Source organism: Oncorhynchus gorbuscha, linkage group LG10 (assembly GCF_021184085.1).
Source record: "Oncorhynchus gorbuscha isolate QuinsamMale2020 ecotype Even-year linkage group LG10, OgorEven_v1.0, whole genome shotgun sequence".
Classification (NCBI taxonomy): domain Eukaryota; kingdom Metazoa; phylum Chordata; class Actinopteri; order Salmoniformes; family Salmonidae; genus Oncorhynchus; species Oncorhynchus gorbuscha.
In genome coordinates, this window is record NC_060182.1 from 63,975,077 (window position 1) to 64,047,165 (window position 72,089).

Sequence of the window (72,089 nt, forward strand, 5' to 3'; positions counted from 1 at the left end):
TTGAGAGATGGCCCTGTGGGTATAGGGTGATGTCATGCCCGGCACTGTGTCCTCACCAGAAGCATTGTCATACTGATTGCAGGTCATGAGTATGACCCACATTGCATTGGACTTAAAGGGGCAATCAGCAGTTGCTACATCCATTTTTGGACTTATAAATAATGGACATGTACCCATTGATTCTTGAATAATATTACTTATAAATGCCTCATGAGCTCAGTTCAACTGTAGTATCCCATCAGAACCGAAAATATAAGCTTGATTTACTCCAATGCTTGTAAACAAACATCTGTAACCCTTCACCGATACAGGTTAAATAGAGCTCTAACTCTTTGTCATGTCAGACCCAGTGAGGAAGACAAAGTTTGGCAAGCATCTTCACCTGATATCTTGTCCATATGTCTGGGGCGTGGAAGACTCAGGCAGTAAAATATATTCATGTTGGGCTCCTCTGGCTTTTTGTTTATCATTGCTGCCAAAACCTGCCACTCCATCCGACATACACTCAGTGGCCAGTTTATTAGGTACACCCATCTAGTACAGGATCGGACCCCCCTTTTCCTTCAGAACAGACTGAATTCTTCAGGGTGTGGATAGTACCAGTCGGAAACGTTCTACAGGGATGCTGGCGCAGATTGGCCGTAGGCACACCACTGCGACCAGCCTGTACTGTTGACACCAGGCCGGATGGGTCCATGACGCTACTTATGCCAAATCCGGACACTACCATCATTATGGCGCCACAGGAACTGGGATTCGTTGGATCCAGCAATGTTTTTCCAATACTTAATTGCCCAGTGTTGGTAATCATGTTCCCACTTCTTGTTTTTAGCTGATAGGAGTGGATCCCAGTGTGGTCGCCTGCTGTAATAGCCCATCTGTGACAAGGAATTGACGAGTTCTGCGTTCCAAGATGCCGTTCTGCACACCGCTGTTGTACTGCGCCGCTATTTGTTTGTTTGTGGCCCACCTGTTAGTTTTGCACAATTCTTGCCATTCTCCTTCGACTTCTCATCAACGAGCTGTTTTTGCCCACAGGACTGCCGCTGACTGGATGTTGTTGTTGTTTGTCGCACCATTCTCGGGAAACCCTAGACACTGCCGTGCGTGAAAAGCTCCTGAGGACCGTTTCTAAAATACTGGATCCGGCATGCTTGGCACTGATGGTCATACCATGCTTAAAGTCGCTTAGGCCACTCATTTTGCCCATTCTAATCAAACAGTAACAATGCCTCGATGCCCATCTGCCTGTTTTATATGGAAAGCCCCAACCATGTGAATCACGGTCTGTAGGAGCGATCCATTTTTGAGAACGGGGTGATGTAACTAACAAACTGGTCGGCGATTGTATAAGGCTCGATTAATAATCTATCATAAACCACAGACAGTGAAATGAACATGACTTTCGTGTCTAGTTCGGTATCCCTTTTCTGTCTCATGGAATTTATCATTCTAGTTAATAATTTTATGGCAACATAAAAGTCATCATCCTCATCATGTGTTACATACAGTATAACCACAAAGTATTAATCAAAACCGTAAGAAATCCGCTGTTCTGTGTATGGAAGAGATCAGGCCCGAATGTCTTGCAAGCATTTTCAGGTGTCATGAGAGGGTCTGACAATGAAATTAATCTAAGGTATAATTTTTGCATGACTAATGAACATTTATTGTTTGTAATTTCCATAGTACATAAGACAGGGACGTTGCACAGTATTCCTTAGATGTGTGGAGATGGATGCGATGCGTGCGAATGGCATATGTATCCCAGTGTTGAGGATCCAGGGCAAAATCCAATATCCAAAAGCAGATGACTCGTCTCATGTGGAACTCCAATGTTTGAAGTGAGCCATCAAAAGGAAATTCCATGGAACCCATAGTTTAGCAGAAGCTTCCAGTTTCGTGGTATTTCGTATTCTCTTGGCGGGGTTCAGAGGGAGAATATGGAGTCTCCCCCTGGAATAAAAACATGTCCAACACTTTGTCTGTCAGTAGAGAGTTCAACATGGCTGGAGAATGATTGGCCATTACCTCTCAGACCCTGGAGTTAATCACTATCAGGATGTTATAAGAGGTAAAAGGTGGTCATGGTCCTCATTAGGTAGGGCTATAACATGGACAATTGGATTGATGGTATGTCTGGGCCATGGTTTATGTTTAGGTAAAACTTGGACTTGTTTCCCTACACAGGTAAAACATTTTTAGATCTTCTCAAATGAACAGCACATTTTCATGCACATGATTTCACCCAGAATAAAAAATAAGTCTTGGGTTAAGTTTCTCAACATGCACGCAGTTGCTGCGACCATTTAATGTAATAAAGGCCAGCTTTTTCATGTAGCATGCTTTGACTCGTCAACAGTCCATATAGCTTTCCAACAGGGGAGGAGGGATATGGAACGAAAATAAGTGAGAAACCATACATCTCCCATATCTCTATCAGCACACTGACTGCTCAGGTGACATGGCCACTGACCTCAACCATCTGGGTTGGGCTGGGATCGTATTATGTACACCTCTTAGACTTCGACATTCTGGTTCCAGCTCAGAAAACACACTCAAAAAAACACTAAGGCTCATCTTAGTTCTCATTCTTTCTTCTTTTAACAGTGAGAGAGCTGCAATGCCTGAGAAGATTTACTGTGTATGGATTGAGACCACCATATTGAGGGTGTGAGTTACATTCCTCCGAATACTGTGCTGTGTGTGTTAGGAGGCTCCAGAGTGCAGGAGTGGACGGACTCCACTGGTCCATAATCCATACAAAAGCGCCCCGTGCAGCTGCCGTCTGTCTGTGGTTAGGGGCCAGGGCAGAGTAGTGGACGACTGGGGCAATCACATGTTTACACACCAAGGATTTATCTCATGGACACACACTGAGACATGGCGCAATCATAACATTACAGAGGTACTAATGTTTGGATGTCATTTTGATTAACGTGTCAAATGATCTCAATAGCAGATATAGATGGCTCTTTTGTGATGTTATTGTGACCAGTCTTGGTTTTGTATGTGTATGTGTGTGCCCCCATTCAACTCCATAAAAAAAAAACTCGTATTTTACCAGCACTGAATTGGGAAAGAGATTTTTGTGCTGTCTGAATGAGATAGAGATGCAGCCTCACATATTTTACTCCCTTATTAAATGTCCTTTTTTTTAGCTCCGATCCCATGTTTTAGTCATTAATTGATAAATATGTATGAAATAGAACAGCTGGGACGAGTGGCATAAATGGGGTGTTTCGAAGGGAAGTCTTGGAACTAGATATTGAGAACTGAGTACTATTCGCTCCTTTAAGCCAAATGGTTTAAGCCAAACATTCAAAGGCCTCTTCTGTTTGACTTACGCAATATTATACCCTATTAAATCGAAGAGGGGGTATTTCCCCTCTTGATGAGAGAGAAGTCAAGTTAAATATGACCCACACTCTCTTGACTTGGCAACCTGGGACTCTGTGTTAGTTTCCTCACACACTTATAGGGGGGGGGGGGTGTATATACAGAGTGTGAATATCCACAGTGCCTCTCTATAACTCAGACTGGCCTTTGTCAGACAGGCCTTTGTACTCAGACGTACCAAGCCCAGAAGTTCCCCTAGAGCCCATTTGCTGTAAAAACTATGCTCCTGACTTTTAGACCATCAACCATCCTACAAAAGTCTTCAAACTGTTCCAGGAAATATTTAGATAACAGCTCAGCACTGTCAGTCTCAGAGAACGCCAATGGACCCAGAAGAATATGCATAGAATGGGGTTGCGGAAGTAGCGTTGGAGGAAGGCAGAGATATTCAGAATGGTAGCTTCTAGCAGAGCAGATCCATTGTAATCTCTTTTCAAGCATTTGGCGATTTGTAACTCTTGATTATCATCGGGGCATACGTCACTTTAATAACAGAGAGTGATGGTTTATTTTGACAGCCCCTCCCTTCACCAGTCCCATACTCCCTCCCTGCTACTGCTCACATATATATTTCACGTGTGTTGAACTCAGGGAAGTCAGACCCAGGTTTCTTTTCCTTCCACCACAGAACTATCAAAGCAGCTGATCATACCAGCCCTAACCAAGACGCGTCAAACAGCAATATTTGGACAGATCCCAATCAAGCCTATAGGAGCCTCCACATTTTTCATGGTTTCGGCTACCTCCGTACTATATAAATATCATGCCAATCACACACACAGACAGACAGCGATGGTGTGCCGCACAGTATTTAACTCTTTCTGATTAGACTAATTGACTATTGTGGTGTAGGAAATGTATGGCCGCTGTCAGTCTGTGCCAGAAAAACTGAACAAGGTAAACATTTGTGGAGAACCGTATGATGACAGAAATCACATTGGGCTCACAGCGCTTTCCTAGTCACTGGGGGATCAAACAGCACACACAAAGTATTTTCCTATTCAATGTCCATTGTTCTCCAAGAGTGGCTCAACATCTCTCACATACAGCTTGCATCTTGGTTGAACTGTGAGGTACTGTAGCTAGTCTAGTAACAGTATAGTGTTGCTTTTCATGGGCAACAGCAGCATAATACTGTAGTACAGTTAAAGCTATGATCCCCAAATTGTGAGTCACTCATTCAAACACACCCAGTTAGGTTTAACACAGCCTCGGTTCACCGGGCTTCACTGACTCAGAGAGTTATGCCAACGCATCAGGCCAGATTAATCACACACACAGAGGCAGCGGAGGCTCTGATTCAAAGGCCCCAAAATGGGTCAGGTGGCATTAATCTAAAAAGACACAGACTTCCATTTACAACGTCTCAGCTCCTCATGCTTTCCCCTTTCACACACCGAGATGGCTTTATTTTATTGGTTTTAAAAGCCAATGGGGCTTAAAAAGAGGTGGTTCCGCCCCTCTCTGCATGGCCAGGCCAGAGTGGAAGGGTCCACTCATACTCATGAGAAGGGGTCATGAGGACTTTGACTGGGAGAATATTTCTGAATCGTGATACTTTCTTAATATTTGATCATCCATGAATGGCAACCTTGTGTTCCAGACATGCACAGACCCACACACACACACACCATCATTCCCAGTGATTCCTGACCACAGGCTGTGGTGACACAGATTTTTCTAGATTCTTTAAGTACCTTTACGTGGAAGCATTATAGTGAGATTGGAGTGTCAATTGTCTAGGATGATTAAATCAAATAGCTCAGGTTTCTTTGTCCTTACAGTTTCTCTCTAATCCCCTACGTCTCTTTCTGTGTCTGGGTTAGATCAGCCGCCGGCAGCAGATGACAGCAGAGCTGTCGATATGGGGATGTGGAGGGTCACTGAGGAGATAGTGCAGAGCAGCTCACTGGGTTGTGTAAATACACACTCTGGGTGGGATGGAAGCTCAAATGAGTTTCCATGACTCTCCTTGATGACTGGAGCACGGCCTGTCAAACATAGCCTCTGTGATGCCTGCCATGACGATGTGTAAGTAGGTGCCCATCCTAGGGGGTCTCCCATAGGTCTTCTTGTTATTGAGGAGACCCCCCCCATTGTCTTTCATAAAGCAAACTCTACTAGGTTACCAACTATGGGATGTTTGTTTTTTTTGCCTTTTGTTATTGAATTCCTTTTAACCATTTCATCTCTGATACCAGAACCAAACATGCCAAAGTTTCTATAAAATACCAGATATAGTACTCCAGCTTGATCCACAGCACTGTAATAGGCCTACAACTTAATATGAAAAATCATATGCAGAATGAATTCAACCATCTAAGTCATCCCCATGCAGTCACTATGGATTATCTGTAGTACAAGTGAACACTATTTGTCTTTCCTTGTGTCAGATCTCTCTCCAATAACAGCAGTACATGTTGTTCTAGTTGCTCACCAGGCTTTCCGTTAGGGAGTGGGGAACATGAGTTAGTCTCCTACTTTGTTTATTTCATCTACATCCCCATGGTGACAGCATCTTCGCAAACCGTCATCTCTCAGCAACTTTGACGTTATTGAATATTAATCAGTGTCACCAGTCTCAACGGTCATGATTTATGGTTACATGTGAACCTCATGATGTTGTCTAGAAACTCGGAAATCAACCATTTGGTTTGGTGCAGACATCTGTCCCTCCAGCCAAATTCAGAGATTCCTTCTGTGATTGCAAGTTTCAACAGCTGGTTATTGAAAATAATTGCATTTTCCATGACCATAAGCCTACAAATCATTCATTTTCATCCCCTGTGAATAAATGCAATTACATTGTTGCTTCTGCAATATGCTATGAATATCTATTCCAATAAAGTCATCACAAAACAAAAGGACTTTATCATCTTCGCCTATTCTGAACAAATATAAATGCAACAATTTCAAAGATTTTACAGAGTTATAGTTCATAAGGAAATCAGTCAATTTAAATCAATTAATTCGGCACCCATCTCTGTGCATGTTACTGTTACACAGAGTGTGGACCACTGCAGTACTGAGGAATTGCACTCAGAACAACAAAAGAAGATGTATAAAACAAGGAGTTCTGTTCTGTCTGGGGTCTTTCAGGCCTGGCCTTCAGAGCCAATAAGAAACACACTATGTATTTCTGAGCACCTCCCAGATGTATGATACCTACAGGACTAATGGTGAAGTTACTTTAGACGGAAACGTTTGGGCGTAATCCGTGACCATCAAGCCAGATAGCAAAAAATGTCCCCCCGTCGCTACGGACAAGGCTATACATTCCTACAGCCAGCGGGCGAGTTTCCTGCTCAAGAATTGATTTGCATCTCTGGCGGGTAGCCCACATTCAGAGGACAGCTATAAGCTCTCCGCAGGTCGCTTTTCCATCTGGCTTTCAGCATCCACTTAGAGGACGCTATTCGTCCTAGGCAAGCCATCTAGCCATGAGTTAATTTGAAAGACAATAGGCAGGAATCTCTCATCTTAAATTCGGCCTGTCACCTTCCAGCTAACCACTGCCACGTGAACGACAAGCGCATGGCCTGTCATGGGTGTCCAGTGAATGAGGCGATTGGATTGCTAACCAGTTAGCAATGAGCAAAGGTTGCGTGTTCAAGTCGCATAGCTGGCAACTGTAGCATTTTAGTTAACCCTTATTCTAAACGTAACCTATATTTCACCTAACCAGCTACATCAATTCTCCTAACCTTTGTAGAGTTAGTTATCCTAACCTTTTAAATAAAATGATCCTAACCTGTCGTTAGCTCCCCTGCCAACGTAAATTCTACCTTTAATTATCACTTGTTGCAGCGCAACAAGCAATCTGGACTCAGAAATATGTATGGTACTATACGTCCTCCAAGATATGATAATGTACACCATCCAATTTGTATGCCGTTGTACGACCGGGTAAAACATATTATACTACACGTCCTATAATTCGTATTATAAACTGGGTGGATCGAGCCCTGAATGCTGATTGGCTGACAGCCATGGAATATCAGACCGCATACCACGTGTTAGACAAAACATTTATTTTTACTGCTCTAATTATGTTGGTAACCAGTTTATAATAGCAATAAGGCACCTCGGGGGTTTGTGATATATGACCAATATACCACATCTAAGGGATGTGTCCAGGAACTCTGCGATGTGTCGTGCATAAGAACAGCCCATAGCCATGGTATGTTCGCCATGTACCACACCCCCTCTGGCCTTATTGCTTATATTGTCTGACCACTATTCCATTCATAATGTAACGTAATACATCACACTAAATGGAGATACAAATTTACTTCCAGAATAATACGAATTGCCCTGAGACCATATTGGTCTGTCTGTCCATCTGTCTGTGAATGGAAACAGCTAAGGAAGTCTAGTTGGCCACTACACTAACAATCCCCATTCAGCTGGCTGTAGTTAAGGCTGCAAAAGTTTATGATGATAGAGTAACAGTGATTTGCATAGAGTGGTGTTGTCTAGTACAGTATGAGAGAGGTAGTACTGGGCGAACGCCAGAGAGCAGGAACTCATCAAACGAGTCATTCTGCAGCTTTGAGCTACATCACACTAAAGATGTGATGAGAGATATCCCAATGGCAGATACTTTAGAGTCTAGAGGCATTAAACATGGTGATAGACATTCAGCATCTGAAACAGTTTCACTTCTAAAACTCCTTTCATCCTTGTGGTAGACTAGAGTTGACTGACCCTAGCAATAGAAACCATGGCCTCTACTTGCCCAAGAGCAGCTTAAAGTGGCATCTCTCCAACAGTGGCGCGATGTATGCAAACTCACAGAAGAGTCCAGTGCAACTTTTTTTAAATAGACGCTGAATACATCATTGTGAGCTTAAACACATTGAACCCACAAGTGATTAATTTGCAGGGAATCAAGTTGAGTGCTGGCAGAATAAATCTTGATTCATAATTTTACTGCCTCAGCTAAACATGTTCTTCCAAAGGGTCAGAGACACATGTGCAGGATGAAAGCCAATGACTTTTATCTGTTCGGTTGCCAAATATCCAGAATGTCAGCTAGATCATAAATTATTCAGTCCGCAATTAATTAACATAATGGTATATCAGACCCATGTATCACATCCGGCTGTGATTGGGAGGCCCATAGGGCGGCGCACAATTGGCCCAGCTACGTCCAGGTTTGGCCGGGGTAGGCCGTCATTGTAAATAAGAATTTGTTCTTAACGGACTTGCTTAGTTAAATAAAAGTTCAATACAAAACTAAATGAAAAAAGATGGGAAAATAAGAGTGGGGAATTGGAACGCATTTGTTCCACGTAATTGGAACGTACATCTACATTTGTTTGTTTACATTTTTATACCAAAGTGTTCATATGAATGAGGTTACCTCACAACATTTAAAAAGACAGATGTTTTTGAAATACATAAAGTACATTCAACCTAGTGCATCAAATTGCTTTTTTTTGTTGTTAACCTTTAACCATTCGAACCAGGGACTGTAGTGACGCCTCTAGCACAGTGCCTTAGACCGCTGCGCCACAGGGGAGCCCAAAGCTAATAAAACACTCAGATTTGACCAATTTACTGATTCAGGGTAAAGCAAATCAAATATATTGCTAGAATAATAATTATATATTTCTACAGATAGTGTTTTGCCTTCTGACAGTGGCTTTTAAAATGGTTTATATTGTTATAACAGTAAAGCTGTGATTGCAACCAGTACACGTCCCAGCCAGTGGATGGCGCTGTTCTTTGTATTGGTGGTGGAGGAGCCAGAGATTAAGATCGCTTCCCTGCAGACTGCAGTCTCTCCCCCAGAAGACATAGGAGGCCCTGACTTGCAACACACCAGAGTTGTAGAACCTCACTGCTCTACGCCGTATAAGATATTGAAGAGGTAAATGTTGTACTGATAAATATTGTATTGATTACTAGAGAGATGTAGTATAACACTGAGTGATTGTCTGCTTTGATAATAAAGGTTCCTTAGTTCATAGTAGTCGTACACTTGAACCACAGCATCTTGCACATGAAAAACATTGAAGTCTTAACATTGTGATGCACACCTCTGTTGTGGTCAACTGCAAATAAAATCGATGTGAATTAGCTACACAATCAATGATGACAAATCAATCTTCCATCAAAGCAAATGCATTATTTATTGTCCCAATTCAACCTCTGAAATATCAATGCTTTTGTATTTAAACACGAGGCGTACAGAGTATGTAAAAGTCAATTTACTGAATCTAAATATAGGCTAACTTTCCCAGGAGAAGCCACAGCTTTTCTGACCAGGTCTCCCGTGGCAACAGCGGGCCGTGGAGCACACCCACCAGCAACTTACCTATCGGAGCTTTCCTCTGTCTCTCTAACAGCCTCAGACAGAAGTTGATTGCATGATTATACATGGTGGAGTTATAATTATGACAACTGTCAAGACAAATAGAAAATAGTGGCACATACTGACGCTTGCAACAGACAAAGAATTAGGCTGAAAACAAATGAGCCAAACATCTCCATAGAGATGATAAGTTACCTGGGGCATATGGATAACATGATACTGTATGGTCCAGGTCATTCTCTTCGTCAAACGCCTCAGCATCCAGAGAGCAGCCTTCTGTGTCAGCTTCGCTCCTCCGACAGCACTCGGTCCTCCATGTTGTAGAAAACATTCATCTGATTGACAAGAGAGGTAGAAGTGAGTGTATGACATGAAGTGGTTCTATGCCTGTGTAGTGAAATTGTAATAGTAATTACTGTAGTAATTACAAAGGGAAAGGGGGTAGCTAGTCAGTTGCACAACTGAATGCATTCAACTGAAATAGGTCTTCAACATTTAACCCAACCACTCTGATCTTCTAAACAGCACAGTATACATGACTTGTTATGTGCAACAGAAACACAATAAACAAAATAGTTGTCAAGGACAGAGAACAATGAAAACAAATAATTACAATGAATATAAATTAATGAATGAAAAGGAAAGAACTAAACAAAATCCCCCTCACAAAAAAATGTAATTGATAAGGCTAAAGACGGGCTCCCGAGTGGTGTAGCGGTCTAAGGCACTGCATCTCAGAGCAAGAGGTGTCACTACAGTCCCTGGTTCGAATCCAGGTTGCATCACATCCGGACGTGATTGGGAGTCCCATAGGGCGGCGCACAATTGGCCTCGCGTCGTCCGGATTTGGCCCTGGGTAGGTCGTCATTGTAAATAAGAAATTGTTCTTAACAGACTTGCCTGGTTAAATAAAAGGTTAAATAAAATACAATAAATTAAAAAACAGAAAGCTCTGTTGTTTTAAGTCAATTTGAGGGGAAAACAGTGAACGTGTTTGAAGAAAAGGCCAAATCCTCTGTGGATTTTTAAAAACTGTTTCCAAAATGTAATACATCATATAAATGGCCCCCCAGGGCAGGTGAGGACACTGAAAGAAAGATGTTTAGAGGGGGTCTGTAACAGACTAAATTGAAGGCAGTTGGAAGCAGAACATTCCATCATATCCTATCTGCGATACAATCTAAGCAGATTTAACATGGACCAGGCGGTATGTGTTCCAGATGGTCATTTCTGAATGAATGTGGTCAATTACCACGTTTCTGCATCTCAACGCAGTTTTCACGCTGCATTGTGGGGTCAGAGCTATCATTCACAGCTGTTGCCTTCATTCACACTGGACATCGTTCTGGGATTACATGGAACGCAAGTGAGGAGACAACACTGAGAACGTATGGCCATTATATATGAAGTGTCGGACTTGCTGGAACCTGAAACACAGGGCCCCTCTATTGCCTGTAGGAGCATACCTATACGTCACCTGCTTCTATGACATAATTAAGTCATCACATATCATAAATGTCTGTACAAGTTGAACACTGTGTTTATAGCTATGATTTAACTAGACAACCAGTGATGAATAGGTGACCGGAATACCTGAAATAAGGCAGTTCCATACATCAATGAGTAAATCCTGTTCATCGTCTACCTGGAAAAAGTGTTAATACTGTCGCCTTGGAACTGTACATTATGATGGCTGTTAGCCTATGATGCATGCAGTCAGGTGAAACATCACTGAAATAATGTGTCATATGTTCCACTTGAAACGGACAAAGACTGTACCTCTTTGCTGATGTAGCAGGTAGTTAGTGGAGTTGGTGTTGAAGTGGGACACTTTGTGAGAGCAGAGGGAGAGAGAGATGGATAGATTGAAGAGGGGGAGTAAAAAGGCGAGGGGAGACAAAAGAATATGGCTGAGAGACAAAAGGACAGAGATGAAGAGACAGGAATTCTCTTGGTGTTTAGAAAAGATTGCCTGTATAATATACATAACATGAATAGAGACCACACGGTTTGGCCTTGAACGACAAAAGTTGCTAGGTTTGTATCCTACCATGACAAATCCCTGGATCTGATTGGTAAACATAAACAACTCCACAGCTGCTCTGAGTCGAGTTGCCACAAATATTGTTTTGATAGCCCTCATTTCCGTTTCCATCATCTACCACCCAACCCAAAATGAGAGCTTTCTACTGGCCAGCCACGTGCCTGCATCATGCCCATTGTCTAAACACAAAATGAAACATAGGCGTACGCTGCGGTTGAGTTAGCGACATGTAAACCTAAACAGAGCTGTGTTGGTGATAACAAAAGATGGATGGTAGACAGTATTGAACGGTACATACCAACCACTGCCACGTGAGCCCTCTCGTGGCCCGGCACCACATCTGGAGGGAAGGAGAAGTGGAGCTGTCTGGACAGCCAGCTCCAGAAACACTGTCCCAGAGAAGGGCCGTTCTTTGCCCTCGGGGCTTAGAGAATACAGACCGACAGAGAGGTTACGGGACGAGTACTAAGAGGCAACATAGTGTTAATTAGTCATGGTCTGGGGTGTTCTGGAGGGGAGAGGGGTACCGAGGGGGTTGTATCAAAAGACTGACTGAGTTCATCATTTTACGTCCATCAAGAATCCACTTTGTAACTAAGAAAACTAATTTATTATGAAGTTAATCAGCCACGTTGTACCTTCACAAGGATCTTCACGACCAATTTTCTCAGTCCAGTCTTTGCTTTCACAGACATTGTCATCTCTCCCCGAAGCAGGGGCCTGATGGGAGAGAGAGCAGCAGCGCCGCCCTGGCTCTGTACAGCCACCGTACGTGCGTTCAGTGTAGAAACAAGGGCATTGTCTGCCAGGACAAACAAAGAGCTGACTCTCAGCAACCACCAAGATTACCTGTGGAGAACAAGAGGAATGGGAAAACAATTAAGGATGGATCACTTACATCCAGGAAGCGGTCTGATACGGGAGATGCAGAGTATAGGAAGAAGTAGAATGAAGAAAGTAAATGATTTAATGATCTAAGACATTTTCTAAGAGTTTTTCACAACACCATTTAAAATAACTGTCCAGTATTTCCAGATTCCTATGAAATATACCATTCTTTAAACTTTAAGGGGCAGTTTCACAGATAGAGTTAATTTAAATCAGCAATAGGCTAATTATTCTTAAATGAATCCAGATTTTTTTAAATAAATGTTTCTGAGACTAGATTAGTTCTAGACTAGGGAGTCTGATTAGATTAACGACGAGCACTTGGTGCTGACTTGAGAAGGCTTCAAAAACCAGGGATGGGACACGAATACATAATTATTGTGTGGATTTGGAGCAAGTCACCGAAACATTTACATTTAAGTCATTTAGCAGACGCTCTTATCCAGAGCGACTTACAAATTTAAACAATGAAGTAAAAGAAAATGTTCAAAGAATGACTTTGGGGGAAAAAAAGTAATGTTTCAAAGCACTTAATTAATCAAAAACAAACAGAATGATTCATCAATAGAAAACAAGAAAAATAGTGCCTGAATTCAACTCAAGTGAAAAGGAAACAAAATGGACGCTACAACTACTTCAGGTCAGATTCTGTATTTATTGCTGGCTCACTTTTACAAATCAGAGTCACTTTGAAATGTTAGTTTTCTTGTGCAACACAGTTTGGCCAAAATGTATTTGTGTGACAAATGTAAACACAAACAATATCATACATAATTACTAATATATTTATAGATTTTCTTGTCTTTCTAAAAGGTCCTGTCGAAAACACAAAAAGACAAATGCTGTTGCTCGTAGGGAGTCATGGAATTGGAATTTCATGAGCGCAAACTATGTTTAAAAGAAGAGCATGATATGAGTTGGCTGTTAACGGAGGGAAACATGAAGCAGAACCAATGTTCTTCTCGAACCAGCACCAGTTCACAGTCCCTATATTTACATTTGTGAATTATGGATATTGTTCGCTTCAATCACTTGAGTGATCTTTGTTGTGAGAAGTGCTGCATAATAAAAGCATCTCTGCAGGCTTGTCCATTTGTCTGTCTCAACCATGGGAAGATCTGAGTCATTCCCATCTTTAATGTGAGGTTCTGGGCAGCCATGCTGTTTGAAGTAATTGATCTGGGCAGTCATGCTGTTTGAAGTAATTGATCTGGGCAGCCATGCTGTTTGAAGTAATTGTGAAGCACTGCTGTTGCAATTATGATAAATGCAGCATCTTCTTGGTTGAAAGCGCAATGTGTTTAAGAAACTGGAAATGACTCTTCCATACACCAAAAATGTGCTCCATTAAACCTCTGGTGTGGATATGAGCTTGGTTGTACCGTTGTTTCTCAGAATCCTAACACTAACTCTACCGTGTAGTTGGCTTGGGCAGAAGCATCAGAGAACTTGATGCAATTGTCTTTCAGTTCACATATAGCACTGCAGACTTTGTGGACTATTCTGCGTACAGTCGGTTCACTTAGTCCACCCAAATCTTCTGCTTCACGGTGGAAGGATTCAGGTGCCAAAAACCTCAAGGTGATCAGTACTTGTAGGGAAGGAGGGATGGGCCTTCCCAGCAGAGAGTCAGATGAAAGCCGTGGCTCATGCAAACTATTGTCAGCTGCATTTTCTTTGTAAATACAGAAAAGGTCACAGTAATTGATTTCATCAAAATCATTCAGTGGGTTGCTCCTGTCTATAACCGCCCTTCTGTCAAGTCTTGGTGGTGCTCTTTGATCATCATTAAAATAGTCCAGGTAATCAATTTTCCTCCACTGCCAGGGTCAACCTGGGACCAACACCCATTAATTAAGCCTGCCTCTGGCCAGGTTTCATTTAAGCCTAGACTTAGATCTAAATGAACTCTAGTCGTCCTTCTGGAAATCAGACTAAAAAATCTAGACTAGGGCAAGTCAGACTATTTTAAACCATGTCTGAGAAATGCATTTTCATTTAGTCCAATTTAAAAGTGCAATTTAGTCTAGGACTCGGCTTAATCTGTGTCTGTGAAACCGCCCCTAAATGTAATGTAATCTTTATGTAGTATGCCACATCTCCACAAGAGGGACGCCTTGATTTCATAATCCTTTCGGGGACAGAAAGTACATCTCACAATATATGGGCTTGTTTACAAGTTGTTTAAATGTTAAGTCATCCAAACATGGTGGTGTGTGTAATTAATTTCATACCCAATTCAGTCTTCGGTTTCATGTAAACTGGTATCTGTTCATACCACAAGGTTGCAAGTCTAAGATTCAAAAAGCAAAAAGCTAATGTTTTGGCAACAGTGTACACAACACACTATAGGCCTATTTGTACTTGTGGTAAATGTTGTGCATTATGGAATTTTATCTGCAAAAGTCAATATTAATAGAATAGTAAGAGAACACTTGTTTCATAACCAAATGTATACAGTTTCCCCACATCACGGTCAACTATCATCTATGAAGAAGTGGTCACAGGTCACAGTCATGATGTAACGCAACATCAACCCAGGGATACAGTGAGGTGAGACCTAGGGTTATTCCAGGCTCGGTGTAGTCTATTCAGCAAGGCACAACGTGTGCCATCAGTACTGTGAAAATGGAGAGCGTGATATCTTTCCCTCCAGTCATTCCACTGTGGTGATGGGTTATCTCCTTGAGTTATCCAGTCATCTCCCCCAGCAACTGAGCACACTCCCACCCACAACACTAGAGATGCCACCACCACTTAGACATAACAAAAACAACGAGCTACATTACAGCAGGTTGGGCCAGTTCTGATGCCGCAGAAGTTTACCACGTCGCCATTGATACAGACAGAGCCTGACTGCTGACCTAAAACTGTTACAATCACAAGATGAACCACTTGAAGAGCTCATCTGAGATGACACTATCAGTCTTTGTCCTCCACTCCACCGCCATGATTCTGACCAGAGGGCCAGGTTCAAGCACACTGACGGAGGAACACATCACCTGTCCTTGCCGTCAGATGGCTCCAGCTGAGACATACCTGGAGAACAGAATACATTTCATCATATTGCAATAATTCATTTAGTATACTACCACTGTATGCACTGAGTAATTTCAAAAATAAGAAAGATTAGCATTATTGGTGATACGAGTTAGTTACCTTGTTTTGTAGGACTAAATGGGGCTTGATAAAGATGTGTAGTAGGCCATTGATGACCTCACCATCAGGTAGTACACAGTGATACAGGCCTCTGCTGACCAAGACACTGCAGGGGATAGAGAGAAGGAGGGAGAGGTTGCTGTCCCTGTAGCCACCACCTGACCCCTGGACGTCAACTGGAAGTCAATGACAAGAGGTCAGGGGTCAGATGTCAAAAGGTTATCGCAAAGAGCAGAGAGGAATCACTACAACTCTACACTCACAACCAAGAGAAAAACCTACCAAATAATGAAGCTCATGAAGTTGGAAAGTGCTCTTTACAGATATAGGAGGAGATTCTCCAATCTGGAACATCAAATTAAATAAAAACAGTTTTATTTTCATCTGTATACCTCAGGTGAAAGATCAGATTCATATAGACATTGATGTCAAGTTTTGGTGAGGTAAAATGGACGCCAATATGTTATGCTACAGTCTGTTGAGAGGAATATCTGTGGTTCCCTTACTATGCAAAGTGTTCCTGAAAGTTTTGTTGTCTATGGACATTCCTGTGGTATACAGAAAAGCACATTGAAAAGTCACTATTCACCGGGAGGAAAAGCATCTCTACCTGTTTGTGTAAATAGAACTCCGTGTGTACGATCGCAATTCAACGGCTCAGACACGAGACGTATGTGGCAGGGTCTACAGACATTCACGGACTACAAAGGCAAAACCAGCCACGAGGACACAGACATCTTCCTTAAACACCTTCTTCGCCCGCTACCAAGGACTGTGGGCTCTTGTTCACAGTGGCCGACGTGAGTAAGACATTTAAACGTGTTAACCCTCGCAAGGCTGCCGGCCCAGACGGCATCCCTAGCCGCGTTCTGAGAGCATGCGTAGACCAGCTGGCTGGAGTGTTTACGGACATATTCAATCTCTCCCTATCCCAGTCTGCTGTCCCCACTTGCTTCAAGATGCCCACCATTATTCCTGTACCCAAGAAAGCAAAGGTAACTGAACTAAATGACTACCGCCCTGTAGCACTCACTTCTGTCATCATGAAGTGCTTTGAGAGGCTAGTTAAGGATCAAATCACCTTGGCCTTACCTGACGACACCCTAGACCCACTTCCATTTGCTTACCACCCCAATAGATTCACAGACGAGGGACACTGCCCTATCCCAGCTGTACAAGAGGAATACCTATGTAAGACTGCTGTTCATACACTGTAGCTCAGAATTCAACACCATAGTACCCTCCAAGCTCAGGTCCCTGGTTCTGAACCCCCCCCCGTGTAACTGACTTCATGACAGCCCACCCTCAGGTGGTAAAGGTAGGAAACACCTCTTCGCTGATCCTCAACACAGGGCACCCACAAGGGTGCGTGCTCAGCCCCCTCCTGTACTCCTTGTTCACCCATGACTGTGTGGCCACGCACGCCTCCAACTCAATCATCAAGATTGCAGACAACAGTAGTAGGTTTGATTACCAACAATGACGAGACAGCCTACAGGGAGGAGGTGAGGGCTCTGGGAGTGTGGTGACAGGAAAATAAACTCTCACTCAATGTCAACAAAACAAAGGAGATGATCATGGACTTCAGGAAACAGCAGAGGGTGCACCCGCCTATCCACATCGACAGGACCACAATGGAGGTGGAAAGCTCTTCGGCGTACACTTCACTGACAAACTGAAATGGTCCACCCCACACAGACAGTGTGGTGAAGAAGGTGCAACAGCACCTATTCAACCTCAGGAGGCTGAAGAAAGTTGGCTTGGCACCTAAAACCATTAAACTTTTACAGGTGCACAAGAGATCATCCTGTCGGGCTGTATCACCGCCTGATACAGCAACTGCACCGCCCACAACCGCAGGGCTCTTCAGAGGGTGGTATGGTCTGCCCAACGCATCACTGAGGGCAAACTACCTGTCCTCCAGGACATCTACAGCATCTGATGTCACACAAAAGCCAAAAAGATCATCAAGGACAACAACCATCCGAGCCAGGGCCTGTTCACCCCGCTATCATCCAGAAGGTGAGGTCAGTACAGGTGCATCAAAGCTGGGCCCGAGAGACTGAAAAACAGCTTCTATCTCAAGGCCATCAGACTGTTAAATAGCCATCACTGGGCGGTTTCCACACGGTTACGTAACCCTACACCTTAGAGGCTTCTGCCCTATATACATAGATTTGGAATCACTGGCCACTTAATAATGGAACACTAGTCACTAATAATGTTTACATATTTTTGCTTTACTCATCTCATATGTATATACTGTTTTCTATTCCACTGTATTTAGTCTATGCCATTCCGACATTGCTCATCCTAATATTTATATATTCCTTAATTCCATTCTTTTACTTTTAGGTTGTGTGTATTGTTAGATATTACTGCACTGTCGGAGCTAGAAACACAAGCATTCTGCTACATCAGCAATAACATGTGACAAATCAAAGTTGATTTGCTTCGACCCTCAGGCACTGGGAGAGTCAAGCGTCGCTAGCATTCTATGTCCTACATCTAGTCTTGTGGAGAATCAGTTGAAAATTCCAAGCCTATAGATATTTACACTCACATGTTGAAATGTGTAAAGATGGCTTCAGAACATGTGGGAAATTGAAAAGAAACAAACTATCATGCGTAATTGAGTTCATCTTATTTCTGTGTAATTACGCTGTAATAACCTAGATTAGTCATACTTGGCCTAACATGTATACTTTGTGTCATCAATAGTCCTTTACCCACCACTGACCAGCTCAGATATTACCTCAATATATTAATTGATACAGAAAAGACTCACAGGAGGAAAATCAAGAACACACCTTTGAAAAAAACAGCAACCATGTTTGTTGCTTAAAGAGAAAGTTCAAGATAACTTGAAAGATGTTAGACTGATAACATTCCTCGGTTACATCCTCTGAAAGCGCACTCTTCCTGGACCAGGCCGGTGTTGCCGTTGGTCAGCTCTGCTGTGACCCTGACTGGGTCGTTCGTGAGGATGGTGACAGCTAGGGAGGTAGGGGTCTCCGGACACAACACACTGGGGTCTGAGATCAGGTATGTAGTTCTCATATGAGCGAGAGAGAGAGCAAGAGACTTCTACATCAGCTGGGATACAAGCAACCAGTAAAAATGTCAACATATTTTTTTACACGATTTAAATTCCAAAATGTTTGCTTCTTGGCTCCTATGAGTTATGACTATCAGAAATGAGTACCTATAATAATGACTAGACTACATGACAGAGAAATTCAATTTACGGACATGGCGAAATAGTTCAAATAATAAATCACAGAAATGTCTAGTTTCCATCAGCTCAAATTCGAGGTTCATTACCTGGAGGAGACCTGAGCAGAAACAGAGATGACAGCCAGCGCCACACAAACTCCCAGGAGCCAAATCCTCTCCATGTTTTCTCTGCTGTGTTGTAGTCCAGACCAACACGTCGTTAAGGCTCCAACCCCACCCATAATGCCAAATTCTGATAGGCTTGTAATAATTTGATCATAGCATATTTTATTGCACACATTCAAATAAACTTTTTTCAGTATCACCCACTTGGAACAAATGTTAGGTTGGCGCAAAACAACTCCCTAGCCGAGAGCTATTGCGGATGACTTATTGAGTAATATTATTCAGATGTCTCAAGGTTGTCATGATTAATTCAAATAAGTAATTAATGGACGTGATCTTGATGTCAAGAGGGCCGTGGCTATGTGTGACGTTGTCCTAGACGGTCATGGCGTGTGTGTACAGCGTGTGTGTGCGCGCGCGCGACTATGGGTATAGCTTGTCAGCTTTGACGACACCAGTAGATGGAGACAAAGGCAAGACCAAATAAAGTCTCACCTAAGATTATGGAGGAACAAGCCTGCAATAGTTAGATGTATTTAGATGCATTTAGATATCCCAAGTCAAATCACTGTGATAAAGCAATTCAGTCTCAGTGGAGACCGTACAGAACAAACAATGTTAGCGTTATATTGACAATTTTATTTATTCTGAGTCTTTGGCAACGTAGTCAGCGATCACATTTTAGTTACATATAAGCATCCACGGATTGCAAGACAGACTGTATATATATATATGCATTCCTTTCCTTTTAAATTACAATCATCAAAGTGCTTATAAAAGTGCATATTTACAGAGTGCTAAAAACTGATAGAAAACATGAGTCTTTGGAATGGAAAACTGATATTAAAAAAGGCACTGCACACAAAGCAGCAGCTTAAGAAGGTACTGCTGAAAAAAGGGCACCTGTACTCCTGACCACAACGGGGCTCTGTTGGCCAACAAACACTTACTTTCGCTAGATGCCAATCACTAGCTAGGTTTCCATCCCAATTGGCCACAGATTTTCATGTGAATATTATAAAATCAATAGGCACATTTTCTCACCACAGACGTGTTTCCATCAAATTGACTTGTTGCGGATTACATGCTGTGCGTGATGACCTAAGTACATATAAAAATATATTTTGCGCTTAAACTCCCATGTACTGAATTTTAAAAAGTAATGTGTTTCCCATTGCATTTTCAACTCAACCGATGGTTTTGTCCAAAAACTGTTGCGTTACATAGCAAAAGTACCCACTCTGGTTTTGGCACGTGTGTGCTAGCTAACAGCTGGCAGACACAGTGCGGGTATAGGCTAGCCTAGGCCTACATGATGAGATTATTATGGGTAAAATCGAGATTATTTGTCAAAACGGCAGCCAAGCATCAATTAGAATAAGACCCTCGAAATATATTGGAAAGGAGCATCAAGCTTATCACAGTGCACTTTCACCCCCCCTGTGAAGTTCATAACTTATTTCATCTGTAGCTTAATAAACTGCATGCTTTCCCGAGTCGTACACCACATATCATTTGGGACCATGTTTAACATAAGTCGCTTTGGATAAAAGCGTCTGCTAAATGGCATATATTATTATTATTATTATGATTGATTGATTATTATATGAATATTAGAACACAAAAGGTGTTTAACACCATTTCTCGCGTAATTAATTGTACCGACGCAAAAGTATCCCACCATGTTGAACAAAACTTGCCTGTTGAAATATATGAAATTGTACCAACATTTCCTCTTTCCATCAACCTGGTCATTTTCATGCGTCAGGCAATTCATCCACATGAATTGGTTGGATGGAAACCTGGCTAATGACCATCTCAGCTAGTAGAAGGGTGAGTTACACTCCCTCTCCTTCAACCAGTAGTAGTGAACTGTAACCCCTCCGAGGCTTCCCTCATACACAGTCATTACATCTCAAAGTGATGGTACATGCTCTCCACATATCCCAGAACCCTTTGCCAGTCTGGTCCTCCAGCCCTCAGCATCTCCTCCATGGTCTGTAAAACACAGAGGACTTCAATACGGCAGCATCTCATTCACTATTGAGTCACTATTGAGTTATGACACGAACACAGCTTCTGATTAACGGAGACTCGACTCACAAGTAATGTTGTGATTCCAACATTCTCTCCAGTCTTAAATGCCAGGCTGAGGTTCTCCCTCTATGGATAAAAGAATTAGCACCATGATTGACAGGCTAATCAATAGGTGTGTGTGCACTGCATTCAAGTGTGCTATGCATGTGTGTGTTACCCACCTTGCTGTCAGGGCTAAGGGTGCAGTAGGGAATACGTGAGGGGAGGTAGGTGTGGTACAGAGCACAGAAGGCCAGACCATCTGCCCAGCTACTGCTGAAGTTAGTGATGTCAATATTCTGTAAATAGAGTGAGCGTGGGCAGAAAAAGGGCGAAGAAAGTATCATAATGAGTGTTTACTGATTACATATGGAATGTTCAACATTCTCTACCGAGCGTTCTTTCTCCTGACCCCATTCAAAAACAAAACATCGCGTTACGGTACCTTGTAGCCCTGAGTGCGGTTCTGACACCAGCGCAGCAGAGAGTTCCTCTTGGAGCCGCCATGGCGGCGCAGCAGCAGACTGAAGCTGTCCTGAGATCTGGTCTTAGAAGCCTTGTTAGGGGGCAGGTCTGTCAGGGCAGAGTTGTACTGGTTCAATGCCTCCTCCTGTATCCCTGTAAAACACACAAACGACAGTAGAATGTATTTGAACTGCTACATTACTGATCAAGGGGTCGTGGTAGGAACGAACGCACTGACACGTGGTTGATTGGGGAACACAAAACACACCGGTGTGAGTGCTGGACCAGCTGCCTTGCCTTTCCAACTCCCTTCTTCCTCTGGTATGGCTTTGGTTCTGAAGTGAGAGAACATAGATCATATCTATTCATACGCTATTACATACTGTACCATACATTCCTTACATTTTATTGTTGTGCCTCAATTTCAAAAACATGTGAAGGCGTTAGTCGATCACAAAACACATTCTAACTATTGCAATGACGCCACCTGCTGGAAAAGTAATGGTTATATATTTGCAGGGTTATGAGAGACAGACTAGCAGTTGGACCCCAAATTCTAAGTGGTCTACCTTGAATGTAGACCCAACTATTGTGGCAGTATTGGACTGGGATGTTCCATTCTGTACCGTGGGCGAGTCTGAAGACGAGGGTAGTCTGGAAAGGCTTCTGTGAAATCATGGAATGCCGTTTGATATTACTGGATGAACTCAACTCACACAGACACACTGATCAGAGAAGAACCATATGTTGTTCAGTTCATCAGGGGTCAGACATGATAGCAAAGCTAACCATTGTTGAAACACTTTATTCTCAGCTTTCACCTTCAGTACCAGTAGTAAAATAAGTTAACATGGTTCTTTACAAATCGATGTCCTCAAGGGTCCCGCCTGAACGTCAGTTCCATTCCAACAACCGCTCAACTCTCCAGACAACGATTCGTCTGATTATGCAACTGTTTATGATTTACAAATTATGGCAGTCAAAAATCAGTCTGGATTTACAGTTGAAGTGGAAAGTCTACATACACTTATGTTGGAGCCATTAAAACGCATTTATCAACCACTCCACAAACTTCTTATTAACAAACTACAGTTTTGGGAAGTCAGTTAGGACATCTACTTTGTGCATGACACAAGTCATTTTCCAAACAATTGTTTACAGACAGATTATTTCACTTAGAATTCACTATATTCCAACTCCAGTGGGTAAGAAGTTTACATACACTAAGTTGACTGCCTTTAAAACAGCTTGGAAAATATCAGAAAATGTCATGGCTTTAGAAGCTTCTGATAGGCTAATTGACAAGATGAGTCAATTGGAGGTGTACATGTGGATGTATTTCAAGGCCGACCTTCAAACTCAGTGCCTCTTTACTTGACATCATGGGAAAAATCAAAAGAAATCAGCAAAGACCTCCGGGAAAAAAATGTAAACCTCCACAAGTCTGGTTCATCCTTGAGAGCAATTTCCAAACGGCTGAAGGTACGACGTTCATCTGTACAAACAATAGTACGCAAGTATAAACACCATGGGAACAGCAGGCCGTCATACCGCTCAGGAAGGAGACGCGTTCTGTCTCCTAGAGATGAACATACTTTGGTGCGAAAAGTGCAAATCAATCCCAGAACAACTGGAAAACAAGGACCTTGTGAAGATGCTGGAGGAAACAGGTAAAAAAGTATCTATATCCACAGTAAAAACAAGTCCTAAATCGACTTAACCTGAAAGGCCACTCAGCAAGGAAGAAGCTACTGCTCCAAAACCGCCATAAAAAAGCCAGACTACGGTTTGCAACTGCACATGGAGACAAAGATCGTACATTTACAAATGTCCTCTGGTCTGATGAAACAAAAATAGAACCGTTTTGCCATAATGACCATCGTTATGTTTGGAGGAAAAAGGGGGAGCTTGCAAGCCGAAGAACATCATCCCAACCGTGAAGCATGGGGGTGGCAGTATCATGTTGTGGGGGTGCTTTGCTGCACTTCACAAAATAGACTGCATCATGAGAAAGAAAATTGTGTGGATATATTGAAGCAACATCTCAAGACATCAGTCAGGATGTTAAAGCTTGGTCGCAAATGGGTCTTCCAAATGGACAATGACCCCAAGCACACTTCCAAAGTTGTGGCAAAATGTCTTAAAGCCAACAACGTCACGGTATTGGAGTGTCCATCACAAAGCCCGGACCTCAATCCTACTGAAGATTTGTGGGCAGAACTGAAAAAACATGTGCGAGCCATAAGGCCTACAAACCTGACTCAGTTACACCAGCTCTGTCAGGAGGAATGGGCCAAAATTCACCCAACTTATTGTGGGAAGCTTGTGGAAGGCTACCCAAATCATTTGACCAAAGTTAAACAATTAAAGGCAGTGCTACCAAATACTAATTGAGGGTATGTAAACTTCTGACCCACTGGGAATGTGATGAAAGAAATAAAAGCTGAAATAGATCTCTATTATTCTGACCTTTCACATTCTTAAAATAAAGATCCTAAAAACGGAGTTTAAATGTATTTGGCTAAGGTTCATGTAAACTTCCGACTTCAACTGTAGCTAGAATAGCCAGCTATATAAAATCATGGACATGAACATTCATTTAAGTTCATGTATAGTTGAAATCCTTCAAACAGGTAGTCATCCTGGTACTCACCTTGACCTCTCCTGTGCGAGCATACGTCGCGTCTCCCTCACATCACACCCCTCCTCTGCACTCCTCTCCTCATTGGTCACCTTCATCAAGTACCGGTTGGCCACGACCTTAGTGTCTGTCCTAGCCTCTTCCACAACCACATTCTTATTCACTTCTTCCTGGCTCCTCTTCCCCATATCTCCATCTCCTCCTTGGCCCACCCTGCCGATTCCCCTGTCCCTGCCCCGGTGGCTTCCTTCCTGGGGCTCAGGTGTGCTGACCTCCCCAGTGGTACCCTCCTTGCCCTGGGTCTTGGCCTGTCCTGGCCCCTGGTTCTGGGTGAGGTGGGCCAGTCTCTGCCTGCTCTCCTTCAGCTCTCCTCGCAGGATGACCAGCTGCCCATCAGTCTCTTCCCATCTCTGCTGGGCTGCCGCCAGCTCTCGCTCTGTATCCTTCTGAGCCGTTCTGAGCACGCTCAGTTCCTCTTCGGCCTCGGCCCTCAGCCGGTCGGCCACCGCTACTGCCACCTGCAGGTCAGACTGGAACTGCTGCCACTCCCCTCTCTCAGTCTGCAGAAAGGAAGACAGTGACAGTTCTACTATGAAGAACAATCCATAGGTTGAATTGGTTGTGTTAGGGCTGGGCTGAAACAAACGTACACATGGCCAAAAGTATGTGAACACCTGCTCATCGAACATCTTATTCCTAAATTATGGGCATTAATATGGAGTCCCCTTTTTGCTGCTCTAACAGCCTACACTCTTCTAGGAAGGCCTTCCACTAGACGTTGGAACATTGCTGCGGGGACTTGCTTCCAGTCACCCACAAGAGAGTTAGTGGTCTGGTTCGCACTGTGTTCCAATTCATCCCAAAGGTGTTCGATGGGGTTGAGGTCAGTGCTCCGGCTGGCCAGTCAAGTTCTTCCATTCTGATCTCGACCAACCACTTCTGTATGGACCTCGCTTTGTGCACAGGGCATTGTAATGCTGGAACAGGAAAGGGCCTTCCCCAAAATGTTGCCACAAAGTTGGAAGCACAGAATTGTTATTCTATGCTGTAGCGATAAAATTTCCCTCCATCTGAGTCACGAACTCACAACATTTTATGCACTGCTAGCTAGCTTTAGCTTATGCTTTCAGTACTATATTAATGATCTGATTGGGTGGACAAGAGGTCAGTTCACCCTGCAAGAGATCTAATAAGTTGGAGGACACCCTCTGGAAGTTGTCATCATTACTGTGTAAGTCTATGGAAGGGGATGAGAATGATGAGCCTCCTAGGTTTTGCATTAAGGTCAATGTACCCAGAAGAGGACAGAATCTAGCTGTCCACCAGCTACACCATGGTGCTACCCTACAGAGTGCTGCTGAGGCTACTGTAGACCTTCTTTGTAAAACTGTGTTTTAACCAATTATTTGGTTACGTGAATATATTTAGTATAGTTAACTAAAAAGGACAACTCTCCTTCCTCATCTGAGCAGTGGAGGCTCCTACATATAGTACCAGCCAAAAGTTGACAAGGCTTTTTCTTAATTTGTACTATTTTGTACATTCGAGAATAATAGTGAAGACGTCAAAACTAGGAAATAACACAAATGGAATCATGTAGTAAGCAAAAAGTGTTAAACAAATCCAAATATATTTTATATTTGAAATTCTTCAATAGGAGCCAGCCTTTGCCTTGATGACAGCTTTGCACACTCCAGGCATTCTCTCAACCAGCTTCATGAGGTAGACACCTGGAATGCATTTCAATTAACAGGTGTGCCTGGTTAAAAGTTTATTTGTGGAATTAAGAAGGAATCTATCCTTCTTAATGTGTTTGAGCCAATCAGTTGTGTTGTGACAAGGTAGGAGTGGTATACAAAAGATTGCCCTATTTGGGAAAAGACCAAGTCCATATTAGGGCAAGAACAGCTCAAATAAGCTCAACAACAGTCCATCATTACTTTAAGACATGAAGGTCAGTCAATTCAAAACATTTCTCAAAACATTTCAAGAACTTTTAAAGTGCAGTCACAAAAACCATCAAGTGCTATGATGAAACTGGCTCTCACGAGGACAGGAAAGGAAGACACAGCATTACCTCTGCTGCAGGGGATAAGTTCATTAGAGTTAACTGCACCTCAGATTGCAACCCAAATAAATGCTTTACAGTTCAAGTAACAGACACATCTCTACATCAACTGTTCAGAGACAGTGAATCAGGCCTTCTTGGTCGAATTGCTGCAAAGAAACTACTACTAAATAACACCACTAAGATGAAGAGACTACTTCAGCCAAGAAACCCGCGCAATGGACATTAGACCGGTGGAAATCTGTCCTTTGGTCTGATGAGTCCAATACAGACATACTTACACTTGAAGTCAGACGTTTACATACACTTAGGTTGGAGTCATTAAAACTTGTTTTTCAAACACTCCACAAATTTCTTCTTAAACTATAGTTTTTGGCAAGGTGGTTAGGACAAGTCATTATCCAACAATTTTTTACAGACAGATTATTTCACTTATAATTCACTGTATCACAATTCCGGTGTGTCAGAAGTTTACATACACTAAGTTGACTGTGCCTTTAAACAGCTTGGAAAGTTCTAGAAAATGACAACATGGCTTTAGAAGCTTCTAAAGCTAATTGACATCATTTGAGTCAATTGGATGTGTACCTGTGAATGTATTTCAAGGCCTACCTTCAAACTCAGTGTCTCTTTGCTTGACATCATGGGAAAATCAAAAACAAAATCAGCCAAGACCTCAGAAAAGTAATTGTAGACCTCCACAAGTCTGGTTCATCCTTGGGAGAATTTTCCAAACGCCTGAAGGTACCACGTTCATCTGCACAAACAATAGTACGCAAGTATAAACACCATGGGACAGGGCAGCCGTCATACTGCTCAGGAAGGAGACGCGTTCTGTCTCTTAGAGATGAACGTACTTTGGTGCGAAAAGTGCAAATCAATCCCAGAACAGCAGCAAAAGAACTTGAAGATGCTGGAGGAAACAGGTAAAACAGTATCTATATCCACAGTAAAATGAGCCCTATATCAACATAACCTGAAAGGCCACTCAGCAAAGAGGGAGCCACTGCTCCAAAACCGTCATAAAAAAGCCAGACTACGGTTTGCAACTGCACATGGAGACAAAGATCGTACTATTTGGAGAAATGTCCTCTGGTCTGATGAAACAAAAATAGAACTGTTTGGCTATAATGACCATCGTTATGTTTGGAGGAAAAATGGGGAGGCTTGCAAGCCAAAGAACACCATCCCAACCGTGAAGCACGGGGGTGGCAGCATCATGCTGTGGGGGTGCTTTGCTAAAGGAGAGATTGGTTCACTTCACAAAATAGATAACATCACGAGAAAGGAAAATTCTGTGGATATATTGAAGCAACATCTCAAGACAGTCAGGAAGCTAAATCTTAGTCGCAAATGGGTCTTCCAAATGGACAATGACCCCAAGCATACTTCCAAAGTTGTGGTAAAATGTCTTAAGGCCAACAACGTCAAGGTATTGGAGTGGCCATCACAAAGCCCTGACCTCAAACCCTTAGAAAATGTGTGGGCATAACTGAAAAAGCATGAGTGAGCAAGGAGGCCTACAAACCTGACTCAGTTACACCATCTCTGTCAGGAGGAATGGGACAGAATTCACCCAACTTATTGTTGAAGGTGTGGAAGGCTACCCAAAACATTTGGCCCAAGTTAAACAACAAAGGCAATGCTACCAAATAATAATTGAGTGTATATAAATTTCTGACCCACTGGGAATGTGATGAAATAAATAAATTCTCTACTATTATTTTGACATGTCACATTCTTATAATAAAGTGGTGATCCTAACGGACCTAAAGCAGGGAAATTTTACTAGGATTAAATGTCAGGAATTGTGAAAAACAGTTGAAATGTATTTGGCTAAGGTGTATGTAAACTTCCGACTTCAACTGTGTGTGTGTGTATTATATATATATATATATATATCCTCCTAATGTTGTGTCGCTTCAATACCAGATTGATCTCAGTTTGATCTCATTTAGGTGGTATAAAAAAATTCAGATTCAGCTAATGTCTCCTGTCATGTAAATGACGTAGAATTCCATGAAATGCATTTTTTTTTAAATCAGATTTTTTTTCTCAAGACTAAAATCAAAATCCCCATGTGTGGAAATCCTAAAAACGCCTCTGCTGAACTGTAGCCTACGCCACATTGCCAAAGATTTCTTAATCAGGCCCTGTCTGCCAGCATCACATCATACACAGCACCTCTAGAGACTATACGATTTAAATGATTAAATGTCCATTAGGCCTTCAAAAACTAACAGCTGGATGGGATGAGACGGAGGCAAGTCTTAGCATGTTTAGAGGAGTGGATCTAGCGAATCAAATGAGCCACATCGAGACCCGTGCAAACGCATTGCTGTAAACAGCCCTGGCCCCATTCAGGTGCACTGGCTCAGATCCACTAACCTGGAATGTGTGAGTTGTTTTACTGCCCTTACTCCAACGGGGCTATGATTCAGAGGTTATTGCTGAATTTCTAATGAATCACACAAGTTGAACACAGGGAGAAGAAATCATACCACAGCAATGCAGCAGGCTATCACATACAGTAAACTCACGAGAAAGGGTGGATAGAAAAGATACCAATACCAGATTGTGCGTCGCAAAGTGGCTTCGTCAACTAACATGCTAACCAAACTGACAGCGCTGCGTGAAGCAAGCAAAATAAACCAAACACGACCTAACTGCGTAAACGAGTATGCGTAGCCAAGCGTTAAAATAGAACAGATCTCTATGCGAAGGAGATGTGTCGTGCTGCATGAGGAAAATGCTGGGTACACCAGATACTGGCTGGTTCTGATCCACGACCCTACTTTTTTTATTATAAAGGTATCTGACCAACGGATGCATATCTGTAATCCCAGTCATGTGAAATATGGTGTATTCTGAAAATATTCAGAACTCTTGACTTTCTCCACATTTTATTACATTACAGCCTTATTATAAAACTGATTAAAATAGTTTTTCCTCAATCTACACACAATACCCCATAATGACAAAGCAAAAACAGATTGTTTTTTAGAATGTTTGGCAAATGCAAAAATAAAAACAGAACCATTCAGACCTTCTGCAAAACGACTCAAAATTGAGCTCAGCTGCAGCAACCATCTCTGCAGCACTCCACCAAATCAGGCCTTTATGGCCAGACAAAGGCCAATCCTCAGTAAAAGGCACATGACAGCCAGCTTAGAGTTGGCCAAAAGGCACCTAAAGGACTCTCAGACCATGAGAAACAAGATTCTCTGGTCTAATGAAACCAAGATTTAACTTTTTGGCCTGAGTGCCAAGCGTCACGTCTGGAGGAAACCTGGGACCATCCCTAGAGTTCAGCATGGTGGTGGCTGCATCATACTGTGGGGATGTTTTTCAGCGGCAGGTACTGGGAGACTAGTCAGGATCGAGGGAAATATGAACAGAGCAAAGTATAGATAGATCCTTGATTTAAAACCTGCTCCAGAGCGCTTAGGACCTCACTGTGGCGAATGTTCTCCATCCAACAGTACCACGAACCTAAGCACACAGCCAGGCCAACGCAGGAGTTGCTTCGGGACAAGTCTCTGAATGTCATGGGGTGGCCCAGCCAGAGCCTGGACTTGAACCCGATCGAAGATCTCTGGAGAGACCTGAAAATAGCTGTGCAGCGACGCTCCCATCAAACCTGACAGAGCATAAGAGGATCTGCTGAGAGAAATGGGAGACTCCCCAAATACAGGGGTGCCAAGCTTGTAGAGTCATACTCAAGAAGACTTAAGTCTGTAATCGCTGCCAAGGATGCTTCAACAAAGTACTGAGTAAAGGGTATGAATACCTAAGCAAATGTAATGCATTTTTAATATGTAATACATTTGCAAAAATGTGTCTCATTATGGGGTATTGCTTGTAGATTGATGGGGAACATTTTAAAGTAAGGCTGTAACGTAACAAAATGTGGAAAAAGTCAAGGGGTCTGAAGGCACCGTACATATTAGGACCTAATGACTATTTCCTTATAAAATCTTTGAAATTGTTGCATGTTGTGTTTATATCTTTTGTTAGGCGTAATACAGATGGTTCACAGTTGGTTTTGCTATTTTAACTTGCGTGTCACGAACGTGTCCGGTGGGAATAGACAAAAAAATAAAAAATAAAATAAAATAATAATAATAATAATTATAATAATAATAATAATAGGGGGACGCAAGCGCGGAGACGGTTTAGTCCGCGTGTTACCTCACTTGCACGGATATTAAAAAGAACTGCACCGAAGTAACGTACCAGTAAACTTCCGCCATGTTTTCTTCACATATTTATTTTCTATTGAGTGCAGATGCAGGAGACGAGACCAGGTGAGAACGCCACTATCGACAAACGTACACCCTGAAGAGCCTGCCCTAGCTATGCAAACACTGCCCTGTGGATAAAAGGTAGAAATAAATAAAAAACACAGGCTCTCAAGCAGAGTTGCTGAGCCAAAAGGTAAAATGATAAGGAACACTGAGAAAATCTGTTGAGCAGCCGAAATACAGCACTATCCAGTTACCAAACATGCAACGGCACAAAGTAACATGCACAGATGGAATCAGTGCAGAATGGGTTTGAGCATTGCAATGTGACCCCGCGGAGAAATGTGGGAGTGTGGAGGAGTGGAGGGGTTGCCTTGTTTGGTAATTAAATGAAGAATGGATAGAGACGCGGAGGAGGAGAGACTAGAGCCAGCTCGTTTCCTCATCTGACCAGCGACTCTAGGCCACAGCTGGGGTCCATTATGTCGTCATTGGACAGAGAGTCACACACCTCTCCTTGGTCATTTCTCTTCCAACACAAGCACAAAGTGAAGTTCACCACTCTCTCTAACACAGTAAACTTTAGACCGCTGAACAACCCATTCTTCCATTCTTTGATTCAAAGCCTCAGAGTTTAAACTGCCTTATGGCAGCAGACACGAAGTGCTTTTTATTAGTACACATGATGCAACTCATAATGCCAGAGGGGAGACAAGAACACAATGGGAAACCATTAGACTAAACCACCCAGTCCTGTAGTAGCCTCTGATCTGCATCCTGCCTGTACAGCTAACTGTCAGCGTGTCCAAATAGGGCACGTCTTAGACGGGAAACAGGAGGGGGCACTCCTCACACACAGAGAGATAACACTGTTGATTCTCCCTTAGACGCACACATACTCCCTCTCGGGAATTCCTAGTGATCCACCACAGGCACAGACTCGTATGCACCGACACATGCCGCATAGTCTCTCCAGGAGGGTTGTGGTTATTCCAGTTGTGTGTCTCTCTCAGCTGGTGTATGTGTGAGAGAGACAGAGAGAACCATCCGTCTGTCCCCAAGCCTCCGTTCACTTCCACACCCAGACCCCTAATCTGTGTCCCCACTCGCCGTGGGTTTTATGCAACTTTCCACACTCACTTGGGTGTATTGAACAACCAGTTCCCATACACTCTGATACTCATTAAGAGACCAACTCAGTTCAACAGCAGTCCCTACAAGGCCTGTGGATACACTCACCCACACTAGACACATCTAGATCAAAGACAGTGCTTCTACCACCCCCCACACACAGGATATCTAACTTCTCCCCAGCCGCAACCATTTATTCTGCATTGCAAATTTGACACACAACTTTCATTTGGCATGTAAAACATATTCAACCTCAGTTTCAGAGCCAAAACCAGCTCAAACCTGGAAATCTGCAGCACTGTCCAACTGGAACTGATCCCAGAGCAGATCTGAGAGCTATTTAATCCATGGGAAAAGATCAGCCCACCTACCCAACCACATGGACAGGCGCAATAGACCGGGAAAGAGACCGGGTGGATGAACGGGACATTGGTTTGGTGAGAAGGAGGAGTGGACGTAAAGGACAGGAAAGAGGGGCTAGACAGAGAAGACGAAGGGCAGAGGTGGGATCAGGAGGGAGCAACAGTTGTGAGGTCGTTTGAGTGTGAGGGAGGGAGGGAGGGAGGGGTAGTGAGAAGAGCCTTGGGAGCGCGAGAGAGCGGCACGGGAGAGCGAGAGGGAGCGAGCGAGCGGCACGGGAGAGCGAGAGGGAGCGAGCGAGCGGCACGGGAGAGCGAGAGGGAGCGAGCGAGCGGCACGGGAGAGCGAGAGGGAGCGAGCGAGCGGCACGGGAGAGCGAGAGGGAGCGAGCGAGCGGCACGGGAGAGCGAGAGGGAGCGAGCGAGCGGCACGGGAGAGCGAGAGGGAGCGAGCGAGCGGCACGGGAGAGCGAGAGGGAGCGAGCGAGCGGCACGGGAGAGCGAGAGGGAGCGAGCGAGCGGCAATGAATATCCCTTTGAGCATGGTGATGTTATTAACTACACTGTGGATGCTGTATCAATACACCCAGTCACTACAAAGATACAGGCGTCCTTCTAACTCAGTTGCCCGAAAGGAAGGAAACCACTTAGGGATTTTACTATGAGGCCAATGGTGACTTTAAAACAGTTAAGAGTTTAATGGCTGTGATAGTAGAAAACTGAGAATGGATAAACAACATTGTAGTAACTCCACAATACTAACCTAATTGATAGAGTAAAATATTCCAAAACATGCATCCTGTTTGAATTAAGTACTAAAGTAAAACTGCAAAAGAATGTGGCAAAGACTACAAAGCCTTATCTTCGGGGAAAAACCCAACACAGCACTGAATACCACTAAATATTTCCTAGTATGGTTGTGGCTACATCATGTTATGGGTATGCTTGTCACTGGGAAGGGAGTTTTTTTTAGGGTAAAAACAAAGCTAAGAGCTAAGCACATTTCTGGAGGGTGTGCTTTTCAACAGACACTGGGAGACAAATTCACCTTTCAGCAGAACAATAACGTAAAACAGTGTTTCCCAACCAGGGGTACTTGAGAAGACTCATGAGACCGTAGGCTTACTGGTAAAATGCACGATGGGGTACTTCAGGGGTACTCCATGCAGAGCAAAAATGTAATTGGTGGTACATTAACCAAGAGCGTTTAGGAATCACTGACCTAAAACAAGGCCAAATATACACAAGTTGCTTACCAAGACAACATTGAATGTTCCCGAGTGGCCTAGATAGTTTTGACTTGAAATCGGCTTGAAAATCTATGGCAAGACATGAAAATAATTGGATGTCTAGCAATGATCTACAACAGACTTAACAGCTTGAAGATTGATTATTTTTTATAAATGTGAAAATATAGTACAATCCAGGTGTGCAAAGCACTTACTCAGAAAGACTCACAGCTGGAATCGCTGCCAAAGGTGAGCCTAACATGTATTGACTCAGGGGTGTGAATATTTATGTAAATCAGATATTTTTGTATTTCATTCAATTTTCTAAAATATCTGAAAACATGTTGTCACTTTGTGCTTATCGGGTATTGTGAGTAGATGAGCAAGAAAATCAATGAAATAAATGTTGAATTCAGGCTGTAACACTACTAAATGTGGACTAAGCCAAGGGGTATGAATACTTTCTGAAGGCACTGTATGTATATACAGTATGTACAGTTGTGTGTGTTTGTGCATAAAGGGGAGATCAAGATTATCTTAGAGCATTTTCTCCTTGACTCCTCAGGATCTCAGGAGGGGTCTAGGACAGGAAGAGGCCATTTAGCAGGACTGCGTCTCCCAGAGGCCCTTGCTCTGTTCCATTTCTGGGTGGAGATGACAGGATGTATTTTGTTGTTATCTCCTGAGCTAAGAGGTTCCATGCGGTAAACCCCAGCTGCAACCTCTGCCTCTGGGATTGTGTCATTTCCTGTTTATGTTTCTAAACTTATCCACCAAAAACTCTCCCCAATACACCTCTCCAAGTACAATGAACAAAAATACAGTTTAAGTCGGACGTTTACATACACTTAAGTTGGAGTCATTAAAACTTGTCTTTCAACCACTCCACACATTTCTTGTTAACAAACTATAGTTTGACAAGTCGGTTAGGACATCTACTTTGTGCATGACATGTCATTTTTCCAACAATTGTTTACAGAGATTATTTCACTAATAATTCACTGTATCACAATTCCAGTGGGTCAGAAGTTACATACACTAAGTTGACTGTGCCTTTAAACAGCTTGGAAAATTCCAGAAAAGTAGGTCATGGCTTTAGAAGCTTCTGATAGGCTAATTGACATCATTTGAGTCAATTGGAGGTGTACATGTGAATGTATTTCAAGGCCGACCTTCAAACTCAGTGCCTCTTTGCTTGACATCATGGGAAAATCCAAAGAAATCAGCCAAGACCCCAGAAAAAGAATTGTAGACCTCCACAAGTCTGGTTCATCCTTGGGAGCAATTTCCAAATTCCTGAAGGTAGCACGTTCATCTGTACAAACAATAGTACGGAAGTATAAACACCATGGGACCAACACAGCTGTCACACCTCTCAGGAAGAAGACACGTTCTGTCTCCTAGAGATTAATGTACTTTGGTGCAAATCAATCCCAGAACAACAGAAAAAGGACCTTGTGAAGATGCTGGATGAAACAGGTACAAACGTATCTATATCCACAGTAAAACGAGTCCTATATCAACATAACCTGAATGGCCGCTCAGCAAGGAAGAAGCCACTGCTCCAAAACCGCCATAAAAAAGCCAGACTACGGTTCGCAACTGCACATGGGGACAAAGATCGTACTTTTTGGAGAAATGTCCTCTGGTCTGATGAAACAAAATTTAAAGAACTGTTTGGCCATAATGACCAGGAAAACTGACCTAAGACAGGACATTTTTACTAGGATTAAATGTCAGGAATTGTGAAAAACTGAGTTTAAATGTATTTGGCTAAGGTGTATGTAAACTTCCGACTTCAGCTATAAATGCAAAATGTAAAGTGTTGGTGCCATGTTTCCTGAGCTGAAATAAAAGATCCCAGAAATGTTCAATACGCACAAAAAGCTTATTTCTCTAAAATTTTGTGCACACATTTTTTATATCCCTGTAAGTAAGTATTTCTCCTTTGCCAAGATAATCCATTCACCTTACAGGTGTGCCATATGAAGAAGCTGATTAAACAGCATAATCATTACACAGGTGCACCTTGTGTGGGACAATTAAAGACCACACTAAAATGTGCAGTTTTGTCAAACACCACAATGCCACAGATGTCTCAAGTTGAGGGAGTGTGCAATTGGCATGCTGACTGCAGGAATGTCCACCAGAGTTGTTGCCAGAAAATGTCATGTTCATTTCTCTACCATTAGCAGCCTCCAATGTCATTTCAGTTCATTTGGCAGTACGTCCAACCAGCCACACAACCGCAGACCACGTGTTTGGCGTTGTTTGGGCAAGCAGTTCGCTGATGTCAACGTTGTGAACAGAGTGCCCCATGGTGACAGTGGGGTTACGGTATGGGCAGGCATAAGCTACGGACAACGAACACAATTGCATTTTATCGATGGCAATTTGAATGCCCAAAAATACAGTGACAAGATCCATTGAGAGGACAATTGTGCATATCTATACACCCAGTCATGCGAAATCCATAGATAAGGGCCTAAAGAATTTATTTATTTCAATAGACTGATTTCCTCAAATGAACTGTAAATCAGTAAAATCAATGAAATTGTTGCATGTTGCATTTATATTTGTATTCAGTATACTTAGACAAATGCTAAATAAAGAACAGTAGCAACACCTAAAACAAAGTAGTTGTCCAACCTAAAAACACACCTGAGCTTAGTACTTAGATTAAAGGAAGGGAATCTGTCATGTTCTATTGTCTGAGTTTGTAGCAATGGTGACCCTCGCTCCACATCTGTTTGTGCTTTAGCCAACTCTTCTCTGCAGTGCTCCTTTGTTGTCATGCCAAAGGTAGTCCATGGCATGACAACAATAGTTGGAAGAGTTGGCTAAAGCATTAGTCAATCTGGGACTAGGCTAAAGCTGAAGGGTTACACTATGTAGAATCTGTATCCTGATTTGGAAACAGGTCAGTTCATTGTTTACTGGAATGTGTTGTTAATCTTTCTCACCTGCATGGTCTCCCTCAGACTCTGGACCTCTACGGTCAACGTCTGACGTTCCACTAGCAGATGCTTCAATACATCTACTAGATGGGGAGAGAGAAAAAAGAAAGTGAGAGAGAGGAGAAGAGAAAAATGTGTTTGTTCAGAGGTATGAGATCATACATTTCAGAAATACGGCATTGTGGGATTATTTTAGGCATTGCTAGAAAGAGGGTCTGTTAATGTCTATGTACAGTATGTGCTGCTCTTACCCACGCTGCTCAGAGCAGCATACTGACTGGGGCTGAGACCCAGTGCTGTCCTACACTCCTCCACCAATCTCTCCAGCTCTCCCTGGTTGTCTGCAGTCCTACGGACCTCCAACATGGATGTGCTCAGTCCACTGTCCTTTTCCTTCCAGCTATGGTCAGAGGGGCTGACCGGGCCGGCTGAAAACAAGGGGCTATCCAGAGATGGAAGACTCTTAGTGGGGCTAATCATTGAGCTATTCCCCTGGGATACAGGACTCCTGGGAGTAGAGCAGGTGGGTCCTCCATTACGCCCCGTCACAACCCGCCTTTCAGGTGCTGCTGCATCACTTCCTGTCTTGCCCTGCAGGGAGATAAGCCCAGGACCAATCACAGAGTAGCCTGGGCTGACAGGCAGGGAGGGTAGTAGTCTCTTCCCACTTAGGGCTAGGGCTGGAGCTGGGGCCGGAGCTGTGGCTGGGACCGGCTGGCCTGGTGTAGAGGGTGTGATCTGAGTGAGAGCAGGCAGGGTGGAGGTCACTGGAGAAGTAGGGGGGGTGTGGAACACATCCAAGTTGGGCCCTGGAGAGAATAAGAGCAACAGCACAAGTGTGAGTAAGAGACACAGCCAGACAGACAGCCAACGAGAGGGTGAGAGATTGAGTGCAGTGGTCACTGGTTGGGCATGTATCGTGTGATGGCATGCAATGCTGCCTTTGTGACTAATCCAGACCGTCAACCCCCCCACAATACTCAGGCCGTCATTCTCAGGATGAATGGGCCATTGCTTGTCAAGAGACACACGTTCCTCTGCACTGTGCTGCTGATCTATACCACCACTGACCCTAAATCCTCCTTTGTCCTTGGTTTAAACAGATATTCTCTAGGCTTAATTCATATCATTCCCGATAAGAGTTCCACAATACAAGTTATGGAAAGTGATGCATCATAATCATGTCAATCTAACCCACAGCAAATTCAGTGACTGGCCGTAACTTCCCACTTCCACCGCTGACTTCTAGTCACCCATTCCAAGCCATAATGTGTGTATGCATCAGTCTGCCAGCATTAGGCTTCCCATGATTAATCCGTTGCCCTTGTGCTGAGCCGGGGAATTCTGCAGATTCATCACAGCTTGGGTAGCAAAAGCCTGACAAATCGCAAGGGGACGCGAGGAGAATGACCACCGAGCAACACACACACACATACACACACACACACACACACACAGGAACCAAGCCAAGATTCCTACCCCCTGACCCACACACACTCTGGAGATTGGGGAACACAAATGCAGAGATGGATCCAGTCTCTCCTCACTCTTGTCTCATTGCTTCTCTCTATTAATGCCTCTCTCTGTCCATCCCCATTCGGTCTTTTCACCATTGACTAAAAGCTGAAATAGGTTTGTGAGCATCCCTCTGGGTATGCTGTCTTTGTTCTCTGAAGGAAAAGTCAAAAGACTTCAGAGGCAGCTGTTCAGCACATCAGGAGGGTTGACAGGTTAAGTGAGGAGTGTGTGTGTGTGTACGGGGGGGGGGGCAGAGGGTACCTGTGGGTCCATGGCTGTCCTTGCTGGAGAAGTTACCCATGATGCAGTGGGAAAGTAGACAACACGCCAGTGGCCCTATCCTTTCTTGGCTCTCTGGACAGAGCTGAGGCTGCAGAGGAGACCTGCACAACAGCAATCAGTGCGATTAATCATCTCTAATATGGCACTGCACTGTTATGTAATGTTCCACAAGGGAAAAGTTGCACCAATGAATAACACATCCCGCACACAGCAATTCTCAACAAATTCTCGGTGAGGCACCAATCTATATTAAAAGTGATAAGAGAACTGCAATGGGAAAATATTACTTGCTTCACATGGAAAGCAGTCACTTGTATCTGACCCTCCTGCATATGCCCAGTAAGAGAGAGGACATGAGTGTATATCCAGACTAAACATTAGATAGACATCTTAGTTCTGCATCATGTTCATTTGAATGTTGCACCACCTTCGGGTGAAAACAAAAAGTCTGCAACAAACCAAAGCACATTTTAGTGAGGGATAGAACAAATGACAATAGAATCCCACAACTCAATTTTTGTAGCTTTAGTAAAACAGTGCCCGTATCATGAATTTGGTCGTCTAATCTGTCAGTGAGATCTGTCCAAAGCGTGCCAATACGAGACTGAGGTGCTGGTGGTTCTCAACTTTAATTATTCTTATTTGTAGCTGACTAATGACGGAGATCTTTCAAACCTCAGTGGCTTTGGGCGTTTGAATTGATTCCCATGTTAAATAGACACGAAGGTCCATTTCCATATGTAAATTGGATGATTAATAGCCAAATTAAGTTGAATGCAAGTAGCCCTAGAGTTACAGAATCGCACCTTCCCCTACAATGAATTTACAGGCGCAACTCAGTCGTCCCATCAAAAATACTAAAACTCAACGTATATATTTACACAAGGGAGGAGAATAGAAAATATTTCGTTTTTTCTACCAACACGAAACCCGTCTCAAAGAAATGTGAAAGTTAGCCGAGACACACGTCTTTCTAGCCGAGACACACGTCTTTCTATCCAAACAGCGACGCATTTATCACGCTTTTTAATCAGAGAAAAAAAATCAACTGTAGGCCTACACACCCTTTAAACTTAAAGGTATAATTATTTATTTGTATCCCTTTCTTTTCCTTCTCGTGCGAATATAATCAATGGTATATCCTCCTCGCCTACCTTCCCGCTGTAGCCTACCGCGCACTGGATCTGTCCTCTTTGTCAATGCGGGGAGTGCGTACCACGGAAGAGGATGAAGTAGCCAAACGCACCAACTCCGCTTGTTCAAGGTGCAGTAGACCTATACACTTGTTTCTCTCATGAGAACCCCCAATATGTAACGTGACAAGTATTTTAGAACAGAACTTAATGCATCTTCATCGTTATCAACTTCACCTAACTTTCCTCCATTCTGCTCTGATACAGTAAGCTCTCAGTTCTGACCATGGCCACTAGGAGCATAATTGCGCTCTTCTATTTGCATGCAATGATTTGGTCGTTCGCGAACGGATTTTTTTGGTGAACGCAGGGAAAATAATAGCATCGGTGAAAGATACGTTAATTTGGCTCCCTGATTTGCATACTGCTGCTACTGCTTTTTGAGCTCAACGTTTTTCTGCAGATAAATGACAAAATAATTATCGAAAGAAAGTGAATTCTCACTGCAGTCCACGTTGATGTTTTGTGCATAAAAAAATGTAGTTCCTATTTTTTGCAGGCCATCTAATTTGGCCAGGTAAAATCGTATTTGAACAACCATTTCACGATCTGACATAATGGTAGTCTACCTTTTGGGCTTTACATTTATATATATATTTTTAAATCATGGTTCTTGGTAGATTTTTAAAGGGAAACTTCACTGCTAGACACAATGTAGGGTGTTTTTCCAGTTTCCCTGCATAACTATGATTGATGGAGGGTGTTTCAGACATAATTATGCACTACAGCTGTGTTTTAGAATTTTCGAGCCGGAAGAGTTCGATCAATGACGTCATTGGTTGATTGATCCTGCTGTCAGATCTAAAACTTAATGGTCATGTTTTGTAGCAAGTATTGTGTCTTTGTGTTTCGCAGATTGCACGATCACGCTAGCAGAGAGTAGATATGGTTGTCCTTGTTCAATAGAGCCATAGAGTACCATGGCATGAGTCATAATACAAACAAAACCTAGCGGTCAAACAGGGAAATGGTTCCAATCGTTTTTACACCATTCAGTTTTCCCAGGGGATTTTAGAAACATAAAAAACAAGGGCTGTGTTTCATGCAGACTTACATGTGACGTTTTTGATAACCATATAAATCTCTCTTGGACAAGGTGACTTTTATTAGTATATATTGGCTCTATTTACTCTCATATTCAAATGCTAATTAACATCAGAGTAGATATCATGCTAAACTACAAATCCCTGCAAGCTCCTGCACATCATCTCTAGCCGAAACCTTTGCTAAACAGGTATTGTCAATTTAAAGACGGTTCACAGAATTGCCAAATAAAATAAATATAGCGAATTTATTCATTACTACATTTAGCTAACGTTAGACAGTTAATCCAGAGATTCTTACCTTTGCCTTGATTAGCATTTCATTTTTTGCAGGTAAATTCAAGTTACTGGTTACTAGTTACTGGAGCTATGTTATCATGCATTGTCTCGCCGAGATTGCTAAATAATTAGCTACAATGGCTGCTTCTGATGATTCCTCTTTCCAAGATGAGCTGGACAACAATTATTATGTTTTTAAATGTTATTTTACATGGAAACATACAGCCCTATTTATTTGAGCCGGAATACAGGGAAGAGGAGTTGAGATAGTGAGAGAAAGAAATTGCGAGACCAGCAGGCAGCGGGGGCAGCTTAGACAAGTTAGTCCAGGACTAGCTAGCTAGCTAGCTAGCAATATGACCTCTCTTTTTACAGGAGGCAGAGATGTTCAATACAGTACAATTTGGTGATAAATGTGGCCATAACGGTGCTTGCTAATACCACTACAAGTCAAGTTTAGCAAGCTAGCTAACAAATGAATAGAATTGACTCCATACAGTTCAAAAATTCAATGAGCATTTCACCAAACAACATGTCTTATTTTTATGGTGCAGATAAAACAATCTGGTAATAGAAAAAAAGTACATGAGACTTGAAAGATAAAAAGTAACATACCTTATCAAGGCTATCAACTCTCCCTTTGTTCCTGTTGTAATCCAGGACAGCTTTGCTTTTCTTGTCCTCCCTGTGCAGAGTTGTCATCAGGAGCACATTCTTCTTTGGGCAGTAGGACACAAGAGTGTGTGTAATGGTGAAGGCAAATTCAGAGGAAAAACGATCCCTGTCCTTGGTAGTGAATAAGGCAGGAGGCACCTCAGGCTTGTTCCTTCTGACCGTCCCCACCATGGTCATTTTTGTTTTGGAGCAGCTCCTGACCAAGAGCATATGAGGTGAAGAAATTGTCACATGTTATGTTGTGCCCCTGGAGACCTGCAGTCATTTCCAGGACCACTCGCTTCCCCTGCTTCCTTCCAGGAACACCGTCTGCAGGGTTCCCGGTGTAAACCTGCATGTTCCCGGCATAACTTGTCCTGGCATCACATTCTGCCCATATCTTTACTCCATATTTACACAGTTTGCTTGGCATATACTGTTTGAATGGGCAGCGACCAGATGCTCATCCACTGTGATGTCTGGACTTGGGTTATAGATGAGTGGCAGGCGCTCCACTCACTTGTGCCAAACCTCTCTGATCGCTGCCAGCTTGTCTTGTTGATGGCGGCCTGGTCTTGTATCACGGTTGTCAAAGCGAATCAATCGTGAAAACACGTGAAATGTCTGGAGTGACATAGTGGCACCCAAAATTGCCTGACACATTCTCTATCCTATAAACTGGTGGTAGATTTGTTTCTGGATCTGAACACACCAGCCAAAATCAAGAGACCAGCGGTCAAACATGGGAATGGTTCCAATCGTTTTACTGTTTATTTTAGAAACATAAAAACAAGGGCTGTGTTTCATGCGAATGCTTGGATGTCTGTCTGGTCTACCTCCTTCTAGTTGTCTGTCTACCTCCTTCCAGTTGTATCCCCTCCAAGTTGGTCATGTTTATCACTATAGTTTCGATTGACTCTGTCAGGAACAGTTCGAAGCAGCGTATCTCATCCCGATAACATTTTCAGCCAACAGCAGACCTCTCCTCTCAACCGGAATGTAACAATAACCTCAGCAGGGCCTGGATTGTTCCACATCGGATGTCTCTTGGTCTGGATCATATTCTGTGTTGTCTTCAACTTCTGACACTTCCTCCTCTAATGCATCTTCACTGTCAGTTTCCTGGCCTCTCTCCTCCTCACCAGAGTCATGATCAAAGATTGATCAAGAGCCTCACATACAGTATATCGTTTGGTCATTGTGCTGCCACAGAATGAATTGTGAGCAAGGCCTCAAAAAAGCTTTATGTACCAGAGCTGCACGAAAAGTTCTATATATTATTGAAACAATGCAGCAATTGTTTGTGAGAATGCCAGCAGGCGTGGTTCCCGTGGGGGAAAGATTCTATTGGGGAAAGGTTCCTGTGGGGGTTGCCATGCAAGCCAAAAAGGGAGTGAGGTGTGTGTGTGTGTGTGTGTGAGTGTGTGTGTGCGCACGCTCAAACACACATGCATGTGGGGGTCTGGAAGAGGAAGTGTTTCCATCTGATGAATGGACATGTGCCTGAACTCAATTTTATACACTAATTGTAGTCTCACCCATTCATTTCTAATGACCGGTCATATTTAACCGGGACACCACAGGTGTACAATAATCATAATGTATTTTGTGTGTTCAGATACCCTGTGTGGACAAAGTAATCTGACAATCAGATTAAATTAACTACATTTTCCAGAGACAACTTGCAAAACAATCCAATTCGACCGGAACACAACAGGAGGGTTACATCTACTGGAAAAATCTAGACCTGAAAGATTGTTGTCTAGTAATGATCAACAACCTATTTGACAGTGCTTGAATAAATTTGAAAAGAATAATGGGCAAATGTTGCACAATCCAGGTGTGGAAATCTCTTAGAGACTTACCCAGAAAGAATCACATCTGGAATCACTGCCAAAGGTGCTTCTTCAAAGTATTAACTCTGGGGTGTGAATATGTGATTAATTATGTAAATGAGATATTTCAGTATTTCATTTTCAATAAGTTGACAAACATTTCTAAAAGCATGTTTTCACTTTGTCATCATGGGGTATTGCGTACAGATAGGTGCTAAAAAAGTATTCAATCATTTTTGAATTCAGGTTGTAACAAAATAAAAATACTTTAAGGCACTGTAGTTAGCTAACCTGTGTCTGTGGGATGTCTCATATTCAACACCGTGCTGCTGCAGTACAGGCACAACGATTGTCCATGAATGTCTAATACCGTTTGGATACAAAGAAGTTGATGACTCTCAAGAAGAGATGTGAAAGGTCCCATAAGAACAATCTGCCGTTGGATCAAAGGGACTTCGAACACCTCACTGTACAACCCAAACACACCATATGCAAGTATTCCCTTTGTAGAACTATAGTATTTATTATTAGTTAGTAATATATTTCTATTTGGAAAGTATTCAGACCCCTTGACTTTTTCCACATTTTGTTAAGTTACAGCCTTCTTATCCTTCACCCCAGTCTGAGGTCCTGAGCGCTCTGGTGCAGATTTTCATCAAGGATCTCTTTTTTTTTTACCCCCTTTTTCTGCCCAATTTCATGACGTCTGTCTTGCCTCATCACTACAACTCCTGCACGGGCTCGGGAGAGATGAAGGTCGAGAGCCATGCGTCCTCCGAAACACAACCCAACCAATGTGCTGCTTCTTAACACAGCGCACATCCAACCCGGAAGCCAGCCGCACCAATGTGTCGGAGGAAACACTGTACACCTAGCGACCTGGTCAGTGTGCACTGTGCCCGACCCAGCACAGGAGTTGCTAGTGCGCGATGAGACAAGGATATCCCTACCGGCCAAACCCTCCCTAACCCTGATGACGCGAGGCCAATTGTGCGTCGCCCCATGGACCTCTCGGTCGCGGCCGGCTGCGACAGAGCCTGGGCTCAAACCCAGAGTCTCTGGTGGCACAGCTAGCACTGCGATGCAGTGCCTTAGACCACTGTGCCACCCGGGAGGCTCCAATCAAGGATCTCTTTGTATTGTGCTCCGTTCATCTTTGCCTCGATCCTGACTAGTCTCCCAGTCCCTGCCGCTGAAAAATATCCCCACAGCATGATGCTGCCACCACCATGCTTCACCGTAGGGATGGTTCCAGTTTTCCTGCAGACGTAATGCTTGGCATTCAGGCCAAGAGTTCAATGTTCATTTCATCAGACTAGAGAATCTTGTTTATCATGGTCTGACAGTCTATAGGTGCTTTTTGGCAAACTCCAAGCGGGCTGTCACGTGCATTTTACTGAGGAGTGGCCTCCGTCTGGCCACTCTACCAGAAAGGCCTGATAGGTGAAGTGCTGTAGAGATGGTTGTTCTTCTGGAAGGTTCTCCCATCTCCATAGAGGAACTCTAGAGCTCAATCGGTGACCATCGGATTCTTGGTCACCTCCCTGACCAAGGACCTTTTTTAATTTTAATTTTACCTTTATTTTACTAGGCAAGTCAGTTAAGAACAAATTCTTACTTTCAATGACGGCCTAGGAACAGTGGGTTAACTGCCTGTTCAGGGGCAGAACGACAGATTTGTACCTTGTCAGCTCAGGGATTTGAACTTGCAACCTTTCGGTTACTAGTCCAACGCTCTAACCACTAGGCTACCCTGCCGCCCCCTTCTCCCCCGATTGCTCAGTTTGGCTGGGCGGCCAGCTCTAGGAAGAGTCTTGGTGGTTCCAAACTTCTTCCATTTAAGAATGATGGGGGTCACTGTGTTCTTGGGGGCCTTCAATGATTCAGAAATGTTTTGGTACCCTTCCCCAGATCTGTGTCTCGACACAATCCTGTCTTGGAGCTCTACGGACAATTCCTTCGACCTCATTGCTTGGTTTTTGCTCTGACATGCAGTCAACTGTGGGACCTTATATAGACAGGTGTGTGCCTTTCCAAATCATGTCCAATCAATTGAATTTACCACAGTTGGACTCCAATGAAGTTGTAGAAACATCTCAAGGATGACCAATGGAAACAGAATGCACCTGAGCTCAATTTCATGTCTCATAGCAAAGTGTCTGAATACTTATGTAAATAAGGTATTTCTGTTTTTATTTTTAATCCATTTGCAAAAATATATAGAAATCTGTTTTAACGTTGTCATTATGTGGTATTGTGTGCAGATTGCTTAGGATTTGTATTTATTTAATCCATTTTAGACTAAGGCTGTAACGTAAGAAAATGTGGAAAAAGTCAAGGGGTCTGAATATTTTCCGAATGCACTGTATTTCATATACTGCCATAACTCGGTCTCCAGAGCAAATAGACTTTGTCTTGAATACAAGCCATGTCTGCTTACTGGCTACATTGACAGACTAATCTATTGTTTTATTTAAACATGTTAACTTGCCAACAAATGAAAGTTTCAATGATACATCAACTCCCTTCATCCTTTGTTTTAGCATTTCATTAATATCACAATGAATTGCTGCAGAAGTTGAAGTCGAGACTGATGCAGCTAGAATCGTTTATTCATGTCAGTACACTTCAAAAAAGACGATATAAAACAGCATTATATACATACCCCTGTATGTACAACAGCTAGCGATATCTATACCACAATGCAGTTATGAGCATACTAGGCACTCTATACTATACTACAACATCAGTCTAGTATTGGTTGAATGTTCCAGGCAGGTTCCAGAATGTTCTTCAGCTGGTGAACCTCTTCTTGTGTTGGGTAATGGCACCTGGTTTAGCAGTCTTTGGCGCTGTGGCAATGCTCTTCACCCACTACTTAGACCTCTTGCAGAAGATTTGTATGTATGTACAGTACTGCAAGTCTCCTGGAAAGACATGAAGACTGATCATGAGAATGTGTAACCATACAATAAACCATGTTCATCTGTAAACGAGAAAGGGTACAATAGAACTGGTATGTGTTTTGTTACACTCAATAATGGGGCATTGAGATGGGCTGTTGGCAAAGATATAAAACATTTGAGGAGGGCTTGACTTGTAGACAGTCTTGTCGTGTATTGTTGTGTGTGAGCACCTACACTTGTGCTGTTAAGTAGACAAGCACTGCCAACAGTAGAGTGGATAGGGTAGAAGAGTGTACTAACTGCCCCTCTCTCCCATGCCAGAGAACTGACTGCAATGGTGTGAAAAATTGAGAAGCACTTACATTTATATATTTTTGTCTTGCACACAGTAGTTTATTCATGATTTTGTTTTCTCAAGAGGGTAGTGTGCTTTCATAAATCCATTTGGCTGTCCTGGCTTGTTTCAAAGTCAGATGATGTTGAGTTTGAGCTTATTCCCGGCTGAAAGCTTTCATCCAATCGGTCTACAGGCTCTGTACTACTGAAGCTAATGTCAAGGTCGTCGTTGTCAGCAACAGCAGGACTAGTCTGTTGAACACACAGTGATTAGCCTACATGTCACTACTTTGTCCCATCAATAAACACTCTATACTATATTCACCCCCCTTCCCCCCTCATGTCAACAGATCATGCATACTAACCTTCACACACAATAGCCACCCCAACAGACACCATTCAGTGACCATCCCCTCTTTACTGATCCCTCCTTTTCTCCAGTTTACACTTCAAGCCTTGCAGGAACAATCAGCTAAACCTCTATAATACAGAGAAAACTACAGTAGTTTAGTTGTAGCTGACTTGTGAACACATCAACTGTAACAACAAGACCATGTTTATGCCAAGCTCATCATGGAGTCTTGGAAAGATTTAGTCGATTTTATTAAGATTTTTTAGAAGGTGACTTCGCTGCAATAGTTTCTGGTGCTTAGCTTGATGTTGATGCCTCTGCAGATGTTGATGGGATTGGACTCTAAATTGAATACATTCATGTTAGCTAGCTAATGGTTAACGAATGTAACCTAACAAAGCTAACGTTAGCTTGGAAAGTTACAAATCTTTTTTGTTGTTGCACAACACTACCCTCTATACCGTTACCGGTTACCTTCAGATGAGTTCCGTGACACTTGTGGGGGTCGTAGAACCAAACGGAGAACACCATCGTGTTCGTGAGAGTCTCATCTTTCCATAGAGTCGTAATATTACTTTCCATGAGAAGACTGATTTTCGGGATGTCTGATAGTCTGACAAACACCACTGTAGTTCGTCCACCTACCACAGGCCGATATAGGTGGATGCTGTGGTTGAGACACAGTCCATGCAAGATATCTCTAGCTTGGTTGTAAAATAGTTGCAGGTCTGCAGCTCTGAGTCTCCCCTTTCCTTATTGGCGTCAAATATATTTAAAGTTTAAAGTTTTAATGTCACATGCACAAGTACAGTGAAATGCCAAAATAGAATGAAAACACACGATAAGAAATAAGAAGAACACAATAAAATAACTTAGCATACTATATACAGGGTCAGTTCCAGGACCATGTTAACAATGTGCAGGGATTCTGGATCGCCAGAGGTCGATACAGTTGAAATCGGACGTTTACATACACCTTAGCCAAATACATTTAAACTAGGTTTTTCACAATTCCTGACATTTAATCAAAGTAAAAATATCCTGTTTTAAGTCAGTTAGGATCACTACTTTATTAAAAAAATTATTTATTTCATCACATTCCTAGTGGGTTAGAAGTTTACATACATTCAATTAGTATTTGGTAGCATTGCCTTTAAATTCTTTAACTTGGGTCAAATGTTTCGGGTAGGCTTGTACAAGCTTCCCACAATAAGTTGGGTGAATTGTGGCCCATTCCTCCTGACAGAGCTGGTGTAACTGAGTCAGGTTTGTAGGCCTCCTGGCTCGCACACACTTTTTCAGTTCTGCCCACAAATGTTCTATAGGATTGAGGTCAGGTCTTTGTGACGGCCACTCCAATACCTTGACTTTGTTGTCCTTGAGCCATTTTGCCACAACTTTGGAAGTCTGCTTGGGGTCATTGTCCATTTGGAAAACCCATGTGCGACCAAGCTTTAACTTCCTGACTGATGTCTTGAGATGTTGCTTCTATATATCCAAATAATTTTCCTCCCTCATGAAGCCATCTATTTTGTGAAGTGCACCAGTCCCTCCTGCAGCAAAGCACCGCCACAACACGATGCTGCCACTCCTGCGCTTCACGGTTGGGATGGTGTTCTTCGGCTTGCAAGCCTCCCCCTTTTTCCTCCAAACATACCGATGGCCATTATGGTCAAACAGATCTATTTTTGTTTCATCAGACCAGTATGTTTTGTTCGATAAAGTTCATATTTATATCCAAAAATCTCAGTTTACATTGGCGCGTTACGTTCAGTAGTTCCAAACCATCCGGGGATTTTACAGAGAGCCACATCAATTTACAGAAATACTCATAATGAACATAGCTAAAAGATATGTGTTATGCATGGAATTTTAGATCCACTTCTCCTTAAATGTATTTGGCTAAGTTGTATGTACATTTTACGACTTCAACTGTATATAATAAACAGAGTAGCAGCAGTGTATATAATGATTGAATGTGAGTGGGTGTGTGTAAAGTCAGAATAAAGGATGGAGTGAGTGTTTGTATTTGTGTTGGAGTATCAGTGTGCGTAGTGTGTAGGGCCCTATGAGTGTGCTTAGAGACAGTACCAAAATAAGAATAAATTACAACGGTTAACTCAGCCTGTGCAGCCATTTTGTTAGCTATTTAGTTCGCTATTTAGCATTCTTATGACGTGGGGACAGACACTGTTCAGGAGCCTGTTGGTGTCAGAGAGAACAGTCCTTGGCTTGGGTGGTTGGAGTCTTTAACAATTTTCCGGGCCTTCCTTTCACATCGCCTGCTATAGAGCTCTTGGATGGCAGGCAGCTCAGCCCCAGTGATGTACTGAGCTGTCCTCACCACCGTCTATAGTGCCATGCGACCAAGGGTGGTGCTATTGCCATACCAAGCAGTGATGCAGCCAGTCACAATGCTCTCAATGGGACAGCTGTAGAACTTTTTGAGGGCCTGTGCCAAAACTTCTCAACCTCCTAAGGGGGAAGAGACTTCTTCACGACTGTATGCATGTGTGTGGACCATTTTTAATTTCTTTGTGATTTGGACACCAAGGAACTTGAAGGTCTCAACCCACTCCACTGCAGCCCATTCGATGTGGATGGGGGCTTGCTCGCCACCCCATTTTCTCTTCTCCACGATCAGCTCCTTGGTCTTATGGATGTTGAGGCGAGAGGTTGTTGTTCAGGCCCCATCGTCACCGATGATCAAGCCTACCACCGCCATGTCCGCAGCAAACTTGATGATGGTGTTGGAGTCGTGCATGGCCATGCAGTCGTAGGTGAACAGGGAGTACAGGAGGGGACTAAGCACACAACCCTGTGGGTCCCCCGTGATGAGGGTCAGCGTTGCGGAGGTGATGTTGCCTACCCTCACCACCTGGGGTCGGCCCATCAGGAAGTCCAGGATCCAGTTGCAGAGGGAGGTGTTCAGTCCCAGGGTCCTAAGCTTGGACGGCCTATAGAACGGCCGTCCAGCGCTCTAACATTCATGGGAGTGGAGAGGGGCTGAGTGGGAACGTAGCGTCCAAAAGCTCTCATCGGCCAAAGAGTCAACGAGGACCTGGAGAGATTTGGACTGGTTTCCCCACAGCAGAATGGCATGAAAAGGATTGCTTGCAAAGGATGCAGGAAAGTTCTCCATATGGCCCACCCGAGTACTCACTTCTACCAGTGAGCCTGGTCTTTTTAGGCTCACTGAGAAGGTGGAGTGGCCGATGAGACGGCACTGCTAGAAGCTGGGTTACTGAGGGTTGCTGTGGGGTTACCACCGTGGTAGGCTGCCTCCCAGACAACCCGTGGAATTGCTCCAGCAAAATGTCCAATGCCCGGTCATGGCGTTCAGCCAACATTTGGACCCCCTCCATAAGGCCACAAAGCAGTTCCTCGTGCGTCCCGGTGGTGGCTCCTGGGAGCAGATGGCGTCGCACAGCTGGCCCGGGTCTGCTGGGTCAGTCATGGCCAGTTCGTACTAACACGTTTTGAAGGTAAGACCCAGATGCAGACAATGTCGAAGTAACAACATTTTATTGATTCGGACATGGGTAGTCAAAGTTACAGGACAGCAGACAGGCTCAGGGTCAGGGCAAGCAGAAAGGTCAAAACCAGGAAAACTAGAAAACAGGCACTATAATCAGGACAGGAGAAAGGGGAAACCACTGGTAGATATGAATGAACAAAACGAACTGGCAACAGACAGAGAAGACCGGTATAAATGCACAGGGGATAATTGGGAAGATGGGCGACGCCTGGAGGGAGGTGGAGACTATCACAAAGACAGGTGAAACAGATCAGGGTGTGACATCCTTACTAATTAGTGACTTTAATTAATCAATCAAGTAGAAGGGTGGAGCGAAATCCGCAGAGACTCGGCCCTCCGTGGAATGAGTTTGACACATGGTTTACAGTGTTTGTTTACATTTAGTTTGTCTATAAAATTTGGAGTAAAAGAAGCTTATATTTTGGGTTCTGATGATCGACGAAAGTTGAACTAAGCTCATGAGGCATTTATAAGTTATTTTCTTCAAGAATCAATGGGTACATATAATTCATTTATAAGTCCAAAAATGGATGCAGCAACTGCAGATTGTCCCTTTAAACCAACTTCAAAATGGCAGTCTTTGTGAGTCAAGATGTGGGTTTTTCATGACCGAAGGCACATACACAATATAGAATTACATGCAGGTGAACCATGCATAGAGCTGGCTGCCCAGCCAAACTGAGCAATCGGGGAAGAAGGGCCTTGGTCAGGGAGCTGACAGAGCTCAAGTTCCTTTCTGGAGATGGGAGAACCTTCCAGAAGGACTACCATCTCTGCAGCACTCCACCAATCAGGCCTTTATGTTACAATGACCAGATGGACGCCACTCCTTAGAAAAAAGGCACATGACAGCCTGCTTGGAGTTGGCCAAAAGGCACCTAAAGACTCTCAGACCATGAGAAACAAGATACTCTGGTCTGATGAAACCAAGATTAAACTCTTTGGCCTGAATGCCAAGCATCACGTCTTGAGTATACCTAGTAACACCATCTTTCAACAACATCTTTCAAGGTGTCCCTCATTAGGACTCTAGTCTTGTGGTGCACGTGAAAGAGTGCGCACACTTCGTTATTTATCTCCGGTATTGAACATACTACATTCCGTCTTATATTGTATCATTTATTTACATATTAGGGTACCTGGGGATGTTTGACTTCATTGGATGAAGTTTACGGGTAACTTTTGGGATTCCTTTGTCTGCATGTTGAAATAGTGAAACGGGGGAATACTGAATCAAACGTGACAAATTAAATAGACCTTTTTGGGATATAAAGAAGGACTTTATGGGATTGGGACCCTTGGGATTGCAAACAGAGGAAGATCTTCAAAGGTAAGGGATTTATTTTATCGCTATTTCTGATTTTTGTGACGCCTCTGCTGGTTTGGAAAATGTTAATGCTGGTGTATGCCGGGCGCTGTCCTCAGAAAATCGCAAGGTATGCTTTCACCATGAAGCCTTTTTAAAAATCTGACAACGCGGTTGGATTAACAAGAAGTTAAGCTTTTAAATGATGCAAGACACTTGTATGTTCATGAATGTTTAATATTACAATTTTGTCATTTGAATTTGGCGTGCTCCAGCATTAACAGGATGTTGTCGATTTTGATGTCGGTAACGGGATCCGTGCGCTTAGAGGTTTAAGCACACAGCCAAGACAACGCAGGAGTGGCTTTGGGACAAGACTATGAATGTCCTTGAGTAGCCCAGTCAAAGCCTGGACTTGAACCCTACAGAGCTTGAGAGGATCTGCAGAGAAGAATGGGAGAAACTTTCCAATACAGGTGTGCCAAGCTTGTAGCGTTATACCCAAGAATACTCAAGGCTGTAATTGCTGCCAAAAGTGATTCAACCAAGTACTGAGGAAAGGGTAAATACTTATTTGGATGTGATATCAATTTGCTGAAAATGTCTAACAATTAGTTTTTGCTTTGTCATTCTGGAATATTGTGTGTGGATTGATGAGGAAAAAGAATAAGGCTGTAACATCACAAAATGTGGAAAAAGTCAAGGGGTCTGAATACTTTCCAAATGCATTGTATAAGGTCCTTGGACGTTAAAGGAGTAGGCTTGCTTGCCTACATTCCTTAACAGTACATTCCTGATAGACATGAAAGAATGATTGATGTGTATCGGTGATATGTAGGTGTCTCTGTGCTTCCTAGCCCAGTGACAATGCCTTACATCTTAGGGACACATCAAGATTTCTCTTTGCTTATTTTTCAGCACAATAAACTGATTTATTGATTTTTTTTATAATGAACAAACAAATATTGCTATATATCTTTATGAAGAACATGAATGAAAACAACCCAGCTCTATGAATACACTCCTTGGTTGAAGAACTCATGCCTTATCATAGAGATCCTATTAAATTACTAGAGGGGCTATGTCATATCGGATGGTATCGCGCCGTCCCAACCTTCGCTCTCTCTCCCCCGCTACTCTCTCCTCTTCCATCCTATCATCTCTTCCCTCTGCTCAAACCTTCTCCAACCTATCTCCTGATTCTGCCTCCTCAACCCTCCTCTCCTCCCTTTCTGCATCCTTTGACTCTCTATATCCCCTATCTTCCAGGCCGGCTCGGTCCTCCCCTCCAGCTCCGTGGCTTGACGACTCATTGCGAGCTCACAGAACAGGGCTCCGGGCAGCCGAGCGGAAATGGAGGAAAACTCGCCTCCCTGCGGACCTGGCATCCTTTCACTCCCTCCTCTCTACATTTTCCTCCTCTGTCTCTGCTGCTAAAGCCACTTTCTACCACTCTAAATTCCAAGCATCTGCCTCTAACCCTAGGAAGCACTTTGCCACCTTCTCCTCCCTCCAGAATCCTCCTCCCCTCCCCCCTCCTCCCTCTCTGCAGATGACTTCGTCAACCATTTTGAAAAGAAGGTCGACGACATCCGATCCTCGTTTGCTAAGTCAAACGACACCACTGGTTCTGCTCACACTGCCCTACCCTGTGCTCTGACCTCTTTCTCCCCTCTCTCTCCAGATGAAATCTCGCGTCTTGTGACGGCCGGCCGCCCAACAACCTGCCCGCTCGACCCTATCCCCTCCTCTCTTCTCCAGACCATTTCCGGAGACCTTCTCCCTTACCTCACCTCGCTCATCAACTTATCCCTGACCGCTGGCTACGTCCCTTCCGTCTTCAAGAGAGCGAGAGTTGCACCCCTTCTGAAAAAACCTACACTCGATCCCTCCGATGTCAACAACTACAGACCAGTATCCCTTCTTTCTTTTCTCTCCAAAACTCTTGAACGTGCCGTCCTTGGTCAGCTCTCCCGCTATCTCTCTCAGAATGACCTTCTTGATCCAAATCAGTCAGGTTTCAAGACTAGTCATTCAACTGAGACTGCTCTTCTCTGTATCACGGAGGCACTCCGCACCGCTAAAGCTAACTCTCTCTCCTCTGCTCTCATCCTTCTAGACCTATCGGCTGCCTTCGAAACTGTGAACCATCAGATCCTCCTCTCCACCCTCTCCGAGTTGGGCATCTCCGGCGCGGCCCACGCTTGGATTGCGTCCTACCTGACAGGTCGCTCCTACCAGGTGGCGTGGCGAGAATCTGTCTCCTCACCACGCGCTCTCACCACTAGTGTCCCCCAGGGCTCTGTTCTAGGCCCTCTCCTATTCTCGCTATACACCAAGTCACTTGGCTCTGTCATAACCTCACATGGTCTCTCCTATCATTGCTATGCAGACGACACACAATTAATCTTCTCCTTTCCCCTTCTGATGACCAGGTGGCGAATCGCATCTCTGCATGTCTGGCAGACATATCAGTGTGGATGACGGATCACCACCTCAAGCTGAACTTCGGCAAGACGGAGCTGCTCTTCCTCCCGGGGAAGGACTGCCCGTTCCATGATCTCGCCATCACGGTTGACAACTCCATTGTGTCCTCCTCCCAGAGCGCTAAGAACCTTGGCGTGATCCTGGACAACACCCTGTCGTTCTCAACTAACATCAAGGCGGTGGCCCGTTCCTGTAGGTTCATGCTCTACAACATCCGCAGAGTACGACCCTGCCTCACACAGGAAGCGGCGCAGGTCCTAATCCAGGCACTTGTCATTTCCCGTCTGGATTACTGCAACTCGCTGTTGGCTGGGCTCCCTGCCTGTGCCATTAAACCCCTACAACTCATCCAGAACGCCGCAGCCCGTCTAGTGTTCAACCTTCCCAAGTTCTCTCACGTCACCCCGCTCCTCCGCTCTCTCCACTGGCTTCCAGTTGAAGCTCGCATCCGCTACAAGACCATGGTGCTTGCCTACGGAGCTGTGAGGGGAACGGCACCTCAGTACCTCCAGGCTCTGATCAGGCCCTACACCCAAATAAGGGCACTGCGTTCATCCACCTCTGGCCTGCTCGCCTCCCTACCACTGAGGAAGTACAGTTCCCGCTCAGCCCAGTCAAAACTGTTCGCTGCTCTGGCTCCCCAATGGTGGAACAAACTCCCTCACGACGCCAGGACAGCGGAGTCAATCACTACCTTCCGGAGACACCTGAAACCCCACCTCTTTAAGGAATACCTAGGATAGGATAAAGTAATCCTTCTCACCCCCCTTAAAATATTTAGATGCACTATTGTAAAGTGGTTGTTCCACTGGATGTCATAAGGTGAATGCACCAATTTGTAAGTCGCTCTGGATAAGAGCGTCTGCTAAATGACTTAAATGTAATGTAAATGTAATGTCATAAACCCTCAAAGTTCCTTAATTCCATAATGGGAGAAAAAAAATTGGAGCCATCTTGGTCAGGGAGAAATCCAAAATCAATCTAATTGGAATTGGAAATAAATTGCCCACGCTGAAGACATCTACAGTATATGGGTCTGCTAATACAGGAGTAAAGGACCAGTGCACTACTTTTGTGAAAATTGTATTTGAGTGTTTACCAGCATTTGTAACTTAAGTCTGATAATTATCTGTACAAAGCAGTTAGTCTGATAATACAAAACAGTTAAAATGATAACACTTGTGGAATATAAAAATACTTGCTTGATATATGTTTTCCAGTTTCTTGAAATACTTTGCAAATGCAACTTATTTCTATGTGAAAACTGAAATGGTCTATTCATTCCTTTTCCATTTTAGTAGATGCTCTTGTCATACATGTTTGTATCTGTGGGAATCAAAACCACAACCCTAGCATTGCCATACAAACTGAGCCACATCATCACAAACCACTTGATGTCTCAATCTACTCAATTACTGTATTGGTCATTGTTTTTCTTCACGGTGATGGAAAGTCTACAGGTACAAACCCCAGCCTATGTACAATACAGTGGTTTGTACGGATGGTAAATTAATACTTCACAAAGTGGTTGATTTCAATCTTATTTGATAAAACAATATATTTCATTTGATGGGGATGTTTTGTGTCTTTGCCCATAACTTTGCACCTTTTGGTGTAAATGTTTGAGGACAGGGCTTTGTTCTTTCTGGATCCCATTAGAATGGTGATCACTGAGAAAGGGACAGGGTTTTGTCCTTTCTGGATCCCATTAGAATGGTGATCACAGAGAAAGGGACAGGGTTTAGTTCTTTCTGGATCCCATTAGAATGGTGATCACAGAGAAAGGGACAGGGTTTTGTTCTTTCTGGATCCCATTAGAATGGTGATCACAGAGAAAGGGACAGGGTTTTGTTCTTTCTGGATCCCATTAGAATGGTGATCACAGAGAAAGGGACAGGGTTTTGTTCTTTCTGGATCCCATTAGAATGGTGATCACAGAGAAAGGGACAGGGTTTTGTTCTTTCTGGATCCCATTAGAATGGTGATCACAGAGAAAGGGACAGGGTTTTGTTCTTTCTGGATCCCATTAGAATGGTGATCACAGAGAAAGGGGCAGGGTTTTGTTCTTTCTGGATCCCATTAGAATGGTGATCACAGAGAAAGGGACAGGGTTTTGTTCTTTCTGGATCCCATTAGAATGGTGATCACAGAGAAAGGGACAGGGTTTTGTTCTTTCTGGATCCCATTAGAATGGTGATCACAGAGAAAGGGGCAGGGTTTTGTCCTTTCTGGATCCCATTAGAATGGTGATCACAGAGAAAGGGACAGGGTTTAGTTCTTTCTGGATCCCATTAGAATGGTGATCACAGAGAAAGGGACAGGGTTTAGTTCTTTCTGGATCCCATTAGAATGGTGATCACAGAGAAAGGGACAGGGCAACAACTCTTACAATTCCAACTATTGAATCCTGCAAGATCCTGTTCTTAATTATACAAATACCTTTTTTTTGCCAAAGCACATTTTTGCCCGAGCTATAGGCGTTTCTATTGGTCTGCTAATACTAGTAAAGGCCCAGTGCACTACTGTTGTGAAACAATATTTGGTTCAAAAATAATAACAACATTAGTTTTTTATTCTGATTTTCAGGGGTTGCTGCACCCCATACTTCCCGCAGCTATGGGGTTGACTGCATTGTTTGAATGGAATGTTAGTAGATTGGCAGTTAATTAGGAAAATGTATGGGATCATTCCTATAAAACAGTCTGCAGATGAATTCTTCACATTCATTATTTTAACACAATATCTTATCACAGCACTAGCAAACCATAGTTGACCAACATGGCTGACCTTTGTACCAGCAACAGACAGCCTGGTCTCATAGACTAGACATAACATAGTAAATGTAAATCCGGCACACTCAAATTAGTACGATATGTTACGTTTTAATTTATTATTTTAAGGTTATTTTAAGATGTATTACATTACTTTTAAGAAGAGTGATTATTCTATTGTATTTATTTTCACAGTTAATGCTGTGATGTCATCAACAGGAGCCATGCTCTTACTCCTCGGTTTGCATAGAGCATGATGAGGAGAGGTATGTGTTATGTATGTATGTTTTTACCCCTTTTTCTCCCCAATTTCATGATATCCAATTGTTTTTAGTAGCTACTATCTTGTCTCATCGCTACAACTCCTGTACGGGCTCGGGAGAGACGAAGGTTAAAAGTAATGCGTCCTCCGATACACAACCTAACCAAGCCGCACTGCTTCTTAACACAGCGCCATCCAACCCGGAAGCCAGCCGCACCAATGTGTCGGAGGAAACACTGTGCATCTGGCAACCTTGGTTAGTGCGCACTGCACCCGGCCCGCCACAGGAGTCGCTGGTGTGCGATGAGACAAGTATTTCCCTACCGGCCAAACCCTCCCTAACCCGGACGACGCTAGGCCAATTGTGTGTCGCCCCACGGACCTCCCGGTCGCGGCCGGTTACGACAGAGCCTGGGCGCGTACCCAGAGTCTCTGGTGGCACCACTGGCGCTGCAGTACAGCGCCCTTAACCACTGCACCACCCAGGAGGCCCATGCTCTGGTCTTTAGAATGCACATGTTCACAAATTCACAAGAAAAGACAAGCAAAAGTTATATCATCACTGATTTAGTGTTGCATTACTGTTTATAGCAATATATATTCATGTGAATGGGGATAATGTTTGAGTACAACTTTGCAAGGCTAGCCCAACTACCATTAGCTTTGTTGTAGGAGAGGGTCTCTATCAGGTGCAGACATTGAGTTTTTATTTTCTCATGGGTTTTCTGCACTGTCTTTTATCAGGCACATGTACTTGTGTGTAGTCCAGACGGCAGCATTAACTTTGTATTTGTATCCATTCCATGCAGGTATGTTGTGAAATGTGACGATTTTGTATTTCATGTTTAATGTGCCGTTCATTTTGTTACTTGCCCGGGCATGTCAAAAATGGCATTGTTGCTTCATTAGTATGCCTCAGGGTATAATGGTACAATAGTACCATTTAGCACTTATTAACAAATTATTGGTGTACAACATTTATAAAATGTAATGAGTCTTTTGAAAATATGAACATATACATTTTGTACAATGTATTTTTGTTGTTGATGCTTTTACTACTGAGTTCAGAGCGTGATGAGGAGAGGCAAATATAGTTGTATGAGAGTCCAGACTGCAGCATTCACTTTTGCCTTGTATTTGTATCCATTCCATGCAGTCATTAAAAGAGAGACAACCTGCAGAATTGTGTCTAGAGCCTTATCTTCCACCTACACCTTACCAGAACACAACGCAGAAAGGTACCGGTGCAGAACCGGTCACAGTTACTTAAGGCAAAAACTAAAGTAGGGTGGTTGGCCAATCATATATGTTACGAATACTCAGGGAGTCAGGAAGCAGGTGCAGAAAGAGAGTTTATTAATGATGATGCAAGGCAGATGACCATCACAGGGATAGCGTACTGAACACGTTGAAATCTCATTATGGACAGCTTTCGCATTTGATCTAATTAGCAACTTTTCAACGACTTACTATTTTTTAGCTACTTGTACTTTGCAACTACTTAGCATGTTAGCTAATCTTTCCCCTAACCCCTTTAGATAACCCTTCCCATAACCTTGACCCTTCAACCTAACTCAATGTACATATTGTGCAAATTCGTAACATATATCTTACGAAATGGGGTGATGGACATCCACAAATTAATACATACGAAACGTAACATAATCTACTAAATTGACTATCTGGGATTTGCATACAGAATAATACTAAATGCTAAGAGACCAGGCTGCATAAGACGGTTCATGTCCATTCTAGTATTCTAATTCGTAATTGCGCTTTATACACTCGCACAGGGCACTTTTCCTCGCTAAATAGAATGAATGACGCAACATCTGACTGGTAAAACAGAGTTGAATCAATTTGGAATTTACTACAGTGTAAAAGCACATGACTCTGTTACACCCTGTGGGTTCATTAAGAGAATTGATGGTGTCTAGTTGGATGATGATAGTGAGTCGGATGGGGGATACATCAGCAATATGTGCTCTATGAACCACAGCTAACAGAGCTGATCTAGAGCTAATGCCTCTGGATGGTGTTTCATGCTTCAAGTCTGGAATTGGGAATAGAAAGACCAATATCAATCGTTCTAACTATGCCTGTTGGGGTTCTGGGTACAGCATATGCTATTCTACACGCCGTTTCAATTACCATTATTATGTCTAAGTGATCAGACAAAACAATATAATACATTGGTCAATAATTTTGAAAAACGTTTTATTGACTTTCTACTGTACAGGTAGATATAACAGACAGATAACAGGGGTAGTGAAGGTCAACAATAGTCAACAATAATAACTTAAAATAGTAGTGACACATTTGTAGAAACAAGATAAATTAAAGAAGGAAAAAGTGCCCAAAGTGCAAAATTGTCAAATTTCTTTGTCCCAGAAATACCTTACAAGGTATAGAATACATCATGTTCTATTTAGAGGGCAATAGGGGGTGACCTAACAGGAGGCATTAGAGTTTTGTGCTGTTTCGACATGTCATGTTTCTGTGTAAGATCATTAGCCAGTCCATTGACAAGTTGTTTATGAGTGTCGGTCTCAGCCGAGTTGAGGGGACTGCCGGTCGCTCTCTGACGCCAGCTTGGCCAATTAGAACATCTGCTGAGTGGATTAGGGCCATTTGTAGTGACCTACAATGCTGAGGCAGGGCTAGCACAGCTAATCTGGTCCTGCTAAAAACGTATATCTTGGCAGACTCCGGAAACTGGCTCGGCTGCTGTGGAAAAAGATTAAGGGGTCAGATTCTGCTGACCTCTACTGTACCTGCTCTCCTTAAAAATCACTCCTCTATGTTTAAGGTCAAGAGTATTGATTTGACGTTTAGTGGTTTTACAATAGCTGGTGATTTTGAATGTATCGTCTCCCATAATATGACCGCTTTGGTACCCAGCCTCTGTTCACAGCGGGAACCAGTCTCCTGTCCTCATTGGTCATCATCCCTAATACCAGATTAGAGCGATGTGCCAACTCCACCTGGTTAAATCCTACAGGAGGAAATTGGCTTAGTGATTAGGAGCTTCGTCATCCTGCTCTCTCTCTCTCTGTCTCTGCCAGCATCACTTTAACCTTTAGACTATATGAACGTGACTATATGAACGTACCCAAACCAAAAACCGTGGATTACAGGCAATATCCTCACTGGGCGAAAGACTAGAGCTGCCGCTGACAAGGAACAGGACACAGACATGGACACACGACCTCCGACAAGACATCAAACGTACAAAAGGACAATATAGGAGGAAGGTAGAATCCTATTACACCGGCTCCGACACTCGTCCTATGTCGCGGGACCTTGTAGACGATAACGGATTACAAAGGAAAACCCAGCCGCTTCGAGGACTGTGTGATCTCGCTCTCTGAGGCCAATGTGAGAAAAACGTTTAAACAGGTTAAAAATCACAATCCCAACCAGTTTCAAGCTGACCACCCAGTCCTGTTACCAAGAGCTCCTAGGTAAACTGCCTAAATGACTATCGCCCTGTAGCACTCACATCTGTAATCATGAAGTGCTTTGAAAGGCTGGTCATGACACACATTAACACCATCATCCCAGACACCCTGGACCCACTCCAATTTGCATACCGCCCCAACAGATCCACAGATGAAGCCATCTCAATTACACTTCACAATGCCTTCTCACACCTGGACAAGAGCGGAAATAATTATGTGAAAATGCTGTTCATGGACTACAGTGTTCAGTACTATAGTCCCCGCCAAGCTCATTATCAAGCTAGCGACCCTGGAACTGAACCTCTCCGTCGACAACTGGATCCTGGACATCCCAATGGGCCGGGCCCAGGTGGTGAGGCATAGTCCCTTCCTGTACTCCCCACAACTGTGTGGCCACGCATGACTCCAACACCATCAAGTTTGCTAACGACACAACAGTGGTAGGACTGATCACCGATGGCGATGAGACAGCCTATAGGGAGGAGGTCAGAGACTTAGCAGTGTGGTGCCAGGACAACAACCTCTCCCTCAACGTCAGTGAGACCAAGGAGCTGCTCGTGGACTATAGGAGAAAGAGGGGAGAGCACGCCCCCATCCACATCGACAGGGCTGTAGTGGAGCGGGTCACGGGTCGCGAGTTTCAAGTTTCTTGGGGTCCACATCACTAAGGACTTAACATGGTCCACACACACCCACACAGTCGCAAAGAGGGCATGTACGCGCCTCTTCCCACTCAGGAAGAGGAACAACAACAATCAGGACTGGCCTAATTACCGCTTGGTATGGCAAATACACCGCCTTCGACCGCATAGCACTACAGAGGGTGATGCGAACAACTCAGTACATCACTGGGGCCGAGCTCCCTGCCATCCAGGACCTCTATATCAAGCGGTGTCAGAGGAAGGTCTGGAAAATTGCCATAGACTGTTCACTCTGCTACCGTCCTGAAAACGGTACCGGAGCATTGGCTCTCAGACCAACAAGCTCCGAGACGGCTTCTACCCCAAAGCAATACGACTGCTAAATAGTCAATTAAATGGTCCCCAAACTATCTGCACTGACTCTACCTTGCACTGATCCTACGCACACCTAGACTATACAAACCAGATACACACTGACTCACAACCACTACATTGACATTCCCACAGAACCCCCCCCCACACACACACACACACACACACACACACACACACACACACACACACACACACACACACACACACACACACACACACACACACACACACACACACACACACACACACACACACACACACTATTCTGATGCCTGGTTACTTTACCCTGCCTTCATTTACATATCTACCTCAAATACCTCATGCCTCTGCACACTGATCTGGTACTGGTACTTCCTGGATATACCGTAGTTCCATTCTTGTGTATTTTATTTTATTCTTCTTCTGTTACTATTTTATCCTTATTTTTCTTTTGTATTATTATTTTTTAAACTCTGCATCGTTGGGAAGGGCTCGTCACCAAGCATTTCACGGTAAAGTCTACACCAATTGTATTCAGCGCACGTGACAAATAACATGCGATTCGATTTGAAAATAGGAACAGTAATCTAATTAATAAAGTGGCATTATTTACATGGCATTGCAGTCTGGATGTAGTCCTCAAGTGAGAAATCATATTGAGAGTATGGTCCATCCTATACAACCGGAAGAATCACTAGCTTGCTTCAGTGACTGTCTCTGAAAAATCACACAAAACACCCTTGGACATCCCTCATTACAGTGTACAATGCACCTCATTACATACAGTATCAATATGTAAGAGAATTGACACCCTCAGAGAGGACGACTGTAGTGCTATCGTTTGACAATGCAGTGAAATAATAACCTGTCTTTCACTCTGGTCCAGACCGGACAGTGCATGCCAAGCTATAGTGACGGATGGCACCTCCTGTTTCTTATTCATTGAAATCAATGAAAGTAGTTGGACGTGGATGAGCTTCCCCAGCCCTTATGGATGGCAATCTGCCCGAGGGAGCGGGGGTTGCCAACCATCTGTGTACCAGGGGGCTGAGCCAAACATGGTGACAATTTACCAGCCTTCACAGGCACACAATATGTAGCTATTCAGATGGACTGCCACAGCTAAATCTTCCAAGCTACTATAGCAACAAGTTGAACTACTCATCGAATCAGTAATCTCAAATTCATAACCTGGTATAGCAGCTCATATACTGTATGCCAATGAAGAATTTTACATAGGTGAGGCTAGGAATCATTGCTTATCAGATTATTGATCACTAGGTTAGGGTTCAACTTCTGTTAACACTAAAGTGCTTTGCACAGTGGAGCTAAAGCTCCACCATACCTGGGTAGTAAGATACTACATACTGAGGGATTCATATTGATTGATTGTTGTTTTAAGGCACTTTCTGCCCAGCAAATGACGGAGGCGGGATGTTCTGACAGACAGTGTAGCGTTGAGACAGGTCCATGAAGGATGGGGCTCTCCCCTTCACCGGGGTGCTCCCGACGTCCATCCAGGTCAGCACGCGAGCGGAGGGCCGGTGGTACAGTGCCAACTGCCTGGAGCTGTAGCCACACACCCCAATCCCCAAGGCCCCCAGGAACATGGCCAGACGGGGCATGGCCAGGTCCCCAGCCCTCTGGGTCTCACTTGCCACAGCCTGGGTCTGAGTGGGAGACAAAGCAACATGATGTGGTTACAGGGGAAAGCTGTCTTATTCATTAACAATTGACTTGGGAGATGGCATGGCATTGGCATCTATAGGATAACCAGAACAGGTTTTCAATACTGGCTCAATGCAAATCACTGAGACCAAGACGAATGTACTGAATGTACTGTGCATTGTGGCCATATAAGCCAGCTAAATGAAAATCACATATATATAATGCAATTATTTTCTATACTGATAGATGGGGGGGGATTTTGTGGGCTGCAGTCGCTTCAACAGAACAAACATAATATAACCTCCCAGTCTCTTGTGACAGAAGTCTCCACTTTCCTCTGCGCCAATCGAGTCAGCCACAATTATGCCCCCATCCAAGAAATTAAAAACTCACTGTCTCCCATTTTGCCAAATGAACTCTGACAAAGGCTCTCTTGTGATATGGGCACATTTCCACGCAGGCCCCTAGACAACAATAAAGAGAAGAGGAAATAACAGGAACCTGAGCTCTGAGTCCCAGCCCCATTCCTGATGCTCTCTCACTGAGTTATTTGTAATCAGAATTCAACCAAACATGTCATGGATTTGTCCTCACTAGCTTGCAGTAAACAGCAGTAAATACGTCAAATGAAGCTTTGTGAGCGAAAACAAAATACTTCCTCAAGTCTATAGCTGATGAGTAAAACAGAGAATATAGTTTTTTTGATGGAAGTAGAAACGGAAACTGCACTGTGGTCTATTACACATTGCAAATTCACTGTGTTTTTTTCCTCTGTCATTGCCTGCAGTCACTCTCAAATTTGAATGATTGCAAAGCCGCTGAACTTTCGAAGAAGGATCTAAACATAAAACTATTTGAGACAAACTGCCCTAATATAAGATGCAATGGATTCGTAATATATGATAACGTTAGGCTCAGTGAAGCAATCTATGGATGTAAACCTAGAGGCAGAGCCGAACCTGTCCACCCATCCACAACAACATAAGTCAATACACCATCTCAAGTTCAATCCATTTCTTTACATCCCATGTACTCCTTAGAGACTCCGAAAGCCTCAGAGTTCCAAGGACCAAGTCATCTATACTACAACATCAGCAGATATTGCCAGGCATTATGTTTGAAAGGTCCTCAATCAAAACAAGCCAGGCAAAGTCATGCCAAAAAAAGCAGAGCCCACTGCCTCATGCTATCCAGTGTCAAGGGCAGTTTCCACTGACTCATCCTATCCAGTGTCGAGGGCAGTTTCCACTGCCTCATGCTATCCAGTGTCGAGGGCAGTTTCCACTGACTCATCCTATCCACTGCCTCATGCTATCCAGTGTCGAGGGCAGTTTCCACTGCCTCATGCTATCCAGTGTCGAGGGCAGTTTCCTGCCTCATGCTATCCAGTGTCGAGGGCAGTTTCCACTGACTGACTCATCATCCTAGTTTCCACTGCCTCATGCTATCCAGTGTCGAGGGCAGTTTCCACTGCCTCATGCTATCCAGTGTCGAGGGCAGTTTCCACTGACTCATCCTATCCACTGCCTCATGCTATCCAGTGTCGAGGGCAGTTTCCACTGACTCATCCTATCCAGTGTCGAGGGCAGTTTCCACTGACTCATCCTATCCAGTGTCGAGGGCAGTTTCCACTGACTCATGCTATCCAGTGTTCGAGGGCAGTTTCCACTGACTCATGCTATCCAGTGTCGAGGGCAGTTTCCACTGCCTCATGCTATCCAGTGTCGAGGGCAGTTTCCACTGACTCAACCAAAGAGATAATCTGGTCCTGAGCTACTTGATGTAGCAGACAGGTTACAGGTTAAAAAAAACTAAACAAAAATCTAAGAAATGCATATAAAAAGATAACCCCAACCCATTCCCCCCAGTCCCCATCCACCTGCCCGCCCACATCCTCCCTCCCCACCTGGAAACATGCATCCCACCCCACCTAGCCTCATTGTTTTTCGCAGCAGTGGTGCATGCCAGCATTCACTTTCTCTGATTGATATAGAGATTCAAGAGGTTATCGTTAAGTAACATGATAGTTGCAAAGCATTGAATATTTAAATTCATGCACTTCTAAATTAATTGTGTAACTTTGCCCCAGTAGCATTTAACTGCAGGGCACCTCCACATCATATGAAATTATGTGCCTACCTGATTTAGGGGACACAGTGAACAGTTGGGAGTGGGGGCCAATTTCATCCTAAAAAGTTTCATTGGTGTTAAATACAGTCGGTGAACAAAATTAAAATGTATAAATTGATGGTTCGGATTACGGGATGTCAAGGTCATATTTTACCATATTCTGTTCCAGTTATTAAAGGGTTGTCAACCATACTTTTTTATTGGCTAGCTCAGAATATTAGCTTTCCAAAAGTAGTTTATATATTATAGAGATCAGCCCTTTCAGGAGCCCAGATCATTTATTTATAAATACCATCATTTGATGGTTTGGTAGCAGACAGTTTTAACAACACTTATTGCCTTAAAGTAAGGAATGCTACAGCAAAACATGCTGTCCTTTTGTATAATTTTATAAGATTTATCTAAAAAAGTACATTTCACTGGCAACTCACCTGTAGATATCGTATGTACCCAGGAGTTAATCTTGGGAGTCTAAAAAACATCTTGCTGCTGGTCTCCAGGGTTTCAACTGGTTGCTTAGAGACTGATAGTGAAAATACAGCTCTGCTGGGCAACTCCTCTCAAACAGTTTCCTCTCGGTCTTCCTAGACCCCCCTCTTTCTCTCCGATGGGGAAATCTCTGTAAGAGAGAGGACTGGATCTGGATGTGTGGACCTGCTGTTGTCTACCTGGTGTGGGTCAGTGTCTGAAGCTTTTATATAGCCTCTTTATATAACCACTCAAACACAGTACAGTATAAGACACAGGTGGTGCATCTGACTGGATTATGGGAGTTGTTGGCACAAAGACAATGGCCTAGGAGTAAACACGTGGGGGAGACCATCAATGAGGAGACACAAGTCAATCGTTAGAGAGCCAGGTGAGATATGGGTCAAATTCCTTCGAGGTCAAGCATGTAAACACAGCATACAGTTTCAGGTTTTACTAGTCGTATGTATGGGATACACCGTCCAACTAAATGCTGACTTGCAGGCTCCTTCTCGACAATGCAACAACAGTAAGAAATAAGAAAATATAAAAATAGGATCATAAAGTAAATGGCTCAGTAGAATAGAATAAACATTTTATCATAAGTATAATACAGGATAGTCCAATATTTACATGTGTTTTGGGATAGGGGGGGATTGGGGAGCACGTGTTTAAACTGTGCAGTATTTAGCAATAATAATAAGAGTCTGGTAGCAGCAGTTGTGATGTTTGTGTAGCATGAATGTGCTGTATATACTGTACGTGTATGTGTAGATGTGTGTATGTGTGTCACAGGAGGCTGCTGTGGGGAGGACGGCAAATGATAATGGCAGGAACGGAGCAAAAGGAATAGCATCAAACACATGGAAACCGTTTGATGTATTTGATACCATTCTCCTGATTCTGCTCCAGCCGTTAAAATGAGCCAGTCCTCCCCAATTTAGGACCCACCTCCTGTGGTCTGTGAGGGTGTATGCATGAGTGCATGTGTTCTAAGGTGCGGAGAATCAGAGCAGATGGTCAGTCCAGTTCAAGTGTTCAGCAGTCTGATGTCTTGTATAGTACATACAAACTGTCTCTGAGCCTGTTGGTATCAGACCTCATGCTCCGATACCGTCTGCGTGACGGTCAGGGAGTAAACAGCTCATGGCGGGGGTGTGTGGAGTCCTTGATTATATTGCCTTCCTCATCCAGCATTTAAGTAGGTGTCCTGGATGGGTGGGAGCATACAGTTTAATACACTGAGTGTACAAAACATTAAGAACACATTCCTAATATTGAGTTCACCTGGTCAGTCTGTCATGGAAAGAGTAGGTGTTCTTAATGTTTTGTACACCCAGTGTACACTGTAGCATACAGTATACTGTACAGCAATAGTAATAAAAAAATGACCCCAGTAAAAGTCACCCAGTAAAATACTACTCGTGTAAAAGTATTTGGTTTTAAATATACTTCAGTACCAAAAGTTAATGTAATTGCTAAAATATACTTAAGTATCATAATTTCAAATTCCTTATATTAAGCAAACCAGAAGTCCTAATTGTATTTATGGATAGCCAGGGGCACACTCCAACACGCAGACATAATTTACAAACAAAGCATGTGTTTAGTGAGTCCGCCAGATCAGATGCAGTAGGGATGACCAGGGATGTTATCTTGATAAGTGTGTGAATTGTAAAAATGTTGTCCTGCTAATCATTCAAAATGTGACGAGTACTTTTGGGTGTCACGGAAAATGTATTGAGTAAAAAGTATATTATTTTCTTTAGGAATGTAGTGAAGTACAGATACATCCAGAAAACGTTTTACTTAGGAAGTTCAACCACTGAGTAATGATTTATGGTCAAGCATACTAAATGGATGGACATTAGGACCCCAGTTGGTTGGCTACTCTCCCCTTCCCAATCTTAGAGTGATTGATAGGTGTGAGTTGAACCCTGCTTGTAACAAAAAGTATTTAAGAGGGGGTATGATACCCATCCATGTCACATCACCCCGAAAGATGACAAGCTAGACTGAAATAAAAGTCTGAATATTAGCAGCACCACAAAGCAAAGTGCTAATGGTATGCTGCTAACACGAACTGTTATCACAGCATAATGGCAATGTTGTGTTTGCCTCACCAGCCCCTCTGGCTAATGGCTCGAGAATGGGACTATAAGCATGAACCAGACACCACAAACCTGGTGGTTCCTCCTATGAATAGGGGCCAGAAATGGTGGCCCTTGTGTTAATCGTTCACTACTGCTGTGGCAGGTAGCTACTGATCCAGTCTGAGCTATTCCTGATCTCATAATGCCACTCAGTTCTAAATCAGCATCTGAGCACCGGAATGAAATCAATTCCTCTTAATCTAGTGTAAATTTACTATTGAATGCTGGCCAACCACAACCCAAACTAATTCCCTTCACCCGCTCCTCTCCGTCACACACGCTACTGCCAATTCTATTAGATCAGAATGCTCAGTGCTAAAGTCAGATGCTGTGATGTTAGTGGATAAAGCTGTTGGCTCTGTGACAATAGGTGATTATCAACTTAAGTTCACTCACCAACAGAATGTCGGTATCATTGTGTGTGTTTGTCCCTAAGGCCAGAGTTTTTCCATAGCATGAGATCTGATCAGCAACAATAGCCTGGTGCTAGGGCTCAGAGTTCTCCTGTTCAGGAAAAACGTCACATGTGCACCTTGACTTGATTAGTGAAGTAAATTGTCGGCAAGTTAGCTTGTTCAAGAGGTGTAGGTTCTGACCTTGTTTAAAGTGGATTGTGAATACTACACTGTACAGTAATTGGTAAGCTATCAAGTTGGTCCAAATGTCATATCAACAAACAAACAAACAACTAAGCCAATAATTGGGCCAGACTTGGCATTTCCGTCTCTGGTAATTTGGAAGGACGCTGTGTGATGCTACTCCCATTAGGTATCCATGCTTTCATATGCAACAACTTTAACAGTAACTCAACAGTGGCATTATCATGCTTACTCATGGAAGGAATAATGATCCAACAGCCTGTCAATTTGAGGAAGTAATTAGGGTGCAATGTCATACTGTATATCATGTGGACAATACAAATAAATACAAAATATATATCAAAACAAACATTTTAATACGCATAGACATTCCCATGTACAGTGCCAGTAAAAAGTTTGGACACGTATTCATTCAAGGGTTTTTCTTTATTTGTGCTATTTTCTACATTGTAGAATAATAGTGTAGACATAAACACTATGAAATAAGACATGGAATCATGTAGTAACCAAAAAGGTGTTAAACAAATCCAAATATATTTTATATTTGATATTCTTCAAAGTAGCCACCCTTTGCCTTGATGGCAGCTTTGCACACTCTTGGCATTCTCTCAAACAACTTCAATAGGAATGCTTTTCTAGCAGTCTTGAAGGAGATCCCACATATGCTGAGCACATGTTGGCTGTTTTTACCTCACTCTGCGCTCCAACTCATCCCAAACCATCACAATTGGGTTGAGGTCGGGTGATTGTGGAGGCCAGGTCATCTGATGCAGCACTCCATCACTCTCCTTCTTGGTCAAATAGCCCTTACACTGCCTGGAGATGTTTTGGGTCATTGTCTTGTTGAAAAACAAATAGTCCCATGAAGCGCAAACCAGATGGGATGGCCTATCGCTGTAGAATGTGGTGGCAGCCATGCTGGTTAAGTGTGCCTTGAATTGTAAATAAATCACGACAGTGTCATCAGCAAAGCACGCCCACACCATCACACCTCCTCCTCCATGCTTGACAGTGGGAACCACACATGCTGTCACGACTTCCGCCAAAGTCGGCTCCTCTTCTTGTTCGGGCGGCGTTCGGCGGTCGACGTCACTGGCTTTCTAGCCATCGCCGCTCCATTTTTCATGTATCCATTTGTTTTGTCTTGTTCCCTGCACACCTGGTTTTCATTCCCCAATCAATCCATATTCTTTGTGTAAGATTGTTTGTTTGTGTTACGTGTATTTGGAATTGTGGATATTGTTACGCGCATCACTTTTTGTCTATGTTCCGTGTTTGGGCACATTTTATGTTACTTTGTGCTGTCATTTTGGACCGGAATAAAAAAGCGTGCCTGTTCACTACACTCTGCTCTCCTGCACCTGACTTCGCCTCCAATACACACTCCTAACACATGCAGAGATCATCCGTTCACCTACTCTGCGTCTCACAAAGACACGGCGGTTGGAACCAAAAATCTAAAATTTGGAGTCATCAGACCAAAGGACAGATTTCCACCGGTCTAATGTCCATTGCTCATATTTCTTGGCCCAAGCAAGTCTCTTCTTATTATTGGTGTCCTTTAGTGGTGCTTTCTTTGTAGCAATTCAACCATAAAGGCCTGATTCGATAAGTGCAGTCTCCTCTGAATAGTTGATGTTGAGATGTGTCTGTTACTCTGTGAGGCATTAATTAGGGCTGCAATCTGAGGTGCAGTTAACTCTAATGAATGTATCCTCTGCAGCAGAGGTAACCCTGGGTCTTCCTTTCCTGTGGCGGTCCTCATGAGAGCCATTTTCATCATAGCGCTTGATGGGTTTTGCGACTGCACTTATCACGTTCAGGTAAGACCCAAATGCAGACTGTGTTGAAGTAGCAATGTTGATTACAGCAACAGGGGCAGGCAAACAACAGATTATGGCAGGCAGGGGTCGATAATCCAGAGAAGTGGGGCAAAGTACAGGACGGCAGGCAAGCTCAGGGTCAGGTCAGGCAGAGGTCGGTAATCCTGAGTAGGGGCAAAGGTACGGGACAGCAGGCAGGCTCAGAATCAAGCAATGGTCAGGCAGGCGGGTAGGTGGAGACAAGCACAAGGACAGGTGAAAAACAGATCAGGGCATGACAGCACATGAAGAAACTTTAAGTTCCTGAAATTTTCCTGGATTGACTGACCTTCATGTCTTAAAGTAATGATGGACTGTCGTTTCTCTTTGCTTATTTGAGCTGTTCTTACCATAATATGGACTTGGTCTTTTACCAAATATATTCTGTATACCACCCCTACCTTGTCACAACCAAAATGATTGGCTCAAACACATTAAGGAAAGAAATTCTACAAATGATGAATGAAGCTCATGAAGCTGGTTGAGAGAATGCTAAGTGTGCAAAGCTGTCATCAAGGCAAAGGGTGGCTACTTTAAAGAATCTCAAATATTTTGGACAACCAAATTGAAGCCAAAATGATTGATGAAATCAAAGTGTTTCAGCTGTAAGGCGATTTGCGATTGATAACTTACATTTTACCGGTACTACCAGTAGTAGCAGGCCAACCGATAACACCAAGATGGAATGCTTTTGAAGTGTTAATGCGCCGCGGAGAACATGTCCAGCGAAGTACATCGCCAGTGGCACGCACACACTTCCTGCCGATCAGCAGCTCCACAATGATGTGATCGACTGTCTCCAAGGTGGGGGCTTTTCGTGCGTGGCAGCCAGACGAGACAATCAAAGGAGGATGTGGTGAGCAAAGTCACAGGGCTCGAACTTAGTCAAGCTTGCTCTATAGATTTGATGCTTCTAATTGTGCACGTTAAAAACAACATTTTCTATTTGGTGATGATAGGCTATACTCTATGTATGGCTGGATTCATGTATTTTTGCCAATGCTACATTCATTTGGCAGACCTAACTTGATTGACCCTCTTTCTACAAGGCCTAGTCTATGAGAGGCCTAATCATGTTTGTATGAATATTTTGTTAACACCTAGGCTATAGAGATGCAGTCAGGTAATGAACTCATTATTGTACATCAACATTTTAATCTGATTACAATTATTTATTGTCCATCATTCTTGAATTAGATTTGTTTTTGTCTACTCTATTACCCTATACATCACATTCAATTACGAGATTGGATTGCACTTTTTCCATTACTTTGACCCAATTCAAATGATTCCCCTTTATTAACAAAGGCATATTTTTTTCCTAGAAAGGGTAGTCTATGAAAGGCCTTTATATTTGTATTTTCTTCATTTGTTAATGCCTTGTTAGGCTATTTCCCAATCATTTTTCAATATACCATTCTTTTACATATCCTATGTGAACAATGTTCATTAATGTTAATTTGTGTATTAATAATCTGATAATCAGGATGAAATATAATGTTTCTCCTATTTTACATGTCCATATAGCCTGCACATTCGTTACTCGATTATCAAAAGCACTCTGGTATATGGAACTCCATCTAGAGAAGTTTAAAGAGGGAGGCTTAGCCATACCAGACAGATTCCTGCAATTAGGCCTTGGATCCAACAACAGGTACCAGGAAACACGA

At 43.3% G+C, this 72,089-nt stretch overlaps 1 protein-coding gene and 1 long non-coding RNA gene across 6 annotated transcripts; both read right to left on the reverse strand.

Moving 5' to 3' along the window:
- Positions 1 to 19,778: 19,778 nt before the first annotated feature.
- Positions 19,779 to 40,007, reverse strand: LOC124046343 (cytospin-A-like). Of its 5 annotated transcripts, none has more exons than XM_046366619.1 (11): positions 39,884 to 40,007; positions 38,101 to 38,222; positions 36,573 to 37,130; positions 36,328 to 36,404; positions 24,346 to 24,893; positions 22,262 to 22,358; positions 21,961 to 22,027; positions 21,673 to 21,845; positions 21,410 to 21,526; positions 21,255 to 21,314; positions 19,779 to 21,149 (listed from the first exon to the last, which is right to left on the reverse strand). In XM_046366619.1, the coding sequence occupies exons 2-11, from the start codon at positions 38,138 to 38,140 to the stop codon at positions 21,060 to 21,062; spliced, it is 1,827 nt and encodes a 608-aa protein (XP_046222575.1). In that variant the 5' UTR covers positions 38,141 to 38,222; positions 39,884 to 40,007; the 3' UTR covers positions 19,779 to 21,059. The 5 variants fall into 5 exon arrangements, with proteins under 5 accessions (XP_046222575.1, XP_046222577.1, XP_046222576.1 ...); XM_046366621.1 differs by lacking the exon at positions 39,884 to 40,007 and adding an exon at positions 39,276 to 39,686 and having other exon boundaries at positions 36,328 to 36,401; XM_046366620.1 differs by lacking the exon at positions 39,884 to 40,007 and adding an exon at positions 39,338 to 39,684.
- Positions 40,008 to 45,765: 5,758 nt separating this feature from the next.
- On the reverse strand, positions 45,766 to 46,826 carry LOC124045431. Its single transcript, XR_006840853.1, has 3 exons — positions 46,733 to 46,826; positions 46,394 to 46,619; positions 45,766 to 46,052 (listed from the first exon to the last, which is right to left on the reverse strand). It is a non-coding gene; the product is annotated as an uncharacterized LOC124045431 (long non-coding RNA).
- Between the last annotated feature and the right edge of the window lie 25,263 nt (positions 46,827 to 72,089).

Excerpts from the sequence above, each read along its gene's own strand:
- LOC124046343 (XM_046366619.1), bottom strand. The coding sequence starts at position 38,140 with ATGGGTAACTTCTCCAGCAAGGACAGCCATGGACCCACAG. Across the intron at positions 36,405-36,572 it reads TGCTGCTCTGAGCAGCGTGG|TAGATGTATTGAAGCATCTG; the intron begins GTAAGAGCAGCA and ends CTCCCCATCTAG. Across the intron at positions 21,315-21,409 it reads CCCTTAGCCCTGACAGCAAG|AGGGAGAACCTCAGCCTGGC; the intron begins GTGGGTAACACA and ends TTTTATCCATAG.